The sequence below is a fragment of the Anser anser genome (genome assembly GCF_964211835.1).
Source record: "Anser anser genome assembly, chromosome: 2".
NCBI lineage: Eukaryota > Metazoa > Chordata > Aves > Anseriformes > Anatidae > Anser > Anser anser.
The window spans coordinates 131,874,700-131,946,788 of NC_139721.1; the positions used below are offsets into that span (position 1 = coordinate 131,874,700).

The following is a 72,089-nucleotide window of genomic DNA, read 5'->3' on the forward strand; positions in this document are numbered from 1 at the left end:
ATTGCCCTTTTCTCTTTCTCTTTAAATGCCATGTGCCCAATGCTGTGCCCCTCCCAGGTGGGCATGGAGGGCCATGGAGGAAGAAGCATTGTACTGTGCTGTGCAATGTGGCCTCACTTGCAGGGACATGCAGAGGAGGAACCAATGCCCAAGTCCCACTGACTGCTCAGACTTGACAGACCTATCTGTTTTTAGGTAGCCTTGGAAACATCTTTGACCTGTGTGGCCAGGAGCAATAAAGCTGGCTACACTGGCTAAACCTTTTCTTCATGAAAAGGTGACCTCCCACCAGATGCCCTCATCTGGACAGGATAAGGGTCAGGATCAGGCTATGCATTGCTCTGCCTGCACTCCCAGGTACTAACTGTAAATCCCTCCATGGTTAATTCATCACAATCATCTCTTTTCCAACTGCTGTAAGGCAGCAGCTCTTTCCCTCATATTTGGATATTTGGATGTGCTCACTAGTGAGTTTCATTTCAATTTAGTGACATTTTTAAAGATTATATGCCAGGTTCCCCGAATAGTTCTAGGGAGAATAATTTTTCTTATCTTAATCATGTTGGGCAATAACCCTACTCTAGAAAGATATGAGAAAAATCTCCTCCTTACTTACAAAAACTAGTGCTCAGAATTAGCACAAATAAGAATTCCTAAAAAGTCAAATTTAGGAAAGTTTCTCTGAAAATTTTCAGTATAGTGTAAAAATCTTTTGTATGATTCCAACTAACTTTTATTGTAGTTTTCTTATTAGATAGAAGGAAATTCCATTGTCCTACAGTTCCCAATCTTGCTGCCCATCTTGGGAAGTTTTAAATTCGATAGGATAAATGTATGTTTCCTCTCTGTATATCACCAAATAAAGAAAGAATTTGCTGCCTCATCTGTATTTCTGTACATTTTTTCCCAATATACTCAATTTGGCATTTGATTTTTCTGTCTGTCATTCTGTAGTGTGCCACATGGTACTGATTCACTTTTTCCATGTGAGGAATAATCTTAGTAGACAACAATTATTGGTGTGAATGGCAACAAAGTGAAAATGTGAACCATTTAACTGCATCCAACCTTTGTGTACCTACAGGAACATATGGGTCTTTGTCCCAAGAACACCTTCAAGTCTCTCATTTTAAAAGTATTAATAACATTTTTGGAATAATTTTCATGGAATTAGTATTGTTGTGTTTTGAAGTTAAATCAGAATTTAGCACAATCTCTGAAGAGCCTTGATTCTTTTACACACAATTTTGTACCATGGAAAACAGATTCCATTTAACGAAAACCTACCATTGACATTGAAATGCCCCACTGATATTTAAAGAAATTACTTCAGTAAGGAGAAGGGAAAAATGATTCTGGTTATATTTATATTCTCTACTTTTTAATGACAGCTTCTAATACTGTTCCCATGCTTAAATAACAAAGCAAACTTAAACTTTAATTTTCATCACAATATTTTATTCACAGATTTTTTTTACCCATTTTAGGAAGATAATAATACACATACACAGACTTATTTCAAGTCAGCAGTAGGGTTTACACAATCAAAAGTTCTGGTGAGTCTTGACAAATTAAGCTAGATACTGTGCAAGTTTCCTGAGCAGGATGTAAGGAATAATTCAAAGAGTGCTCTATTCAGATCTACTATTTTTGCAGTCAAACTTTACAATTATTATGTAGCAAGTTATTTTTTAAAATTATATGGAAATAGCTTTTATTCATGCTCTTATGCATAAATACTGAAGCTCCTGGTTATTTTTTCCTTGTCAAGTTGAGCTCCCAATAATGTGAATGGAAGTTCAGCTTTAGTAACGATAGAGTAATAAAAACTGGATCCGGATCTCAAGATTTGGCACATGGACACTAGATCTATTAAGTCATCTTGTCCATACTCCTGCCAATGCAGAATTGTTCCCTTCAGCATAATCTCCAGTGCCTTATTCAGTCCAATTTTAAATGACTTGGGTGAAGCGGTTTCCATTACTTCATTTGGTTGAAGTATTACTTATTCCACAGACTAATATAATGCTTTTCAAGCTGCTTCATTCTCATGGATCACTTCCCAATCCCAACATTTCCCCCAGACATACGAGTATGAGTAAGGGTAAGGAAAATGTGTGTAGAGTATAAAGGCCAAAAGGAAAAAGTGGCACAAAGTCCTTCCCCTCACTCCATTTTTTTATAATGTCTTTCTCCTTGCTTCATATTTCTAATGTCTGCCTCTTCACTCTTGCCAGTGAGACTTGGACCAAACATCCTGAGAAACTGATCCACTGTGAATTTTTCCCCATTTTTCTGTATGTGAATCATTCCAAAACAGTCTGTGAGGTTCCACACCCCTCCCCCCCCGCCTTACTCCCTCTATTCTCTATTATATCTTATGTTTATTTTCCTCTGTATTTTATTTATTTTTAGTAAGCCACTGATTTTGCAACTTAATGCTGACTCTTTATTACTCATCGCATGCCACTTACCACTAAAGAAATTATTCTGATTAGAAGGAAATTTTTATAGAGGCTCCAAGGAGTGTATTTTTTGCAGGTGAATGTGTGTTTAATAAAAATGACATTTTACAAATTATCAGGTATTTAAAAAACAAAAACAATTGGAATAGTAGACAAGATTGATGCAAAAATCACTGAGAAAGTGAGCAAGTTTTTGTGGGTCCTGTTTTCTAGTGTATTGCATGTACACAGATAGCCAAGGTTTTAAATCATTTTGCGTGCAAAACAAGGTTGAAATATTTGGTGTTGTAACTGAAATTCCATGCTAAGATCTTTGTTTCACTTTTCAGCTATACACAGTAGATGTTGCAAGAACAAAGTCTGAATTTGGCTCTTATTGAGATGTAGAAATTCAACAGCAGGAAATAATCTTCCTTGAAAGAAACCCCTATTTCCGTCCTCTTTTTTTTTTTTTTATTTTTTATATATCCTTTAGTAGCTGATCACTTAAAACAGGTGCTGTAATTCATGATTGGACATTAAACATTTACGATGGATGGTGTCTGTGTTTAGAGACAACTTTATGTACCAGTGCTTGTAAGACACTTCCTCTCAGGAATCAAATGGAAATAAAATCATATAACACTCTGGCAGATTATAGATTCAAATATTACAGCTGCTTGAATTATTCATTGGAATTCAATTAGTTAATTTTCATATATGTAATTATTCAGAAATGAAACTTGATCCCTATGAAAATGTTCTTTATACAGAAATGGTCAATAAAAGCAGTCAAAAAAGGATGCCACATGGGCACAAACATGCCTGAGTCTCATATGCTACTCATACTGCCCAGCTTTCTCAGCTGTGACACCTAGAATGGAAACATCTAGAAGAAGATGCAATTTGTTTAAGAGGTGGAGCATGCCAAGGCAAGGCTGGCCAAGCTGGGAAGAAAGTGAGGGTAGGGTGCTGAGGCAATGGTGAGAAGTGGTGCTTGCACACCAAAAAGCCTTACTGCCTGCTGCCTTGTATGACTAATTCAGGTTCTCAGACAGAAATCAGTGCTATGAACTACTAACAGTTACCATCCCCGTGAGTCTGCTCCAAGCAGAACAACTAGTGTCACAGGGATGTATTCACTTTTACTGGTTTACAAGTAATTTTCTTTACTGAGATGTCCATATTTGCCTCCAGAAAAGATAGCATCTGTGACTTCAGCTATGTAGATGAGTGTCCCCATTCAGTCCAGACCACACTGTAATAACTGCAATCAGACACTATTTTAATGACATGGTGACCTTTTAGAGAAATCCATCTATAAGCAGTGATTGGATGTCCTACATAACTGACCCATGGCGTGGTTGCATCCACATGGCTGTGCAGCCCTTTTCCCTGCTCATATGCATCTGCACATATTTCTGTGTTTTGATGATTGCACACTGGTAAAAAGCTACCTGTTTTGAGGAGCTTGTAATGCAGAGAAAAATCAAACATTTCCAAGGTAAAGACACACATGAATTTTGAAAGGCTTCCTGCACCATATAGACTTTCTTTCACTGCTGCAAAGTGTCTGTGGAAGAAGGCAAGCCATTTACGCTGCGTTTACTGCACTCCCACGCTCCTGTGCAAATAGAAGAGTTTGCCTTTCCCCTTTCAGCTGTGGTCAGCTATGCTCTGTTGCAGGAATTCTTAAGATCAATAGTGTGGACTCCAAAAGGAGTCAGTCAGTTCCCTCCAAAAGTCACCTTTCTGTGTGTTGAGCCTGTACTAATGTACGTATTTCTCTGCAGGGCTTTTGGCTTACTTCAGTGCTGTTTTCATGTGATCTTGCTATCACTTTGGTTTGCTGGCAGAGTGAGCTTGTTTGTACCTGAAGAGTATCTTGCAGAGACAGAACTGTAGTGAAATGCTTTGATAGCTGGACACGTTTTGGCTGCTAGGCCCAGCCTCTGCTGGTTGTCGTAACACTTTGAGTAGCTGAGTCCTTCCAGCTGATAGTGATAGTTTCAGCTGTCACATTAAACCTGCAGTAACTCCTTTGGGTGCAACAGGTGTAGCTTCAACTGCCAGCAGCTGGACATATTTGACTTTCCTCCTCCAGAAGACTGCATAGGTGAGCACCTATCTTTCTTGTCCTTACTCTGGGTAGATAAAGTTTATATGACTATAAAATATCTAGAATGGAGAACAAAAATCAGCTTAGATTCAAATGCTTTGTCTGGAATATAAAAGAACTTTTATAATGAACCATGAAGAGAACTAGATATATTGAGCAAGTTCTCTAGTAGTGAACCTAGTGCCAAATATTTAAAGTTTCTTTAACACATTTTTTTTCTTTTAATTTAAGTTAGATATTTAAGAAGGTCCTTTACATTTTAGTCCCAATACTCATAGGAGACAGACAGAACATCCACAAACCCATTTTTTTTTTCCCCAACACATAATATAAATGATCTGCTATTCTAAGGACAAAAAGCTATGAAACAAAAATGGGATATCACCCAAGAAAAAATTTGAGAAGCAAATAGAACCTGGAAAAGAGAGAACACAGGAAAACAAGACACAATACAGAAGGTATCTCATGTAGGAAACATTACATCCCCCTTCTGAAGACAGATATCGTCAAACCTGCTATTATCAAAACAAAAGCTTCTTTGACCATAATTGGTCATAAAGACATTGGGTCCTTTTCAGGCTAGCCCTGTGTTAAGCTGATGTCTGGGTTATTCTGACTTTTTCATCAAAACAGATCACACCAGTGGGAAGTTTGTTCAAAAAATAAAATCAATTATATACTGTTAGGGCCTCCCAAGATCCCACTCCCTGGGAGAGTAAGCATATGGGAGGAAGGGTGGGGGGCTGGACAACAGCCAGATCTGTCCCCATACTGGTGTACTACCATCAGAATATGGATTTGGTTAAACATGCTTTCGGAGCAAAACTCACATAGAGGGCTTTTTAAAGTCCCAAGTCATTTAAAGGTCCAGAAGACAAACCCTTAGCTGTAAAGCACATTCCTATCTACTCTGAAATTACTCAGGGTATTGCCATGGCCTGTGTTCATTCTAGACATTAGATATGCACTTACCTGTCCCTGAACCAGGGTGAATAAAGACAAGCTTTCAAGCATTATTACCTAGGGTGTAATTAAATGCTATCCTCAGCTGAAGGAACACAATACATTCACAGGACATTCACTTCCCATGGTCTAGCTTGCTAACAACTGTTGACTGATATCTAGTAGCACAGGCAGAGAGGCTGGCAGGTTTTCACAGATAACTAAAAGAAATATGGTATGGTATACAGTATGGTTTTCATCTGATTAGATACAGAGTAGTTACTGCTTTATTTTTCTAATTTTTTTTCTATATAATTTGTGTAAGTATAGAAAACATAAGCCAGGCCAACTTACAAGAATATTTTTAGAGGCCTTTAAGAAATAACCCAAAACAACCCAAACCAAACCAAAACTAACAACAACCTCCTGAGTGTATTCATACTGAGATCTGGAATGCTGTAAAATCACTATGCAGAGCTCTGGCAGGAAGCCCACTGCTGAGCAATGTACTGCAAAGGAGCTGAATATGTTGCTTTGTGTTTGCTTCACGAAGTTCTAGAGTACTTTGCAACATTCTTTGTCATGATGCACAAACTGAAGACCCAAAATATACAAAGGAGGGTAGAAAACTGCAGCAGACAAAAAAAAAAAAAGGCATTTATGAACTCTGTGGAAGTCTCCTTGGAGCTCAAGAGTCTTAGAATTCTCCTTTTCACTAAAGGAAAATTAGACTTCTTTGGACCAAAAATATGGAAGTCATCCTTACCTCATTGTGTTCTCTAGAATATGCAGACCTGAACTTCAGGAAAGTTTTTTAAACATCCTGCTCCAGATGACAGCGAATCTGAGTGACTCTTAAAAGCTATGGAGGTTATACAATGCATTTATTTGCCTTACTACCCTGAAAGAAGCAATGTACTTCAGTGAAGCATTTGCTTTCACCTAAGTCCAGCTATGTCATTTATGGCCACTGTGCTTTTGGCTTGCTATTGAGGTTGCTGCGCTATGGGCAGGAGGTTTAGAGAACAAACAGGAACCTTTGTTTCCCTTCATTTATGGAAAAGAAAACAAGGCAGAAGGAGGAATGCTGAGCAGCTGCCTGAAAGCTGCTTTGTTTCAGCTTCATTGCTACATGATGCCTGAATTATTTTTTGATAAAGTATTTTGTATATTGGAAGAAAGCATAGAACTACAGTAATAAGCATTTCTATTTAGAATTTATGCTGTCTATTGACTAGAGACAATAAGGCAAATTCTAGTAAGCAGATGCTGTGCTCTTTGAAAAAGGGCACTGAAATCTGATACAGTACCTAATAGTGGAATTAACAGCAAATATGATAAGGCAAATGCACTGTTGTCAAACTCTGCTTAACAGCTATTTCATCATGCAGAGAGCAAAGAAATCATGACAGTACAACACAGTGGCAGCATGAGTATCTGTCTCATTTAACGTCATGCTATTGTTGTCAGTTGGGAGAGCAGTTACTCAGTTTGGTGCTCTCCACTGAATATCCAGGATCATTTGAAGTCGGTGGAAATGTGAGTGCTTGTAGTGTCTGTTTTTTACATTGTAGTGTTCTGCAACCTTAAAAACAGATGTCTGAAATAGTTTATTGTGCTTTTCCTCAAATATTATACAGCACCGGTATGTGCAGAGCACAAAGGATTACCTCAGCAGCATTGTGTAAGTCTTTGTCTGTAGTTTATAGTCTCTGTGATGTATTGTACGTAAATCTTTTTATGGGACTGGGAAGGGATGGTAGCCTAAGTAAAATTAAACACTGTACTATGCAAAAGTTTTAGAGTTCTCCTGCTCTGTAAATGGACACACTGAAGACACAAAAATAGAAAGACTTTGGAAATAGTTTTCATCAAATAATTTTGACCCATGGAAGCATTTTACACTAGACCACATAAGAAGATGTTGGTTTTGGTGCTGGCAATAAAAGGACTAATTTTCCCAAGGGATAGAATAAACATTCTCTCCATTATCTCACATTTTGAAATTTAAATGGGGAAAGCTTAGATACTTTTATCTTCTTTTCTCATAGTTCCTACATCACTTTCTTCCGTGAAAGACAGTGAAAGTTAGAGTACCAAGGTGGCTACAGTTCAAAAAGCACTAGATGTTTCCAAGAGAAATCAGTGACCTATTATAATGTTTTGTTCAGGCATCTGTACCATCGTTCAGTATGATACATACTTGTCTTCATGCCTGAAGAATTGTGCCAACAGTAAGCCCTTATAGTGGATAAGGAAGCATGCTATTTCTCTATAGAAAAATGCTGATCCAATCTGTCTAATTTACAGCTTGATTTAATGGTCAGATCCCTGGTGGAGATTATCAAAGTATTGTAATAACATGGAACCAATCATTATATAAACCAGGCTGTGGCTGCTTACATTTAAAACCACTGAACACCAGGACATGATGGAAATCGGGTGCTAAGGACAAGATTTGCAATGATGTAGACAGCACATCTGAAAATCACAGCAAAGGAGCTACACAAGGGTTATTTGAAAGACATTGGAGATCATGAAGCAGAAATCCATGGACTCATTCCCTTGGTTTCTTTTTTTCCTAGAAGAATACCTTTACTGGTAGCTGGGGAGTCATACAGCTGTTTGGTCTCCTGCTGTCATCTGATGAATCTCATGCTGATACATCTTTAAATGAAGAGATAGAAATACACAGAGTTTCTTTAGCTGGTCCGCTTGCTAAAAGATAGAATACATAATTTGGAGGTATAACAGATTAGGAAAACATTTTTCACGAGGTGTCCTGTGCTTTGGGAACAACATAAACATTGAACTATATACAAAATAATAAATTTTCTTTCCAATAAAGATGGCCTTGGCTCTGTGCCTTGTGAGGAGTTCAGTCTTGTGCCAAATTTATGTATTTTAGAGAGCAATGATAGGCTGAAGTGGCACAGTGAGGTCTAGGTACAAACAGATCTTGTGTGGCTTAGCTCTGTGAAGATGGCAGCATTCTGAGAGAGGCACAGTAACAAAATCAGGAGTGTATAAAACTTTCCTGTTGAAGCTGTAGGTGTCTAAGTTCTTCTTAAATTTATGTAATATATCATAGGCTAAATTCAGTAAAAGATTAGGGGATTTCTTGCATGGAACTGAGCCACATGAATCCTGAAGACTGTCTCTTCCATAGTGACATCTAACCCTAAAACTGCGTAAATTCAAGTGGCCTCTCACTGTAGACTATAAGTTTCCTGTGTGGCTAGAGTTTTGGTTGTCTGTATAGCTATAGATGCCTAACTCTGAGCTGGTAGGTACGCGTCTTCCTCCAAAGCCTGATTAGAAGTATCAAAGAATACATTCCTGTCTTATCTCTTCTGAAAGGCTCAGCATGATACTGCTGAAAGCATGGTACTATAGAAACCTATTGCTTAGATCACTCTCCCACAGGGAAGCACTATACTCAACTCACCTGAAGGGTTTTATTGCTGCTCACCATATTATAGGCTCATCTGTATGGCAGTATTTGCTCTTGTCTTGTCTTTGTCTTATTCTATTCAGTGCAGTGAAAGAAGCTATAAGCATTATTGCCTCACTAGCTAAAGGCTGCCATTTGTCACTCTTTCCCTGAATATATCTAATTTTTCTATCTGAAAACTTTGCCTCAGGCAATCCAGAAATCCTAGACATGCATTTTGTGTGTGTATATCAAATCTACCTCACATGCACAAATCAGCTGTTCAGGGCAAATACAATAAGTTCAAAGCTTCGTGGAGGCATCTGGCCTACTGTGCATGTGGTATACACATTTCCTGCATGGAAAAGGCAAGGCAGCAGACTCTTGTACATGCAATAAATGTATGGGTGCATGCAAATACTTCTGTCTAGGTTAGCAACCCTCTGTTCCAGGCTCATGATCCCACAGGCCCAGAGCTGTCACTCTGTTACCAAAACTCCAGAGAGAGTGAAAATGTTCATGTCAGTGAGTTCCTTCTTGGCCAGGACTGGGTGAGCTCTACACAAACGACGTTTCCTGTACCAATCTAAAGAGCCCAGTGCCTACATGGGATCTGGCCCTAGATGACTACCTGCATTTTCAGACACTTATTTGTAAATATCTCTGAAAAACTAGTCTCAGCTCCTTTACAAGCTATGATGAAATCCCAGACTACGTAAAGTCTTAAGGCAAAGTGGTTTGACTTGCAGTAATACCAGTAATGAGAGATGGAGTCCATTGCATAAAATCACTAGAAGATCATACCAGTGTTATTTAAGTGTTTTAACAGAGAATTAGGTTTCAAATTTCAGACATCAGAAGTTTGATGTTGTGGTCACAGTTTGTATGCGTACTGAAGAACTTGTGGGTAAAACACTGAATAGAAACTCCTTTTTTTTATTATTATTATTTTTTTATTTATCCCTTACCCTGTCTCAGAGTTCGTTTCATTAGAGCAGTGCAAAATGTTCACAATGAAACACCAGACCACACAAAAGTCAGGTGGTGTGGAGTTTTGTTACAAACTAGTAACGCAAACCATATTTATCAAAAGATTTGCTTAGCATTGTGGAACTCCTGAATGACCTGAACTCAATTTTAAGCATATATGGTGTGTGGCTTTGGATAAGAATCATGCAAAATTCATAGCTTTGCAATGTTTTGATGTGAGGTGCGAATAAACACCAGGTGAAGCACAGCAATTTCAATTGAGTTTCAATTTGATCAGGATCTGATCCTCACCCAGTGTTAATCGGTGTAGCTCCATTGAAGTCAATATTTTGCTCAATTGTAGAGCTACACCAATTGACTCTAGCTGAGGAACTGATTGAAATTTTCAGTTTGCTCAAACCTGAAAGTCAAAGACTAACTCACTGGGTGTGAAACTATTTGGATCAAAATGAAAGAAAATGTTTGGACAAATGCTTGTGAAGTAAAAGTAGTTCTATATTTTGCAGCTGTAAGGTCGCAGCCCTGAAATATATATTCCTAATGATATAACCATAAGTTAAATCCATCATTACTTTTTTTTTCTTTTCTTTCTAACCAATAAAATGACTTTTGCTAAATCTACCTTGTGATATAAGTTTAAAAGGAAAAAAGGTATTTCTACTCAAGTCCTATAATAATCCCAAATCAAACAGAAGTTTTAGAGATGGGTAGGAAAACTTATGACCTTGAGTGCAAAGGGATGCCTAAGAAACCTGTATTTTCTTTTTCAGTACTTATATATTTAATATATAACTGAAAAGACAGCAAAAGCAGGCATGCAAGTTCTCCATAGGATTGCAAAGATAATCCTAAAAATAACGCTTTCCAAGGCAGCCCTGCAGAAAATTCAGATGTGATATCTTTAACTCTCATTTTGGTTCTGCTTTCTTTGTTTATTGTTTCCTTTCAAACGATTCCATCTTTCAGAGGATGACTTGCCACTGACTTGCCTTTTTCCTTGAACATATTAAATAAGAGAAAATAGAGGGCTAGTATTGCAACAAGCCATATGTCTGAAACATTGCTGGTGTTTTTCAGAGAAGCAGAAGGGTGACGTTGTGTACCTGTTATTAGTGATCAGTATGGCTTCACTGGCTGCAACCACACTCACAAGTCAAGGCAATGTTCCTGGATGCTGGGGTTTGATCAACTGTACTATGAAATTGCTACATCGACCCCAGCATGGCTTTAATTTGGGCCGCTTAGTAGCACTGGACAGTGGACAGTTTCTGAGTACGGTGCAGGAGTTGGCATGCACCAGTGACCATTTCCAAATGGTACGTTACATGCAGTCTTGTACTTGGAGGGTGAGAGAATTTAATAGTATGGTCTTGGGCCAGGACAAGCCTGTTCACAGCAGCCAGGATTGACATGCCTAATTTACTAGTGTAGGTACACCCATTCTGTCTCATTCTTGGCCTGTCAGCTATCTTACATATTTAATTTTTTCTCTTCTTTTTTGATTCTTATGTTTGGTTTAGACTTATTTTATTTATCTAACAACTTCTGGTCACCACATGGCATAAACAATGTCAGTTCACGTGTGTTCTCTGTGTTCGTTGCACTTGTTAGTAAGACAAATCTTGGAAAAAAAAAAAAAGAAAAAAAAAGAAAATTCTTCTCAGTTTAATAGAAAAGAGACTAGAGTTCCTTGCCTTCATGTGGTCTAATTCATGATAGTAAGTATAGGTGATTTTACAGTGCACTGTAAAAGAAAAAGAAAAATGAAGGTGGATTTCCAGTAAGAAGACAATCTTAAGATAATCTTTTTTTTTTTTTTTTTTTTCTTTTTTCCCTTTGGCAAGTGAGTGAAAATTGAAAGAACAATGAGGAAGTCTACTTGTCTCAGTGGAACAAGTGAAAACTCTGGATTGACACTGGTAAAACACTTTCTCAATTAGATTGCAGGGCATTGTTAATGTTTACATTCCTTTTCCCTTTCTTTAGGTATAAAAGTATTTAAGGTCTTGTATGCTGAATCTCTAACAATTTCTGATGTCATCACTTTTGCTTATTAATGAGAAATAAGAGGGAGCAAGTAGACAAGTATCGAAGATTTAATAGGAACTGTGAAAAAAATACCCAAAACTTCCCACAAATTTTGAAATCTGAACTGTCTTGATTTTATAAATGACTTGCGAAGAACTACTTTTTATTTTCTAAAATAAACAACTTTCAGCATTTACCAAAAATGTTCTGTTTTATGGCAAAAGAATGAGGGGGGGCATTTCACTAGAATGACTTTCCATGAGCATATTACATTTGGTCACTTTTCATTGGAAAAATTATAGTCAACTCTTTCCAAAGACAGCTTTGGTTACAAAATCAGGAAGATCCTGAGATAGATACAGTCTGTGCAGTGAGAAATATTATTTAAACCAAGTGCAAAGAACATATTCAAAGATATGAGCTAGATTTTGGTGTGGGATCATTTTCAGGTGTAGGAGAACGGCTTCTATTTTGCCTCTATCTGAGAAAGCATTAGTAAAAAGTAATGAGCTCCCTTTTCTCCCTGTTTACTAATGCTGTTTTTCTCTGGAGAAACTTATACTACTTGTCATGGTTGTTAAGCCATTGCAGGTTAGATAAACAAGTCTGAATGTTGTAAGTATGAGAAAGAAATCTACTGTGGGAATGGGAAACCTCAAGCTCATCTCTTTTTCCCCAAGTGGGTGAATGATGGAGAGCAGGATCCTGCAGAGAGGACTGGAATTAAAGAGTGAGCTTTAAAGAGTGAGAAGACTGTGGAGAAGAATCCCACAAGACATCCCATTAGAACAGAATCCATTGGAGAGGAGGGATGATCCAGTGGTCGATGAAAGGTCTAGGCTGAGAGCTGGGAGTTCTACAGCAGCCCAAGGTAGTTCTTGAAAGGTTGGATGCTTGCCTGTCTGACTGTTTGGGGTGAGGTTGAAGCCCCAGACCTGCCGAGTTCTGTGTGCAGCTCTGTGCTGTTTTGTGAGTTGGGACTTGGAGTTCTGACTTAATGCCAAGTGCCTGTATGCATTGCACCTACTGAAATATTTGGGGTATTGTCAGGCATTGTAAACTTATTCTTGGGGTGTGATCATGCAGAGCTATTCTTGCTAGCATTCCATACAAAAATATCATTTTAAGAGGTGTTGTGAAAAAGATCACTAGCTGAAAATTTAATTTCCTGCCCAAATGGATGAAGCCTGCAAGGTAAAATAAATGTATTTAAAGAAATCAGCTATCTAAATCAGTCTATTTCAAAAATAGTTTACTGTTGTCAATAAGGCAGAATCTTGTGAATCTACACACTTCATAATTTGCACATAAGGTTGGCAGTTTTTCCCCCACTTTTTGGCAATGATTTAATAGCAGAGAGCTGTAGCAAGGGCTCATATTACTAGGATTATGTTCTATTACACAATATACTGCAGCTTATTTACAGAAGAACCTCATTAATTTGCATTAATATGAACACACCCACTGTAAATTACTGATTATTATTATTGTTATCATTATTATTTAATGCACAGCAAGGATCGCATTTCAAACCAGCACCCTGAACAAGTAGCAATGTGGTATGACACTGAAAGTGGGAAAGGGACCAGATGTAAGAATTCTTCCTTTTAGATCCAGATGAGGACATTTGCTTCCATGCTATTGGATCAGTAGTCAGGAGACCTGTATTCTGCTCCTGAATCAGGAACTGATTTGCTGTGTGACTAAGTAACACTTAATCTTTCTTTTTCAGTTCAGCAACAGTCTGTGAAATGATGATAAGATTTTGATGCCTTTGATATCCTCTGCTTTAAGGTCTTGTGTACAGTTTGTATGAGGTAGCATTATATGCTCATAAACCACTTTGGTTTTAAATCACTGGAAAGTGGAGTGGCTTAAAATGTCTTTGTATGAGACTGAGAATTTGGTCCTTGTATCTGAAAGGCTATCTAGAAGGAATTTGAGACCAGCTCCAAGTTATGTCATATAGAAAGCAGTTGTCTTTGGTTTAAAAAAAAAAAAAGAAAAAAAGAAAAAAAAAGTGGTTCTTGAATGCACAGTCAGTTGGGAAGCATTTTTGTTTATCTGGACAATCATTAAGAATAGGAAAGAACAAAACTTAGCCATATGTTATATTCCCTAATGTTAATGAGGAGATGATATTTACTCCATCTAAAAAGGTGTTGCCGGCTAATTACACAATTAAAATTTTGTCTTGGCATTATTTGAGCTCGTACAGCAAATCTGACCTTGCTTTATATAGGATTTTAAACCGGATTACTATGAAGTAGAGAGAAATTAATTAAAAGATGGCAGGTTTCCAATTTTCAGTTGATGACCTGCTGCTGCTTGTTGCAGTCCCTAGGGTGAGTGGAGCAATCCGATACTCCACTACGGGATGTACAGAATGTTCTGTGGTGTTCAAGTCAGGCGTTCTATGGAAACTTAGCAGGATCCTGCATCCTCATTGCTTTTCATGCACTCTAGCAGGGGAGAGCTGCCAGAAAGCCAAACCAAACATTTTTATGGGTTTCCTCAGGCCTACCTCCACATCTTTTTGAAAAATTAAAGCACACAATCATGGGTGGGTCTGTTGAAGTAAGCAGGCACTATTATTCCAGGTTTTCAAGGTTGTTTTCAGTATGTGGATCTAGTCAATTAAGGAAGAACACGTCTAAACTCTCTTCTGAAATTTCACATGAAAAATCCCAGCCCAGGGAGTGTTTCTAAATGCTGTTCAGCAACTGCAACAAGAAATTAGAAATGCTAGGGATTTTGCTAGAAGCATTAGTATCACAGAAACTTAACAGTTTAGTTTTACTGATGAAACAATTTCATGTGAAAAGGTCCAGTAACAACCTTCTGTTCCCTGTTTCCCTCCCACTGTTTGAATTTATAATATACTTAGAACAATGTCAGATTTTTTTGTACTCATGGTTAGATAAGAGCATAAATCCTATGACTTAAGTGTTGTCTGTGGTAGCTTGGAGTTCAGTGCAGGTTAGCCACCGAAATATTTGCCCAAAGTTTCAGATTAAGTTTTCAGTCCACACTCTGCTCTGCTGTGGCTATATGTTTATCATTCATAGACCAGCTAGCTGCAGCTTGCACACACATCCTCAAACAAGTTTTAAATCATACTTCTTGGCTGCCATGTCTTTAACCCCTGCATAGCAATGCCAAGCAGTAAGCTTCTTCTCTGATGCAATTTTATTGCATTCCTTCTGCATCCTCATCTTTGATCAGGAAAGATCGTACTGGCTGGGTAGGAAGTTAGTCCATGTTGTATATTTAGTTCATGTTATAGAAATTAGACCTCAGTATTTCAAGACCTGTGCATACCTAAGCGCAATTAAAGGGATTTTATTTCTATACCCATTTAAGAGATTAAACAGTAAATGCCAATTGTGCCAAAATGTTTTTCTAGTACAAACTCTGCAGGAGCCAAAAAATACAAGGCATCTTCAGCCAGAGGCATTGCCAAGTGCAAGCATTTAAAATAAAGCTGTAATGTGATTGGGTTGCATGGCACCATTTAATCTGAGGACAAATTTGCAGAATTTCCTGGCTAAAAGCCCTGAGCTACATAGTTCTGCATGACACAAATTTCTGAAATTGATCCATGCTGGGAAATGAAACCCTATTATTTTGGGAGGTGAATGAGTAGGGAAGATTCCTATTGCCTTTGTACCTAAATACATTTTGTACTTAAATTTTACATGGCTCCCCAACATTTTTGATGAAACTTAGCATTTACACACTTACTGTCTCATACTGTGCTTTCCAAATGCTTATCCTCTTTTGATTTTTGAGTTGTGAACGTCCCTAAATGATATGAATCATAACTGCAATTCACTTGCATATATTAGTTCAAGAAGGGTCTCAAGCCTCAGAACTTATACAGTAGACAATCAGAGAGGGGAATAAACTGATTTCTATTTTGTTTCTGCATTGGTAGGAGGGGAGACAGATCAATCTTGTTCTGAAGTCAGGCTCCTTCAAATATGCGTTATACTATGGGCTGAGCTCTGCCCATGTGAATACTTTAGAGCCCTCAGTTCACAACTACCTAGAGGCTCCTGGAACTGTTAAAGTCTCATTTTGTTCCTTCAAAGTGGAAAAAGGAGCCTGGCCCAAATTAAGCTCGGTGTGCTGTTCCCAAAGCATACCAAGCTTTATGGGACTTCAAGCACAGTATTTCAAACTCTTAATTCTGAAGTATAGGGAAAAGCAATCGCCACTATATTATGCCTCTTTTTCTAAACAATCCAGTATGTTTTCTTTTTGTGTAAATGTGATGCAGCTGGTTCTAGTGCCATATTTACAGTAAATATCCTTTTTGGTAAACTAAGGTCTTATTGAGGCAGTGCAATAATAATGTGTTAAAAGATTTAATCTGCTTTTTGAACAGCTACTAAACATGCATTTTTTGAATGAATGAATGATCTGAGCATGTAGAACAAAATCCTAGCAATGCAAAGGATCAGAAATGAGCTGATATTTGTATTTTTAATTCACCATTTATGAAAGAAAGAAAGAATTGTTAGTCTTGAAGGAAATCTGACTTTTCCTGAATTTAGCAAAATAAGGTCTAAGGGCCATTCTCGATGAATTCCTTCAGGGGTTCAAATGAAAATATGGAACTTTAAGTCAGAACCTATCGCTTAAATTTAATGAATTAATTAGACACAGAAAAAATGTTAAGATGGGACAGCCCAAGTATGGAATAAGAATTACTTTATTCCTTTCTTCAACAGTGTTAAGAATTGACTTGTGTTATGTTTTCTAACATTGAAGCAGTCTGTTTTAAACATCGTTTTACTCTGGTTGCTTTGTTCTGCATCTTTTTGGATTAAACAATATTCCTCAGTAAATAGTCTCTTTTCTTCAAAAAGATTTCCTGCATATATCACATCATGCAGGCATGAGTAAACTATTGGAACAAAATGTTTCTTTAGAACTATTCTGTAAGCCTGCTTAACCATAGCTATATTCATTTATACGACATAAATTTACTATAGAATGCTGTTCATCAGAGGACCTTAAGTAGAAAACTAATGTTAGCTTTAAAGGAGCCTTAGAAACCTTTTAAGTATCCCCAAAGTCTATGTATATATAAAAGTTGACCACTTAGTTCAATACTTTTTCAATTGTACCATTATGACTCTTTAATGTTGAATTCACTTTCATTTCAGACTAGTCAAGCGTGATTTTAGACACCCTGAGTTTTGGCCCTCAGATTTGAACACCTGACAAGAATTCATTTTGCCAGGCTGAAATTGCTAACAGGTAATAGACTTTTAGCTGGGTCAGAAGGGGACATGGTATCCTTTGCTGTGAAGGGTTTCATAGTTATCCAATAGGGAATGGTCAACCTGTTCATTCCTCTGCTCCTGTCTCTAATTTGCAGAAAACTTCACTGTCACAGAGAAAAAGTTGCTTTTGTAATATAGTTTGTTTCCTCAGAGAGCTAATGGGCCTCTAGAAACAAAAATTATGTCCAGATGGGCATTTATCCTTCCAAGTGAATTCATCAGACAGAAACATAGGAGTGGAAGTGTACTCCTGAGTTATCTATTCAAATTGTTTGATATAGTTACCATATATTTTCACAGTTGGTTATTATTATTTTTTTTTTTTCTGAAGAGCAGTTATGTTTTTTGTGTCTCAACTCTGAAGAACTTCCATCAGAAGGTTACTGTGCTAATGGCTAGACACTATCTTTCAGTTTCCAGTCTCAAGTAATATATGACCACTGCTTGCTGAATTATTATTTTGCCAGTACTATCTGTTGGCTTATAAATATGTATTCTGCTTTCCTGATGTTTACTTGCCCACCTCAAATTAATTTTATAATTAAATAAATTAATTATAATTGATTACAGTTGATTATAATAATTAATAATGTATTTTAAAATGAATTAAATTAATTATAATTAACAACAGCTGAACTTAGTTTCTTCTCCTATGATAAATTCTTCTGGCTATCCCAGTTTCCATCTCTACACCTTTTCTAGTGCTAAATTCATTTCTCTTGAACACCAGTTGTATACAGTATTGCCAATGAGGTCTGTCAAAGTTACACAGTAAGAATTTACTGCTCATCCTCTACTGTTGCGTTAAAAAAAGCATCACTTTGGTAGCTTGTATTCCTCCTGCAATCATCTGATAGTTCCAGAGCAGACCCTATTGAATCTTTTCAAAATGAGTTCTTAGACTTCAATACAAACTTTGTGATTCTCATCACTGAATGTGATGACATTCAGTGAATCATTTCAGTTCACAAACACCCAGTCCTCTAATGTATGACTCTTATCTTTGTGTTGGCTGCAGATTTTTTCTGCATACTTCTGTGGTCTAGAGCCAGGGCATTAATCAAAAAATTAAACAAAATCAGTTTAAGTAGCAAACCTTGTGAAACTGTTAGTAATCCCACCTTCAACCTGACTTTCTCTCTTTCAATTTTAGACACTACTTTTTCTATTTTTATGTTTTGTGCTTCATGCTAACTTATGCTTTATTTAGAGATGGCACTTTATAACTGGGCCTGAGAAGAGAATCTAGATCTGCATTATTCTCCCTGGCAGGTGTTTAGCCAATAATTGAAAAGTCCATTTAGACTTTTAATTTATTTTCAGTTCAAACAGACTTTGTCTTTTAATTATGCCTTATCTAAGCAGTCTCTTAGTTTTCACATTAGCTGCAGTAGCAGAGTTGAGGGCAGAATTCATGCTTGGCTGGTTTTGGTTTTGGAATGAGGATTTCATTGTTTTGCCCATAAATTATTTGGTTTTTGTATATTCAAAAATACTTGTTTATTTAGCACATCAAAGGAGGAAACATTCAAAACACATCTTCTAATTAAAAATTATGCTGACTCTCAATAATATAGCAATGTTTTACGTTTTGCTTTATATTTGTTTTATATTTTGATGGATAGCATAACACTCAGCTAAACTGCATGACTGAGATTACCTTGTTCTATACTGTCAGATCAGCCAAGCCCAGGATAAATTATGTTTTCTTTATTATGAATGTATTTGTGTGTATGTGTGTCTCATTGTTAAGAATGCGAGGTCACAAGTTGCTATTTCTTTTAAGGCAGAAGTCCATCAAGATCCTCATGAATGGTCATTTAATAGTTCCCCCCCTCTCCCGCACAACTTGGAATATTGGCTCTGTCACACCCATAATAAGTTTATTTTTTAATGGTTGTATGTGCCAGAGTGTACAAATGGCTAGTTGCCTTTAATAGCAGGTCTCTTATCCTGCACCACACTGAGAAAGCATTGAAATGGGGTGCAGGATCTGAATACAAAACATTCTTATTAGATCATTCTTCAGCTCTGGAATCCAGCACAGTGAGTGCTGGATTGCTCTCTTTATTTGTACCTCAGGCAGTTCAGGCTACACAAAAAGCACTGTTCTTGGCCTCATCTAAAAACAGTTATAATGGCAGAGAGAGTTCCACAGTGGAATCCCATCTACAACCAAGTTACACTTCATATGGGTCAATGTTCTCAATCCTTCAATCACATAAACCAGCCAGTGGCTCCTCTCACTGGCACAAATAATATTTCCTACCAGATCAATGAGTCTTTCAGGTTCTGAGTATTTCTGCTCACAGTTCTAAATGCACACTAGCATTTGGATTGAGGCAGCTAGATCTGAGCAGGCTCCAGGGCCCATTAAACTTCATCATCTTGAAATTCACTGGCATCGTTGCTTTAAAAAAAAAAAAAAAAAAAAAAAAAAAACCCACACACTTAAAAAATGAAGCACACATTCCACATGCACTTAGTATAACTTTCATCACTATGAGTATTTCCATATTCCAAAAATGTGAATTTATATTTGATCTGCACTTTATGAAAGAAACTATTATCTAAACTTTCCATTTTGCTTGAGTAAGTACTGTTTAATCTGTAACTTCTCAGAAGATTAATTACAAAAAGAGAAACAATAATGACAAATGGAAGGTTTTGTTTATCTAGATTGATTTAAAAATAAACAAAATTATAAGGGTGGCCAGTTACACATTAGTTTGAACTGGCACCAGAGGACACAAAAATCCCTTTTTCTGGACGGTGTCGATGTGGGTATGGTTAACCTTGGTATACCTAAGAAATTGTAGCTAAGACCAATAGACAAAGCTGAAGAATTAAATAACTGATTCACTTTTTAGAATTTTTTAGATTTTTTTACAGGGTTTGTAGCTCTTCAAAGATATTTTGCCCTTCACACAACTGATTTGGAGTTTTAAAATGAGATTACAACACTTTTCTCTCCAAAAAAGCTGTGTTTTTTATTATAATCAGGTTTAATTTGAACGTTACTGACTGAAACTTAAGAGGAGTTTTTTGGGGGTGTGATTTCCATGGATTTAGTTGCAAAGCACTTAGGTATGACTTATTCATATTATTAGTAATAATTACAATAATATTTTTACTTGCATCTTTATAATCTACACTCACCTAGAAATCTGGGGTCAGTTCTGGTCATTTTGTTAACTTTTTCCCTTGAAAACTGATTCTTAATTCTGACTCTTTGGTTTGGTTTCTTAACCTGTTTCTAATTCATGGCAGTATTTTACATCTCACCTCAAATTAGTTACCATAAGTGTTTTTTTTTTCTTTTTTTCTTTTTTTTTTTTCCTTAGTACTACAAGGCAAATGCCACTTTAGAAGAAAGGAATTGTGAAAGACTCTTAAAGGAACCTTATCAAGAACTTTAATATATATATATTTTAATGCTTTTAAAGGAAAGGAACTAATATAAGAACTTATTTTCAAGATACATTTAGAAAATAATGAAATACTGAAAATATTAATATTGCTCTTCTGTTTTGGAAACATAGCTATAATAGCTCTGAAGTAGCACATGAAAGCCTGAAGGTGAAACAGAAAATGAATCTGACTAACTCTGGGAGCCCAGCCAACCACTGATTGCAAGGAGCTTAGATCTAAAGGGGAGTTAGGTGCTGAGTGGACACACTAAACATACTGATTAGAAAAGGAAAGAATTAATAAATACAGAACATTCATAAAAGGAACCTTCAAGGCAATGGATAGTGAAAAAAGGAAAGTTCTTGGCCCAGCAGAATTCCTGGTCATTTACACATTCCAATCAGTGAAAAGATATCATACAGAAAAAAATAAAATAATAATAATAAAAAGCAACATGACTTCTAAAGCATTCTAGATATTTGCAATGTTCACAATATTCTTATTTATAAATGAGGAGGATGAAAGACATATTAAGTATAGTTTGACATCTGACCAAAGATATATCACTTTTGAATGTCAACTGATATTCTTGGATGCAAAAAAGAAATCTGAATTGGATTTCCTATGGCACAGGAACTTGGAACAACATGAAAGTCAAAGTTTTGGAACAGCAGTCAACCTAGAGATAGAAAGTGACATCAGTCTACATGAAGTGTCATAAAGAAAGCAAAAGGAAAATTAGGAGGGAGCCATTTTACATTCATGCTCCCAACAGGTACAGTTACTTTGACAAGATGAAGGAGAGTGAGACAAAAGAGAGACTAGCTGAAGCCGTCAGCCCATTTATTGACAGTGAGCCAAATCCTGAAGGTGACTCATTATGAAGACGTAAACAATTCTGGTCAGTGACTCAGTGGTGAGGAAGCTTGGCTAAGACATCTGTAGTCCATATAAAGAAAACAGGATGATGAGATTTCTCTGGGGTATGGTAAGATAAACTATGGGACAATAATATTGCACGTGCCTATGATAGTCTGTAGAAAGTTGGGAAATTCTTACCCTTTATAGCTCATGGAGGAATGTACATATCACCAACAAAGGAAGCTTTGATTGGCATTTGCCTGGGAATCTGAGAGGAGAGTTGGAAATGGATATAGTGTGAATCTTCTGAGAGTCTGTGGAGGAAGGAAGAGGGTGGGTGACGGATATCATGATGGGAGTGAATACTGCAATGCAGAGAATATTGCACAGTTAGGCCAGTTAATTTGGTAAGGATTAGAAACTACCATCTGTGTAGAAGGTCCATTTTCCTTCCAATTTAAAAACTGGCAGCACGTGTCCAGGAGGATCTCAGCAAAGCAAGATGTAGAAAGAACACAGATTTTCTAGCAGTTGCGTTTTGTAGGTTAGAATGATTTTAAATAAAAGGTGAAGATTATGCATACATATAATGCTTGTAGAAACATGGTGGACAAGAACACTGTCACTAACAAAAGCTTGGGGTCAAAAATGGAAACTTCATAGAATGATTAGAGTAGCTAGAAAGTGATCATACTGTACATTGTTTCAGTCTCCAACAAAAGAGAAAGCTGTGGGTGAGTATTTTTAGACTGGCTATAACCTTTATGAGATGCATAGAAGTGAATCTCTTCAGTTTATGATGTAGTAATGAAACACTAGGGATCAGCGACAGCAGGTAAAGCTGTCAGTGGATTCTTGTCACTATTTGTGACCCAGGAAACAAGACTCCCTTTTGATAGATGCTATAGAAATATACAACGAATCAAAGATCCTTGAAGCATTCTATAATGCACTGGTGAATACAACTAAGTCAGAGTTTAGCAACTCTGTGAGGACTAACAAATATGTAACATGAAAAATGTTCTGCATTAGAGAGAAGTACTTTGCATTCAGAACTATATATCAGTTTTTGAATAATTTTACTCTCAGGTGCTATTCCTTGGTTCTGTGTGCTTTTATTTTTTTTCTCTCTCTAGCTGTCTCTTTTCTAGGTAAACATTTCTTCACCTTCATCTACTCTCATGTTTTAGAAGGTACCTTGTGCAGTTGTTATTCTACTGTAACTCTATCTGATATTATATTGTAGACATTGCTTCTGCAGGAGTGGGGTTCAGCTGCTGTGGCTACTGTTGAGGGAAATGTGTGCGTGGCTCATTCCCACACCTGTTTCCTCCCTGTGTTTCACTTCCAGGGAGGTTCTCAGGGAGTCTGTGTCATGTAGGAGCCTGGGTCAAATGATTTTTCTGTAAAACACACCTCTTTATCTTCCTTTTTATACACAGAAGAGAAATATAGAGAGAAGATTGTTAGAAAGTCATTACTGGAGTAAAATAGAATTATGAAAGCTATTTCTCTGCTGGGAAGAGAGCTAGTCTTCAGATATCCCCTTGTCATGACCACTTTTTTGTTTGTTTGTTTGTTTGTTGTTTTCATTGAGATTGGAATATTGTACAGTTTCTAGTGTATTGTTAGGTAAAAGTTAAAGCTGCATATGATGCAGAGAATTCCTCTCGAGATCAGGAAATGTTACCTTCTTGGCTACTGCAATGAAACCTGAAACTTTTGTTTTGGAGTTACATTTTGCAGACTCCAATCCTGTTTGATACTTGGAAAATATATCAATTTCTCAACTAAATGCTGGGCTTTTGCAGCATTTTCTCTTAATGGTCTCCTATTAAAACTAATAAGGGGAGAATAAGTTCCTGCTCATCATGAATAAGTGTACCACAGTTTGGTTCTTAATGAACACATAGCTACGCACTTGCAATGCTTCCCAGTTGCTGACAAAGACCTGACTGAGCTGGCTAAGCCAGGCAAAGAAGCAAAGAACTTAAATTCTCAAGAGCCTGAATCATGGAACATAACTTTAAAGGAAAACATTGATTGGGGATTTTGAAGCAGGCAGAGAGGTTTTAACCACTGTTGCTTAAAAAATATGCTGTTGTCTGTTCTCTTTTTGCTCTTATAAAGTTTGACATTCTAAATAAGTTAAAATAAATCCTTAATACAAATCTAGTTTTAGAATTCCCATCAATGCTGCAGAGTAATGATAATATTCAATCTACCTTCACTCAGATTTCGTAACTGTCTTGTTTGTTGTTGTTGGCAGTTAAACATTTGGGACAAAACTAACATGATTAATTAGGTACAGCCTTAAGTTCTCATCCTGAGAACATCTGAAACTGTCTATTCAGTAAAAAGCAGTCTAAAATGGAAGTTGCTCTAAGCTGCACAGAGCAAAGTAGCAAAGCATCTGACAGGGTTGTGACAGCTTCAGAGGGTTTTCTTCTCAAGTTTATCCAGCTGGAAATCTGCATTGTACCTCCTGCAAAACACAACAAAGTAATGAATGCCCCTCACTCCATTTTGCGCCAAATAAGAATCCATCGGTTTGAAGAGGTAATATTCATGTAAAGTGTAAATTTTAGAATTTCAGGTCAAAGAATTTGATAACTGAGGAGAGATCTGTTAAGAGATTCAGGAGTTGTACTAAAGGAGAAAAAGGTGGCTCATTAAAAATGATAAGAAACTGCCTTGATTCTATGAGATATAACCTTGGTGGTTTGAACTGGTTCTAAATGATGTTCCTGTTTTCTTATTTGTGCAAACAGTTATTTATCTGCTGAGCAGGCTCACACTTTTCAGTCTTACAATGAAGAATGGGTATTTTTGAAAATCTAAGGTAAAAGGCTCCAAAGGATCTCAGTGACTTTGCTGGGCCATCAGACAGGCTCCCCAGGTATTTGAGGCATTTTTAAAAAATGAGAATAAATGTCTATGTTACCTAAGCACTCCTGAAAACCTTACATCAAACACACATCTGCCTATCAATAAAGCAAGTGATGTTCTGTTCTCATATACAATAGCATGATGATAAACACACCATATATGGTGCTCATATGAGTTATCAAGACATTTCTTCAGGGGACCCAGACCATGAATATCCTTGAATAAGCAAAATTGGGTAGCAGTGAGGGACGACCCTGCAACCCAGTCTGTTGCTATGTTTCAAACAATCCAGTCTGTTTCTATGCTTCAAGAGCATACTTCTTCTTAACACCCTGGGCCAGCTACATATTTCACAGTTAGCATCACGGAGGAAGTGTGGTTGCTAAGCGGATGTTACTCTCTCTGTCCCTCTTGGGTAGTTAAAAAAGAAAATGAAATTTCATGTTGTTAACCCCCAAATTTTAACGTCTGCCCTTAGCAGAGATTTAGAGACAGTAGACTCAAAAATATGATATCATGAACAGATTATTATTATAAATGAGCCATCCTAGGATTTCAGTTATGATACCTTTATCCACAGCATATTCTAAGGTATCGTCTCCTATGCAAACTGCAGTTAATATGCAACTTGTTTTTAGGACAAAATTGTAATTTCATCAATGCTCTTGTCACTAAGTATGTTCTCTTTTGGACTAACTGGACAGCTCTGCCCAGTTTTCAGAACTGTATCAGAGATTTATCAGTTTAGAGGCTTTGGGATGCTTTAAATCCTTTTTGACAAGGAAACTTAGTTTTCTGAGATCATAGCTCTCCGAGATCATGCAAGCTTTATCTTTTTTTTTCCTTTTCTTTTTTCCTGATGATCCACTTTGTATTGTATTTATCTATCTACACCATTTGCAAGGCCATATTTTAAAGAAGAAAATTAAACAGTAATCTTCACTTTTCTCTTTCCTGGCCCTGAATGCCTGATTTCTCAACCTCAGTTCTGTTCCAATCTATTTTTGAATCTCTTTGCATACTTTGATGATATATTACTTATGAGATAATATGAAAATGGACAGTTTAATCATATCCACTGTTGTGGATCATAGGTGTTTCTCCCTCTCCCTCTCTCTCCCTCTCTCTCTCTCTCTTTCTTTCACTTTTTGAGGGGTTTTGGGTGTGTTTTTGAACAGCAATTACTTGAGTTGCTGTGCTTCTGCCACATATTGGACTTTACATCTCTAGGCAGACACCTGTTATTTTCACAATAGCCACTTTTATGTTCTTTGAAGTTGTGACAGGTGTTGCAATACATAGGGCTTTTTTATATCATGTTGACTTACTTCTTATTAAAGCCAGAAAATAGCTTTTTTCAATTACTTGTTCTGCTTTAAAAGACCTCCTCTTCCCATGGTACAAAGGAAATGGATATTTTTTTCAGGGTTCATATGTTAAAATTAAGGAGAAACCAGGTCTAATACAAACACAGAAGCAATGACCCCTACCTTTCCCGTGGTTTATTTTTTAACTGAGTTGTTATCCCACTGGAACATGAGAAGGGTGTCATTGCCTCTTGGTTGAGAACACTAGTGGGCAACAGCTTTTGGGTTAGTAAATATTTTCAGTTCCTTTTGCACTGTACAGTTCCTTCAAATGTCACAGCTCTTACAAAGTCTCCTTGGTTATTTTGCTGAGCCCAAGAGAAGCTCAGAAAAATTTTGCTGGCTTTTCCCTTAGCTCATTTTACTTTCTTTCAGTGTCAAATTGGAAAGCAAAGGGGGGTTGAAGAGGTTTTGACCCTATTCCTGCCTTCTCCTAATAAAGACAGTTTATTTATTATTATTAATATTAATATTATGACTTTCAATATACAGATTTGACTAGACATAACAGAATATTGGTTAATGAAGAGGAGTGATATCTGTGATGGGGAAGAGAATAAGGAAAAGTTTCTTTCTGACAAATCTGAAGCAAAGGTGATGTGGAGGTTCACCTCCCTGGTTGTAAACTCATAGGCAGATCCTTGGGGACTGAAAGGTATCTGATTTTCTCTTTTTGATTTCCACTGGGTTCTACTCTTAAACTCAGAAGCATGGCCTAATGCTTCCTGGGCATATTGCCTGGTATATTTCTCTTGCTTGTAAGTTTTTGAAAAATCATGCAAGATCATGTTGCTATAACATTTTAAGCCTGCTTCACTTGGGAATCAATATCTTGTTCCAAACACAAGTTGACAGATGTTGGTCTGCCTGTTGACTTTCCAGTGTTATGAATTAATTAGATTTCTGTGATAAGCATTTGGAATAATTTCAGAATAATTTGTAGTGTAATTGCTTGCTTTGCAACTGCAGTTTATGTGGAGTAAAGTTCTAATTTAGCAAAGTAATTCAGCATACGCTTTAATCTAAGCTTTTGCTTTACACACTCAGAAAATGCTTGAAAACATATTTAGGTACTTTACTGAACTGGGGGTCATTGGTCAGTATTTCAGCTGGTGAATTGCTGGTATTAAAAGTAAAAACACAGTGTAGTTTGTTTTGGTACTGCAAAAACTGTCAGTAAAGCTATTAGGTGTTCATTGCTCCATTTACCTCTTCCACTTCATTCTATGGCACATATTATACATGAGGAAGGATATCAGGATTTAAAAGAAAAACTGGCCTCTTGACCTTATTTCTTCTACCATGGAGACTGGATGTGACTGGGTATCTTTAAAAATAAACTCACTGGATTTTTTTTCAAAACTGTAATGTGCTCACTGATACTCAATTTTGAACAATTTTGGTACATTTTTAAGGCTATTTATATTGCTATATATGTTTTCTTTTTTAAATTTGTATGACAAACTTAGAAAGACATCATTACTTTCTGCAATTTGATTTCTAAGCAGCATTCTGCGTACAAAAGACCCATTTCATGAACTAGTTGGTAGATTCTTAGCTAGTATTTTTGAAGTGTGATTGTGCTCAAGCCAATACACCCTACCTCTCATCTAAATGTGTTTGTGTAGCCTCTGCAATGGAGTTGGATTGCAGCAGACTGGGACCAGAGACACAGAGGAACTGAGGGAACTGCCTGCACCTGTCTGCACAGGCATATCTACAGTCTCACTGGATATAACTCACCTCACAGGGTTGGAAAAGAGCCCATGCATTTTTCAAATCCCACTGGAGCCTTACGTTGAGGACTTAGTGATAGAGAGGTCTCTTGATAACTATATATTCAGTGTTGAATTTTACTCATTTTGTGAATGCATATACTGTACCCACACGTTGTTCCGAGGTGCTACTCATAGGTAAACCATTCCTCTGATAGTGAAAGCTACTACAATATTAACCAACTGAAAAAAACTAGATACTATTCAAACAGATGTATCTTTCATCAGTAAGGCCTGCTATGTTTTGATGTATTCAAGCACAAAGTGTTTTCTGTACTAAGTGATACAGAACAATCATAGAAGTTGATATAAACATATATAAAGAAACAATCCACATTGTGTATTAGTCCAATCCACACTGTGGACATTAAATATCTAGAAATTCTGTAAGAGTGTCTGGCGTTTTTCCATAAGGGAAACTTGTCAGAACTAGCATCTCTGTGGAAGCTGCTGCGGGGCTTAGAAGTGGGCACAGCTAGGAAAATCTTATTGCCTTAGAATAATCACTTTGGCTTCCTGAACTTTTAAACTGTAAAGTTATTAAGGCAAAGTTGTAGTTTTCTTTTTTTTTGTTATTATTTTTTTTTTTAATTTTTTTCCTCCATAAAATGGTACAACAGCTATGTTGCTGAAGCACTTTGATTTCGGCATTGCGATTTACAGCCTCATATGATATGAGGAAAACAATATGTTATGATGTAAAGATAGAAAAAGGTTCTCTTATTCTTCTTAACACTCTACAAACATTGTGGTCTCGGTGGTATTTGAGGCAGATTATTTTATTTATTTATTTACTTTAAAATTTGATTTATGTGGTTTTGGGCCCCAAAGTTTCTTTAGAAAAATTAGTATTTTAGGGTCATGAAGGAAATGCTATTTGTAGAGGTAACTTTGAACTTAATCCTGTGAGGTGCTGAGCAATTGTAAAATCTGTTAAAATACTAGGCTGGCATTCATTATGTCAGCTTTCCTGTTGCACTAAGCTTTTAACAGGTATCATTTTTAAATGTAGCTTCTTGTGACTCTCTGAATTTCACCCATGTTGCAACATGTCATTTCATAGCCTGGCCAGGATATTCAGCTTGTAGAGCACATGGAGTTTTTTCACCCATGCCTGGAGTCACTCTTATGTACCTAGGAAGTGAACCTTCTCAGAAAACCCCCCAGGTATACCTTTAGCCTTGTTAGCATGGAATGCCAATCTGTTCAAATGCAGGGGTGTGTTACTGACCTGGAGCACGTATTATTTGTACTGGGAACTGAAAGCACAACTATTTTAGGTGTGTAATGACTCCTGCTTTTGCTGTCATAAGAAATGGTCCTGCCATTAGGACCATCTGTTATTAACTACCATTTATCTACTTCTCATTACTGGCAGGAGAAACAGTTTTACTTACCTGTAGTCTTCATATGAGTAAAACTGCAAAAAACAATCATTTGCAACTGGAAACAGAGTCTTCCTTTTGGAGAGCTGGATAAAAAATAAAAAATCTTCAGCAGTATAATGTACTGTTTTCTTTAAAAGAAAATATTAAATGAAAGCAGAAATCTTGTCCATGCACCAAAAAAGTAGCTAGAATTTATCAGCTGCTGCTATACACATCCTGTAATGTTTGTGAAACAAAGATAGGCCTTCTGGATTACAGAGTATGGTAAGTATAAGTTACCTTTCCATTTAAAAATGTGTTTTTTTCTCTCTCTCTTTAATTGATGCCAAGGTTATGCTTATTAATAGGAGAAAAGGAGAGGGTGTGAAGGAATAGGGAAATATTTTCATACTGTTTTCATTTTCTAATACAATGCCCTTGGAAAAAAAAAGGCAGAGGATGACATCATAAATTTGGAATTCCAAGGTCACAAACAGGAATTCAGACAACAAATGGGAGGGTTTAGGAATGCACATTGTAAAAATAAATCTATCAAATTTAAAAAGAAAAAAACAGTGGTATTGAATTGTGGTATTTCCAAATAGATGTTTGTATAGTAAATACATCCCTTTCCTTAAAATATTTCTTGATAGATTTTCTATTTTGTTATATTCAATCATGTGAATACAAATATTAAGAGGTTTTATATTTGTCACTCTCTCTCCTTTTTTTTTTTTTTTTTCCCCTTAGAAAACTACCGCTGCTGTTTTAATCTTGTTATTTATCACTCCACAGGAATATTTAATTCAGTTTTGAAGTTTCATATGATCCAGTAGAATTTTCTGCATCTCTGTAGGTAGCAGCCAGGGACATATATGTTGCAGTGATAAAACTTAATTGAAAACTACATAACAGGAAGCTTTTGGGGTGGAATTTTGAAACCCTTTTCTGGAAGGGATATTAGTACCTTTATATATTTATGTATTTTTTTTCCCTGTGTACCTGGGGTTTTGGCATTAGGATGACCTAAACAAGAACTGGAACTGCTGCTTCTTTAATGAGATTTTTCAACCTTATTTTTTGTATTAGCTTGCCCAGACTAAAATAATAAAAATCTACTGTACTGTATAAACTATTCCCTGTTGTTAAAAATTGGACTTTTGCTTTGTAGGCTACCGTACCTATTTGTTCCTGTTTCCTTAATATTGTTTTCTCCAGATGTTGGAAGTTAAAACACCCTTGTTATTTTTTCCAGTGTCACTCTTTGTTACTTTCCATAGGCAACGTTCACCAAAGCCAGGCAGTGGAGGAAATAACAGATGTGTTAGCCTCAAATTATGGGCATAAAAATAGCCTTAATAAAATAGGTATTAAGTGACAGCACTTTACAAAAATCCAGGTCTAATTTACTCTAGCCTAGAAAGCAATAAGTTAAGGGGACCTCAGACATGCATCCATGGACTCCAGATAGTTTGCAGCAGAGCGACAGTAGCTTGGATGATGACAATCCCAGCTTGCTGTTGGCGGCGCATTCCAGGAGAGGCTGTCAGGGTGTGTTTGTGCTAGCCACTTTTCTGCCTGCAACGCTATTGTTCACTCATAATTAATATACCATTATAGACCCGCTAATTCTGCCAGAGAAGCCCTCCCTCCTCCTTAATAATAATAGTAATAATAATAATACCACTAATAAAAAAAATCAGCCACATTTTGCCTTTGAATGCAGACAAAATTGTCACCCTGGGTTTACTCTCCTTTTACCAGGCCTTTGGTTCCTGCTGTTCACAGAAAGCTGCAGATGGCTGCCTCAGCAGGAAGCCCTTCCCCCTTCCTTAATGGAACTCGTGGGAATGCGGGGATCCTGGAACTGAAGCCCTCCTTCCCTTCCAAACCTCCTCTCCAAACCCCTACTGAGTAAAAGGAAAAAAATCCCCACATCCCTGGAAACATTTTTGCCAGCCTGTTTTTCAGTAAAAACTTAAATTAACCACTTCACTCCTGATTATAATAAAGATTTGTTATTGAAGCAGCTTCTCTTTAATGTACTGAATCATTTCCACCCGCTTATTGAAGTCGTCCATTTGGGTTGAATTATAGCGTCCCACTTCCATTATGTAATAATTTCAAATAAACGAAAACAGGTTTGAATTCTCCAACAATTAGCAAAGTTTTAGCACGTTCCCCTTCCCCCCATTACTTCCCAGCTCCCCATTACACCCCTCTAAAAAAATGAGGTTAAAAAAAATCAAAACTTTGGCTAGGTCACATCCTTGTCTCTTTTTAAAATTTTTGTCTCTTGTTAAAATCTTCTCCCAGATTTGCTCAAACACATCATATGGGTTAAGTTATGGCTTCCCTTTATATTTATTTTCAAGTGCAAAATAAAAACAGCTTAAGCATTGTGATTTGATATTAGGAATGAAAGAGTTAAATGCCTGAACAAAGCACTCCATTTATAATTTTTGTTAGGAGTTCCACACTGAGCATTAGAGTGAGGTGTGTCTTATAAAGAGGGTGTTTATATTGGATTTGATATAGTTAAGAGATTCAGCTTACATATAATAGTCTCCTCTAAGAAGAAGCATAAAATAGAATGAGTTCAGTGGGATTTGCCTATGTATAAAATATAGTATAAAAATTTAATCTTATAGACTAGTATCAAGCACAGAGGCATTCATCTCTTGCAAAATATCCACTGCATAAAAGGAAAGAAGAAAATTGGGCCAAATGTGTAGCTGTTATTTTCAGCAATAACCCTAAGGCCTCCAGCATGTCCTACATTTGCTATTCTGACTAAAGGTTACTCGTCTGAATCAAGGCAGTGGGATAGAGTCCATAGTTCAAATGAATTGGAATATGTTCCTCATCAGAAAAAAAAATGCCCACTGTATTTGTGGTGCTTTCAGTAATTCAAACAGCATTTGGATCAGGCCTGAAGTAAATTTTGAAATATTACAATACAGAAAGATTAATAATAGAAATTTCAGATACATCCTTCTGCTATACGGAAGGTGGCTAGTGCCTATCACAAAGCCTTAAGTAATAACCTTAGGTTCAGAATTTAGATGTCTTCAGTAACTATGCTGTATAAATAAACAATAGCTGGATTACAAGAAGGATCTTTGGTTTAGGACTGTGAGCAGCCCAATTTAAAAATGTCCAACAAGTCTGTTATTAAAGGAAGGCTGTCCTGGATGGTCAGCTAACTGAGAAAATTCCAGGCAAGTGGGAAAGGGTGGGGAATGAACTTTTCTGTGTCTGATATAGACAGATTTCTCTTCAGTTGCACCTTCAGTGTGGTACTGAGGTTTTAGTTTCCCCGATGCCCATAGAAAAAATAAAGCCCCTTGAACTGGGACTTTATAAATACTGCAGAAATAAGGAAAAAGAAAGCACACTAAAAAGAATTCTTAAGTAGTAAGGACCATATGATGTACCCTGAAGGCCAGTGGGGATTAAAGCAATGGTTTCATTAGCTTTGGAGTAAGAACAGTTCAGGGAGGACTGTAGAGTGGAAAAATAAATATACATCTGCACTTAAACTCTAGTCTAAAAAGAGGAACATATGGTAACCTCTGGGTGCCAGCTTTTCTTAATGAAGGTTGCAAAGCCTGTTACATTTGATATAAAGTCTGAATGAAGACATATAAATATTACACAGCTTCTTAGAACTGATGGTATCACACTCCGGGGTTGTTACTTTGAGTTCATTTGCTGCCAATAGGGCCATGATTCAAAATACCATCAAAGGCTGAAAGTTTCCAAAACTGCATCTGTATATGTAATTGTTAAGGAATCTTTAGAAGTACGTATTAGGAATGAAAGGGCTTAATGGGAGGAATAGGCAACTTTGAAAGCAGTTGACACTGCTTCTGTCAGCTTGAAAAAAAAAGAAATACAGTCCTGCAAAGCAAATGAGTGCTGTTTAGTGGCAGATATGAGGGCATTACTAGTAGGAAAACAGGAATTAATAGAATATCACTAAAAACAGAAGCACTGAAAGGGCAAACAGTAGTATTTTTTTTCCTTTTTTTTTTTTTCCTGAGTATAAAGGCAATAATCTACTTAATAATAAGAAATAAGTGGCAAGTGATGTCGTCATACAGTATTCTTGTCAAATGGTCAGCATTTGGGGTTCGTGGTTTTAGAGACAGATTTATTGCCCAAGATGAGGGGAAAGTTCTACAAAATACAGTCCATAAAAAAATGTTTTTGTGCATGATCTCACTCATTATGACTTTTACTATACAGCAGAATGAGAAGTGATCATATTAGAGATACTTGAAACATGAAATGTGACCAAATGTTGCTTAAATATAATAGATAAAACATGAATTGCATTTCAGGAAAGAAAAGTAGTTACCCTGGAAATACTTTAAATGTTTGCATGTGTAATGGTTCTCCAAGACCCAGCACACTAATGATGGGCCATTGCGCTGAGCTGAAAAGGAAATCCATTCCCATACACTACCCCTATCCAAGTCCATTAAGAAATAATGGTTGTAAGATGAAAGTCTTGTTAGGGTTTCAGTGAAAATGTTTGGCACACCAGGATGAAAAGTCAACAATCTGCTTTTAACGAGAGACACTGGAAAAACTTTGGTTAACATACCACTGAAAATATTAATTCTCCTTAATGGCAGGATGCAACACAGCTTTTTATAGTTTTTGATCCGTGTCATAAATTTGGCCATGACAAAGGGATACTCCAGCTTTAGCTCACTGGCAGGAACATTAGCTGTTTCCCAACACTAAAAGGTTAGTCCCTTGGATTCTCTGTAATGCACCAAAGGGCCAAATTCTTTGCGTGGAAATAAAATGACATAGGCCAAAAAGTGAGAGGAAAAAAGAAGCATAGTCAGTGTGCAAATGTGTAGACAATGTAATTTAACAAATCAATGCAAAAAAAAAAAAATTTTTATCTGTCTCATTGCTATGGGGTCTAAATACAACAGCATCAGAAACATTTATTTTAAGATGAAATGTGGAAATATAATGATGGTATAAATATAGATGTTCCATTTCTATCTCTTTCAGGTGGGAATGTCTAGTTGTGTGTGCTTTTTCTATGTGCAATTGTATATTATCATGTAGTACAGAAGAGAAAGTGATTCTTTTATCAGTTCAGTGCAATGAAATTTAGAATCCCTTCTGAATCAGAATCTCTTCTCTGAAACAATGCTCCATCTGTTCAGTGTATGAACAAAGTTACCTCTTCAGTAAAGCTGATATAAAAACTTGGTAATTTATTACTTCAATAGCAAAGGCACCTACTAGCTAATACCACCTTTGCGCCTGGTACAATACGATCTATTTCCTTTACAATAAATAAAGGTGGACAATAGAAATTACACACCAGAAAAAGAATTCTTGTTCAGGCCAGCTTGCAAATAGAGCCTTGTTCCATATACAGTAAATCTTAAAATCTTACAAGTTTGGCAAACCGTGACTGATTTATGCAGAAAATAAATTTCTCCTCTAATGGCTTTGTCTATAGTAAAAATAACTCACCTTTATGTATAATATTGACTTTGAAATCTCAAAACACTTTATAGAAATATCCTATCCTGAGCCCTATTTTATAGATAAAGAAACGTAGGCAATCTAAGTTATCTAGCAGCTAAGTGGTTAGAATTAAACTGGAGATTCCATGGATCCCTGTACAGTGCTCTAATAACTTCTCCATAGGTTTAAGTGTGAGCTAAAATGTGCTGCTTGATATATTTTTTTTTTTACTCATTTCCATATCCTTCCATATCCTTTTACTCAATTCCATATCCTTCAGTCATTCCTCATCGTCAAACAAAATGATCACCTTCATTGATAAAAGTCTTCAATCTGCTGAAAGGCAACACACATATTTCAGAAACTAAAACTCGACAGAAACTTTTTAGTAGTCAGTAGATTCTGTCCACCACAGGTCTCCAACAGGAACATTATGTAAGATTCAGTGTAGTGAGGCACTGGAACAGGTTGCCAAGAGAAATTGTGGATGCTCCATCCCTGAAGGTGTTCAAGGCCAGGATGGATGGGGCCCTGAGCAACCTGATCTAGTGGGTGGCATCCCTGGCTATGGCAGGGGGGTTGGAATTAGATGATCTTTAAGGTCCCTTCCAAACCGAGCCATTCTATGATTCTATGATTCCCGTAACTGTCAGTGGAAACCATAGGAACAATCCATGGAAAAGATTATACAGTCCTGGTATTTTCAAATCTGTGAGTAACTGCCATGAAACCAAAGGGCATGAATATTAGTGTCATTGATTTACCCATTCTTTCATTTTTTTTTTTTTTCTAATTCTGACCTGGGGCGTGGAGCACCATCTAAGTGAGACATTTGTGAAGAGACTGTCATCTCTATGCATTAAAACTGCAGGGAATAAAACAAGCTATTGTTTTGTACTTGGTCCTGGAGTCTAATCTTTATTCTACCCACTACTTTTTAAAAAAGGCTAATTAATCATACTATGCTGGGAGGCTTCTTTGTGATTCTATCCTTAGGGTCAAAATACTCCCTTAATTCTTAAAGGAGCATTGGCTGTTAAAGAGAAAAACTCTGTAATGTACTTAAGTGAGATTAATTACATCTTAGGTCACAGAACTTGTCTGTCACTGTAGTCTTTCCTCTCCCTATTTGAACTAAGACACAAAATTTTTTGGCATTTTCTGTTCATGTTCATTTTTTCACAATTATTTTACTTACTTTCTTCTCCAGAACTAGTATAATGTTGGAAAGATGAGTGTGGAGAAAAAAAAAATCAAGATTTTTCTATTAAATAAAGGAAAAAAAAGGACTTTGGTACTATTTTAATGACTTGGTTTTATTAGATACTGTATTTTATCTTTTTTTCCTTTCAAATCCTACTTTTTGATTCAAACATGATTTTTTAAAGCAATAAATTTGGTTTGGATGGCATTCTTTAAACTTTTCTCTGTGCTTTTAAAAAAGGGGTATGATTGGGAGAGAAAGGAAGAGGGAGGAAAAATTTGAAAGACCGAGATGGAAGTGGGATCATTAAGCTACTCACTAGCTAAGGCATTTATTCATGAAAATGTTACCCTGTGCTTTGAACAGAGTGGGGAACTTAGACTTGGTAGTCTAGTGGACTCCTTCCTGACTTCCAGTTGATATTTTCTGAGAGGTCTATACTGCTGATACTAATAAGAGGAAGGGAAGTGTTCCAAGGATTGGGAACATCATGCAGTAATTGCTAAAAGAGGTTGAAAAATGAATAGAAACCTAAAGAGATACCTTTTGGCACATGCTGTTATTTATATGCATCTTTCCAGGTATCAGCACTTCCAGTCTTCTGTCTTCCTGTGACTCCCTGTGATTGCTGTCAAAAAGTTATAAATTATGAGTCTCTCTCACACTTAAATTGTGACAATTTTTTTCCTTTGGCTTTTTAAACTGTTAAAGAAACAAAGGAAATTAGATGACAAAAAATGAATTAAAATAACTTCAGTATTTCCACTGTGAAATCTGTCTCTTTTTGCCAAGTAATTCACTTCATTTTGAAGAGTATTTGATTCTGCACAGGGATTACAAACCTGTATGATGCCTAACAGTAGCCTGGAAAAAAAAAAAAAGTTCCAATGGACAGAAAAAGATTTAAAGCTGGTTTATTTTATTAGTTAATCCTTACTTTCTCATAAGTCTCTAGAACAAAGATAGCTAAGGAAGCACAAGTATTTTCAGCACCTGTTTTTGTCTCAGAGTAGTGTCAGGCTCATTGGTCTGTATCCTTGGGATAGAAAGAAAGGGATACAACTGAGATTTCAGGTACTCTTTGAAGAATGAAAGCAGGTCCTGGAAAATTACAGCTGTCTAAAGGGATTTGGAAATTAGCCTCACTGGATGGAGCCTGGATGGAACTTACCTTGGCAGCTTCAGCTCCCCAGGTCTGAAGCTAATGCAGAAGTTTCACAAAGTGGCAGCTTTTTATTTTATTTTTATTTTCTTTTACTTTTAGCTTAAGCAGCTAAATGGTCTCCCACTGGGGACTGAGATCAGCTTGCATACTTTGGACCTGTCTGGGCATTGTAAACAAGGACAGAGTTGGCCGAAGAGCTGGCAGGCCATCACTGGTTTCACAATGAAAGAATTTAGACCCTACTGTTTCAATTTCCTTTCAATAACTGTTGAAATATTGCCTCCTGTTCGTGGACATAGACTAGCTGATTTTGTTAACCTTTGCCATGTCCAGTTTCTCCAGCTGATGAGAAGAAAAATGGGGTCTGCCCCCTGGCTGACTTGAAGCTGGAGATGAGGTTGCACATCAGTGTGGGTTCAGAAGCTTTCTGGTTAATTGTACAGGGACTCTGTCAGAGTGTGTTTTAGAGCAAGGATGTTGTATCACCCATCCAATGGAGGGAAGCAACTTCTTTTCCCAGCCAGAATCTGTTCTTTTGGCTACTACAGAAGGGGTTAGTACTCTGTTTCTTTTCTTGGATCTCCATAAGCATCTGGCAGGGATGCCTACCTTTTCAATCCTTTCACTAAATTTTTTATTTACATAGGGCACCAAGCTGGGTCCACCCACCCACAGGCAGAGGGTCCATCCTGGCCTTGGCTCATCTGTGTCTTCAAGGAGATGTCTGATTCCCAGAGATAGGACTGCCCTGCTCCCCCCAGCCTGATTTCACCCAGCCGTAGTCCTGCCACAAGCCTTCAGGTGTGCTCTGTCTCTGTCCTAACCACCAGCCCCAGCCCTGATCATCCTTGGGGAGCCCCTGTGGGAGCTCCCAGCCTCTAGAACCCACAAGTGTGATCTGAAAGAGGATGTTAATGAGATGAAGTGGCCAGGGTCCAGAAAGATCTTTCTCTTCTGTCATAATAACCCATCCCCTGCTGTGGTCTTTTTCTGATGTGTAAGAGTAAGACGACAAAAAGAAAATGAAAAAAGAAGGAAATTATGCTGTATAAAGCAGAGAAGAAATAATTCTTCCTGATTATTATGTGAGAGACTGAAACCTTGCAGTGTTAAATGTGTAACATAACATGGAGGTGCAATATCTATGGGTGTATCTAAGGTGAGGGGACGTAGGATATATAGATCCACCCGTTCTGACATCTGAAAGAAATGCAGTTCCATTTGGCTCAGCATCCCCTCACTACTCCTTCATCCTTGTTCCAACATATTTATCTGTGGAAGAAGAGGCCAAGAGAAATTTTCTTTAAGGCTCTATGAAAGTGAAATTTTATTACAGAGATTCAGTTTCACCTTAGAAAGTTTATGTCACAGTACCTGGCTTTGCATATGTTTAGTCACTTTCCTTGACAAACATGTTCAGGGATTCAATTTCACTAAATTAGTGTCCAGAAAATATCTTGCAATGTCCTTGTCAACAGGGTTGAAAAGCTTCTTGTTATCAGAATTTCTCTGTGTGTGTGCCTGTAGTTTGTGCTCGAGCTTCTGTCTGCTAAGCTGCTCTCCTAAAGCCCTAATTGAAAAATCTTGTTTTCCAGGCCCCATAACATTTCTGTGACCCTCCTTTGAACTGCAATATTTGATATCCTCCCCAAAGCATAGACACAAGTAAGGTCGAGTACTTGTCTTATGAATACTGTGCATAACAGCAGCTGGAGATAACTTCCTTGTCATTGCTTAATATTCCTAGTTTTACACATCCAAAGAAACTTTTTTTGTTTGTTTGTCATTGTGTTGACATTAATCTCTTCAGAATCATATACCAGAAAATATGTTTTGTGGTAACAAAAATTCCCAACAATATCAATAAAGTACAAACTTCATCCTTAGTATATAAACATCAGGCAAGTCTGCAGTTTTCCAGGTTTATAGTCCCATGTTCCACCTGGGGGATGTTAGAGCTTCTGTTGCTACAGCCGATCTCATTATCTATACTTTGAAATCTATTCAAAATAGATTGAAGTGAGAAGTTCCAGAAAAGCTATTCCAGACCTTCCAAAGGTGCAGTCTGCTCATAGGAGTACATTGTGTTTCAATCACTGCCCCAGGGCTGGGAGGAAAGTGGGTCCTTCACATGCAGGGCTTCAGCAAAATGATAACACATTGGGTGATGTAAACCAGAAAGGTAACTTGATATGTTTAGAGTTTCTTTGACTTTTTTTTTTTATTATTATTATTAATTAGTTGCTTGCTTGCTTTTTTCCCTCTCCAAGGGGAAAGGAGGGATGGAACCCAGTAGATGCAAGAAAAACATAAGACTAAAAGCTAGAAAAATAATCAATATCAAGACCTGATAGTGCAAGTTTGGATGAGATGCCAGGTCAACCACTCTCATGCTTAAGCACAGAGAAAGCAGAAATGGGCATTGATTCCATCTTTGCCAAAAATCTGTTATGAGCCTGAGGAAATAGGCAATATACTCCTTACATCCTCTGTATGTAAAAGGCAGGTGATACATTGTCTGATAAATACCTGGAGAACCACCAATAGGACATTTAAAGGAACCGTTTTACACAATTTGGCTATTATATTCCAAACAGCCAAATTGTAATCCTTTATTTTCAGGACACCTTTCCAATTTATTGCAGAAAAGAATATATTTGTAATCTGGGCCTCAAGCAAGCCTTAAAAGCCCTCCAGCAATTTTATAACCTTTTAGAGCAAGACTCCTTTATGGTATCACAGCACCTATTTTGCCTTTGTTTTGATATATTATGTTTTTTTTTTTTTTTTTTTTATTCTCACCTAATGCATTTGTGAGACTGAAAAGCACATTTTTGAATGGTGTGCTGTAGGACATAGGCGTGGAATTATTCTTCATATTCATGTAGAACTGGGCAGCTCTGCAGCTTCGACTCCAAATGTCCAGGGATGAGTAACAGCTCTTAGGAAAACTGTGCATTCACTACATTGCTTCATGTTCAGTAATAAGATGATGCAAATGTATGTACTGATACATACTGTGCATTTCAAAAAAGTGGTCTGAATCAGTCCTTGCAGTTCTAGAATTTTCTCAAAACTGTTGCATGAATCAGTTCCCTTTACTGAATATCTTGTTACTTTGCAAGACAAACTATGCTGTATAACATACATACATTTTGCACAATTTGCTGAAGTTAGAGTTCCCAGATCTTCCAATATGGGGCAGCAGTTGCCAAATCCTGGCAGAAGAGAGTTACTTATTTCCATCTGTGAAAATATAGTCATCTTTTTCTATGTAGGCAGAGAGAAGTTACTAAAACAAGCCAACAAGCCACTGGGAATGTGGAGGAGATGGACTTTGTTTTATTTTTATTTTTTTTATTTTTAATGTTTAATTTGGTGACAGAGCAGAAGTAATGTGGTCTAGGAATGTTTCCATTTCTTACATTCTTTATTATGATGCAACCTACACGTTGATCTTTCATGTGATGTAGTTTCTGGTCAGAACTGTGATTCGTCCTTTAATTACTGGAGGTGTTTTTAACTCCTATGTGTTTTTTTTTTTTTATCTAATTCAATGTTCAATACCACTTTTGAATTTCTTCCCAATAGAAATTGATGCTTTGCTCACTAGATGCCACTACTATGTTTTAAAAGACTTGTGGAATGTATAATCTTGCTTTACTCACTCATTGTAGAACTATGTTACACCCTTGGATCATATTTTGTCCCACACTTGGAGGTACAACAGATATATGTGAGGCTTCTGTGTCTGAAAATATTTTTATTCTTCAGTATAGAAGTTCAGCAGCATTTGCTCATACTTACTGACAAAGAAAACCTAATAAAATAAACAAAAATGATGATGATTTTGGCTGTTTTTCATGCTTTTGACTAGATTCTCTCACTAAGCAAATAGACTGTTAGCTCCAAATTTCTCCTGCTTCCTCCCATCCTTTGAGAGTTTTTTCACATACGCCCTTGTCTTTTTTGATTTGTTCCTTCTCTGATTTGTTTTCTGTGATCAGTTCTATCCCTCAACACTGAGTTCTACTCTATTCTGAGATACCTTGCCTCCTTTGATTTCAGGAAACGGACTCTCTTATGCTTAATATTCATACATTGTCTATCAGAATAAAACATAAATAACCATAATGATAATGATGACTGAGTATCTGCTTTTGAACAAATCATTTTAAATTTTGTTGTTGTTGTTGTTGTTGCTTTGTTTCATTTTGTTTAAATCTGCAAAACACATTGCCACTTTTTCCACATACTCATCTTCTGCACCTATCAAGCTGCAGCTGTTATGTAATCACTGTCCATTTGGTCAGCCAACAGTAGAAATGTTTTTATTGAGACCTACACTGAACTCAGCATAATAGCAAACAGGTGGTCAAATTAGAAGAAAAACAATTTTTTTTAAAATCATTGAGTGAAACAAAGGCATACATTTTTATAAAGCTAGTCAGGTGCTTAAATGTTGATCGAAGGATGATCAAGAATCAGCTTATATGGGCATGTACTTTAGGAAGAGAACTGTTGAAGTGGTCCAAATCTGGTGGGAAAAGGCTCAGTTGCTGATGAGAGTTGAAGGGAAAACTCAACAGATAATTCAGTAAATATTGTTTGGTCATTTTCTGCTTTCAATATACCAGTGGAAACAATGTGATTTTTTTTTTTTAAATGTATGCAAATGCATTTAGCTGATAAAATAAAATCCAAGCTGTGGTGAGCTGTCTGAATTTGGACACTCATATTGCATAATAATATTGCTTATTGTTGACTGGCAGAATAGCATGGTTTTGCTCCTATCTTCTGACTGGATGAGTGTCATTGCTAAATCAGAATATGAGCATGAATGATCTCACTTTCACTGGAGAATTTTAAAATACCTTTTTCATCTGGTTGAGCAAGTTTTAAACTTTTTTTTCCCTGAGTGTTCAATGTGAATGAAATAATCATTAGAAAAGAAAAGAAATGTGCGAAATAAGCATCATTATCATAAATATTATTTAAATATCACAGATAAGCACATTGAAGAAGCACATTTATGCCCATAGCATATCCAAGATCAAACATTAAGATAAAAAAGCAAAACTGAAAAGAAAATGCCAGCTCACTAATAATTTCTAATGACCATAAATAATCAAAATATATCACTATAAATGTAGAAATAATAATCAGAGATGATCATTTTGGCATACATATAAAATTATTACCACGATGATTTATTTAAATCTACTAAAATGAAAAATACTGCATCATCCTAAGGAGACAAACTGGAAGAACCCACATTTATTTAGGTATGACACAATATAAAGAAGCTGCCATAAAACCAATCCTTCACAAAGTTTCACTGATGTTTGTTTACACAAGAAACATCATGAAAAGTGCTTAAACCCAGTGCCTTGGCTGCAGCAAATGAACCTACCCTATAGTAAGGCTGCAAAATTGAGTTATTACTAACAGTTATAAATACAGTAACTATTCAAATGTTAACATTAAACATGTTTAACAAAGGCAGAGGAACCAGGAAGCTCAGTTAAAGTTGCAGATCTTTTCTGAAATCTCAGCATGGTTCCTTTTATTTTTCTCAACAGCATGGGTTCAGGATGGAGTTGTTAGGCTTACGTTAGAATTTCCTGGCTCTTTTTGGTTTGTGTTAAACCTCAGTATATTTAAACATACTTTCACAAGGAATTCCACTGGTCAATTCTTTTCCCTTTTTCCTATTTCCCCAAGGTTGTTTTATGTATATGCAGTGATTTTGCAGATGACATACAACAATTTGAAACAAACTCTTTCCAAGTTATCAATTGAAAACTGAAATAACCCAGTTTAACTAGCTCTTTTTCTATTGCTGTTCTGTTGCTTAATCCTTAAATCATACCACTTTTTGGGAAAAAAAAATACATATATTTCTTTGTTTATTTGTTTTTTAATGTTCCTAGGGAAATCCAGCTCCAGGCTCACTATTGCAGATAAGAAATGATAGCTGGCTTCCTCTCTTTTTTGCTATCTGCATATTATTGTGCCACAGTATACCTCACCTTCAGCAGCAGCATACAGCTGCTGTTTCTTTTTCCTCTTAGATCCACTATGATGAATTGAGCTAGCTGAAAAAATGTAAACAAACCTTACTATCACAGAAATTGCTTTTTAAAATTCAACTAAAATGTCTTCTTAAATATAAGAGGGTGAATATGAGAAGTCAATAATAAAATGTTAAGGTAGTAATGTTGAACTCAAACCAAAAATTTCACCCTCCTGTTTGCCAGATAAGGCAATATATTTGATTTATTTTTTTTCTTTATTTGATTTGATTCTCTTATTTATTTATTTTTGTTTTCCCCACTCAGCAGGATGAGCTGTAATGATGTTTACTGGAAGCTAGAGTTCCACACTCTCTTTGTGCCAGTCCAGACCATCCTCCCATGATGTGCTAGGGTCTTTGCTTAGGGCTGAGCTGCCTTGGAGAATTCTTGGAGTAGTTTATGAAATGAAATGCCAAAGTACAGGAGGTTGACGCTGAAGTGAGAAGTCTCAAACTTCCTATTTCCTGAATAATGTTTCTGTTTTCATTCTGATTCAGAATTAATGTCAAAATACTAGAATTGAGTTTTCCCACATATTCTCACTGAAATGAGAGTACGCTGTCCTTATATGTGTATGTATTTTCCAGGCCCTACTTTAAATTACATGCATGAAATTCTTTTCATGAAGTAGCCAACAGGTGTTGCTCTCTCCATCCTGGTGAAACACTCCTTAGGACTCCCTGTTGCTGTGAGAATCGTTGCCTTTCAAATATTTTATTTCAGGAGACCATATTTCTCTGTCTTTGCATTCTGGTTCCAGCATTTGTGCAGTTTGTTCCAATGTTTTCAGACATCTCTCCTAACTCTAAGAAAGAAAAACTTACTAAAAGAGAGAAGGCAGCTGTAGCTTTCAGGAAGATGATGACTATTTTTGAGACTACTGATAAAGTTGTAAGATTTTAAAGTGATTCCATTCCAAGGCTCTGGGAAGTCATGTTACATCTTTTACAGTGCATTGTAGACTGGAGAGACAAGAAGACTCACACAGGCAGATGACTTAGAATGTCACATGGAGCTGTATTTTGAATACCTATGGAAACATTCAATGAAAAAACAAACAAACAAACAAAAAAACAGAACAAAACAAAAAAAACTCACAGGACTGCCGAACAGGTATACATTGCCTGAACTTCCTCATCCATGTCAGATTGTCATTTGTGTTCTCTTGATGTTCAGAATTATTGTGGGAAAATGAATTATTTTCAGTGGTGAATTTAGTGACAATCTCTCTGCTTCAGTCAATGGTACAGGCTTGTAGCCACTTCCTATAAGTGGTTTTGAAAAACGTAATCTTAATTTTCTTTTCATAAACAACAGGAAAAATGAAAATTGACCTATATTTAGCTGCTTCTTCACTCTTAGGTTGTTCATTAATCCTATTTTACTGTTATATTAACCATGAAATCTAAATCTATGAATTATTTAATGTGCCAACATTGTTTAACTTGTTCTCAAGAGAAATTTAATAGTATATAATTTTAAAATTAGAAATGAGTTCACTATTTCAAGTTTCAGCACCAATTGCTATTTGAGAAGTGTAATCAAATTTGATGTTTATATTTACTTGATAAAAGATCATATTTAAAAAAACATTCCTTTGTGGAGTTCTGTCTTCTGCCATCTGTCATTCTGGTGAGTGTGTGCAACATGGGGATATGTGCTTTACAAATAGAAATTGCCCATCAGATAGATGGATAAGGTTATGCCCAATTCCTGTTAAAGGGAGCTAAAAATGCAGATCATTTAGATGTTTTCAGATATTTCAGCTGAAGTGGGTATGTGGTCTAACTTTATTGCTGTGGGAAAGCCACAGGCAACATTCTCAGTTGTGTAAACTGATCCAATAACTTCAGCTTTGCTGCTTTATGTTAACTGATGATCTGACCCAATGTTTAAGGGTTATTAAACATATATGACATACAAAAAAAGAAAAAAAGAAAAAAGAAAAAAAAAAAAGAAACGTTGATTGACTGTTTCTTACAAAGCTCTAAGAGAGACAGGGCATTTAAGACTTGTTTACTTATTCAATATTTTAAATGATATTTGAATGCAATAGAGCTACTCTAATCTACAGCAGCAAAACATCTGACAATATCATTCTAAATGCTGTTAAGACCATTTGGCTGCTTCTGTTTGCTATAAGCTATTACAAGAGCAATTGGACAGTTGGAAAATTTAAATGGCAACAAGCTTACTATAGATAAAAATAAATATTTTTCAGGGCACATAATTAACCACTGGGGGCTATCCAGAGATTAGGGTTACAAAATCACTTTGTCCACCCTAAAAATATAAAGCAGTCCTGAATTCTGTTTCATTTCCTGAGCTGACCGCAAGTTGCTGCATGCTAGGTAGATGGTTTCTTTTAGGCATAGTGTTGCTTTGTTTTCATTATGGATGAGCATGAAGGTGGCTGGAGGAAGAAGATTCTGTTTTTCTTTGAAGCATTTGACACTTTTCCCTGTTGGAGGAAATGATCCTGGCTCAAAGGACTCATCAATCTGACCAGAATTAACAATTTCCAAACTATTAAGTCAATGAAGGGATTTGCTAGGTATCAATTCCTCAGCATTTTAGGCAGTTTAAAAAGAACTCTGTTCTGGCTTCTTTCCAAATTTTATATTGTGCCTGGAATTTCAGCCTCCAGCCTTTCACTTCAGTTCACTGGAGTTTACCCAGTGATCATTTGATGTTGATGTTTTGCTTTGACACGGTGCTAACATGATGTGCTGAGGATGGAGAAAATATCAAAGAGCACAAAAAACTCTTTTGCTGTTTAAAAATATTTGAAACCAAATCTAAACTTTGCTGATAGCTGAATCCTTTCTTTTTGTGATTTTTGGATCAGATAGGCTTTTTATCCAAACTATTTATCCTAATCAGCAGTTGGAGGAGAGGAATGTTAAATAAACTATTTTATTCTGATTCTTTCTCTGGATGTTTACCAGGCTGTTGACAAAGGCCAGAGAATGTTTAATGACTTGGTGGGGAGACTTGAAACAGAAGTGGGGATCACACTAGATGCTCCTTATTTGCTTTCTTTCACAGTGCAACAAAAGGGAAATGATGACAGACCACCTCTTGATACCCAGTTTGATTAAGAAAATTTATCATGTTCCTTGTCATGAGTTCAAGTCTCCCACATTGAATAATATAAACATTCTCAAACAAAGCCAGAAATAGGCAGATAAGACTCAGATGTCTCTACCAGAGATTCTTATGCAGTCTAGAAACGTGAACATGACCTCAAAATAACTCTCATGTAGAACTGGAGACGATTTAAAACTACTTGAAATCCTTCTCTCTGTGCCTTCAACTCAGGGCTCCCTCTTTGGTGAAAGGAAAAGTGGTGTCCTCCATTTCTGAACTCTGCACATTCCTTGAGCTGACAGTAATCAGACACATAATCGGGAACTCATTATTTCCTGGAACTTTGAATTTATTTTCATTCTGTCAGTTCTCATATAGAAAATTATCCCCCAAATTAGAACAGCATTCTGGCAGTCACATTAGAGAATATTACAAAGGAGATAAAAGTGGCATACAGCAAAAATATATTTCAAGAGTGTGTCATCAGATTTATCTCACCAAAACAAGAAAATTATTTCTTGTCATACAGAACTACATATAAACAAAAAATGTACATATTTGTTATTTAAAGAATTTGTTCTGTTTGTTGTTTTGCACACTTCTGAACTGTGCTGCAGCATGGCAGAAAAAAACCAACAACATTTCTTTAGAAGCTTACTCCTGGAAATAATGCATTTTAGTAATGTATTCTGAATACGTTATGACGAGCAAGAGAAACCTTTAAGAAACAAAGCTCAGAACTTATACTTTCACACTGAATATTGAATGCCATGTTTGTAAGAATGTTTCAAGGAAGGAAATCTGAGATGATGGATAGTGTTGTTTTTTTGTGCCATCCAAACTTAGATTGCTGTAGGAACACTGTAGAATGAAGGTACTTTCTATCTTAAATAATGGCAATCTCTGCAAGTGTGACACATCCACTAAGTGGAATCCTTCCAGCTGAACCTAAAGCTTTTTAGAACTTCAGTACTACCAAAGTGTTCTTTGAATTTTGGACAACCAGGAAGCAGAGAAAGGATTAAATTCAGTAAACAATGTACTGAGGCAAATAGTTTTCCCAGGCCTAGAATCAGGGCTTAGTGCCCTAGCCCTTCATCTCTGGAGACCTGATTCTCATTCCAGGGTAGGTAATAAATAACATGTTTGTTTGGTCAAGTGGTCATCTTCTGTTTGCCAACTTTTAAGATTCTTATTTTATATTGTAGACTGGCTTTTCACAGGTTGATTATCTTCTGTTTAGAGTAAACTCCCAAGCAGAATTTTCAGCACTCTCTGGTAGCTAAATAGTCTTTATAGGTGGGTGGTAGAAAAATAACCTTTATTTTTATGCAATACATATGGTAGACATGTGGCTGAAAACAGAAAATGACAGGGGATTTAAAACACCATCAGAGAAAATCAAAGGGATAAAATCAAATGAAGCAGATGGGTTTATAATGTTAGTAAGAGTTGATATGAATCTTAAGATAGAAATTATATAAAAACTTTACTTACTAGATCTCTTCTAGTCTAGATGTAGGGTTTTTTTTACAATAAATATCTAGTCCCTGAAAATTCCAGATGCATTGAAAAAATAAAAAAAGAAAGCAATGCTTGTGTGCATAAATAAATTCTGAAGAATGTATCATAGCTTAAATCTAGGTGATATGATTTTCCCAGTAAAATGACTGGGAAAAATGTACCTTCATGCAAAAGTATGTAAGAATATTTGCAAGGGTATTTCCCTAAATAATATTGGATAGCTTTGTTTGGAAACTTAAATCTGTAACTATTCAGAACTTTGACCTAGAGGTGAGAGGTCAAACAATAAATATGGTTAAATGGGGAGTATTTCTGGTCTGTAGATATTTCACCTTGAGATACTCTTCTTGTATGGGTACCTTTGTATGTATATACTTTCAGTCCTAGTTTTTTTATTGCCTTCCTTAATTCAGTATCTGAGCACTCTCAGTAAGATGCTGAGCTATATCATGGAGTATTTGTTTTTCAAATGTTATTCCCATAGGGAAAAGTATGTTCAGATTATTTTAGTAGCACTTTTTCTGACTTGTTATTCTCTTTTGGTACATAAAGTTATACAAGGGCAGCTCAAAGAAGTGTGCTTTGATCTTGGAATAAAAGGTGATGAGATTTCTAAAGCTTGTTACTTGGCAAGTGGATCCATTCCATAGTTTTGAAAGGTCTCTGAGAAAATCTTATTGTTTGCTAAGAAAAACACCTTGTCTTTACTGTAGAGAGATTCACTGTTCCAGAGGAAGGCAGTTATTAAGTATATTCTTCTTCCCAGGCTTGAAGCAGTTTTATAGATGGTCTGAGACAATGGTATTTGAGAAGAGAAGATCTGATATTGCTGCAGTGACCAGTGATCATGAGTTTCATCATGGTGACTTCACTTTCTGTACCTGAAACTTATCATAAGCTGATGCTCCAAACAAGACAGCATTTTCATTGTGCATTTAAATTGAAGACCTATTGGTAAAAGATTGGGATATAATAGGATGTGGGATGGAATTGGACTGGATAAGTGTCATGAAAATACTAGTGAGGACAGCAAAAAGATTACCTACAGCAATTTTCAATTTTAGCCCTCCCATTTTACATTGTAATCTTCCAATATGACCTGGCTGAAGTCACCAATACCTGTACTAGGGAATTTCTTTAGCAATTCTCAGATAATTGTTAAAGGAGTGTAAAATTCAACTCTAAGATTGAACGGTATTCTCTTCTTTGAAGCGTTGTTAGGATGTTTGAAAATGAATGAATTTTTGCCTTTCTTCTGGGCCTGTCTTAGTCATCCATATTCCACTTTTTCAATCTAGGTTATCTGGGCTCTTACCACGTTACCAAGCATCAGTAAATAGACTATATTGGAAAATCTCATTCCTGAAGAAGTAGGTTGTTTTCTGGTAATAGATCTTTCATGAGACAGCAGTGGCTTCAGCTTTCATCTCTTTGCCCTTTGTAGGACAGAATATAAATGTTTGGAGTCTGTTTTCTTATTTCTGTGTTTACATCTGTTGACAGCTCTTTGCAGTTTTAACTATATTATATGGAAGAGAGTACGTTATCATGATGAATTCAGTGGGAAGAGTATCCATCTTGTTTATTCAACATCATTGGAAGTGAAAACCTATTTGGCATTGCAAAAACGGGTCCAAGGAATGAGTTAAGGTGGAATTTGTATTTTTGCAAGAAGCGGAAATATAGTGATACAGCAGAAGTGGAGGTAACTTTATGGTTGTCTCAGCAAATTCTCATCAAATCAAAGATAGATTTGAGGTCCTTATATACTAATACTGTAATGTTAGCTCTTGTTCCAAGAAGAATTTAGGAAGGTTTCCTTTAAATAAATATTACACACAGTTTGGAGAAAAAAACATTGAAAAGTGTTGATCTTATTGCAATATCACAGTAATTAGGCCAGAACCTGTGGAAAATCTGCAGTTATGAAAATAAGCTAGGTCTAAACTGATCAGTATGGTTAGATATAAGACATAGATTTGTATATGTTATATGAAAAATTTGGAAACATGGCAAGTGAATTGGGGGTGTGCATTGGAAATACAATACAAGGGGAACAGAAAACCAGGAAATTACATTGTAGAAGATTTTTCCAATTAAAAAATCATCAGTCCAGTGTACTGTATAGCAGTAAACAAGTATGCAAGATTTTTCACCAGGTAGCAATGCTGAATAAGAGAGAAATTACTTGTGCTGAGAAAAACATTTAAGGTTATTTCATTTAGTTATTCCACTGGAGGTATGAATTTCTGATAGCATTGATAGCATTATGATGACAGTTTGAATAAGTGTATGCTCCCAGATCCTGTTGACATGCACTGTAAAGACATAAGGCAAACATTTAAATCAGAGATGGAAGTTGTATGGGAACAATTTTCAATTGTATGACTCCTTGCAGATTTGATAGTAATGTTGCTTATTTTCCATCTGTGCATACTGCTAGAAGATCTGATACACAACTGTGGCATCAATGTGGCCTGGCACAACCAATTACTTTTGGAACTTAAGAAATGTGTGTTCATGCTGTCATTTTATCTTAATTTTGGGGGATGTATTAATGAATCTAAGAAGCATAAACATGGAGTGAAGCAAAATGGTTTTGATCAGTAACAAAAAGTCTACCTCCATCACTGAAAACGTGTGGTAGCAATCATCAGAAAACTTTGGGAACTGGGAAGCCCACTGTGGTTCTCGGTAATTGTCACACTCCTGCCAAAGTTAACAGGATTTGAATATACTTAACTTTGCACCTTGGAAAGTTTTTTGCACTACTGTCTGCTCATAGGATGCTTTATATATATATTTGTAACTGGGGACATTAGGTTCAAAGGGCATTACAGTGATATTGGCAATCACTATAAATCTCATCAGATGTTCACTGCTTATAAACACAATACACTCTTTCTATCCCTCTCTTTGATCTTATAACTAGCATAAAAAAAAGGGTGGGGGGAGGAAATGACACTTAGAAACTTTTGTTTAAGCCTTTTAATTTAGCTTTTTAATGCCCTCAGATTGCATACTGCTGTATCTATTTAGCAGATCAAGAAATTGTGGGACAGAGAGGTTAAATGACTTATCCAAGTTGCAATAAAGACTCAGTGACAGAACTGGAAATAGAAGCCAAATGTCTTATTTCTCATATCACTGTTCCAAGTCATCAGATTCAAGATTTAAAATTGGACAAAACTCAGGAGGTTGGCTGCTGAGGAAACTGGTAAGTTGAGTTGAGAGATTGTTATGCTTGCAAGTAAATTTGTTTGGAATTCAGGTGCCAAGATAAAAAAATGAGATAAAAATTATAATGCAATTCATACTTTTGCATGATTATTTTCAGTGGAAAGTGCAAAAACCAAATCAAACTTGTCAGGGAAGAATGCAAGTTTCAATGAAATTTTTCTCAGGAGAGGCTTTGCAGGTTAAACATGGAATTTCTAGTAAGAGAAACCTTAGCCAGAGACCCTGGATGTGATGGTGGCCAAATGGCTGGGGTTCTGAGGGTAACCCCAGTGTGGGCAGATGCTCAGGCTGTGATGCGTCAGATTCAGGATGGTGATTTGAGCCTAGTTGCTTTGCATAGTCCTGGGACACTTATTCTGGTGCCACTCTCTTGCTGTTTGCTTGGAAAATTATTTAAAGATTGTCTTTTCATCTGAACAATGCACAGGGAAAAGAATTATTATTATTATTTATTATTATTATTATTTTTTTTTTTCTATGAATGTGTCCTTTCTCACCCAACTTCTAATATAGATCCTGTAACAGTCTGTTAGTAAAATGTTTGAAGTTCAAAGCCAGCCGCGATCAAAATCATCATTATATAGCCTATACAAAATATCTGATCCATCAAGACCAGGTGTTTACAACATAAAAATCATTACAGTAAATACAACATGTTTCTATTAGTTTTTGACAGTTTTTCTAAAGTAGCCAAAGCTTGAATGGACTTTAAGCCTTAATATCCTGCTTGATTGCAGACATTATTTTTTCTGTTGAGGCCAGAAGTACGTTGCAGCAGAAGGCAGGGACTAAGCACAGTTGTGATGTGTAGAGGAGAAAAGGAGTTGAGTTCTGCAAACCATATGACTGTATGTGACCCAGAGTTTGTGGTGTGCTAAATGATGCTAACTGGAGGGGAAAAGGAAAAAGGCACTATAGCCCTCCTGAATTTACACTGCAGTCCACCTCTATGAAGAAGCTTGCTTTGTGAGTTTGACAAGGACTTCTAGCCTTCAATACTCTTTATTATGTTTATTTAAATAAATGAAATTATGAAAAAATGAAATTGATTGGATACTGCGTCCATTAAACCGACTTTGCAGTTAACATATTGGGATGCTTGGACTGGAGCCAACTCTGTATTTTACTTTCTGATTTTTGGAGCATTATGTCATGATGAAACCAGAGAAAGTGTGTAATAGATCCATCCCCCTGTTATCTGTGATCTTACTAGTTCCACAGCTTGCAAATCCTCCAAATTAGGTTCACATATCAGCACTTCAGTGGTCTTCAGCAACGTCAGCTTGACACAACATAACAAGCTTTCTGATACTGAAATGAACAGTTGCCCTCTTAGCAGCAGTGGTATAAACTGCATTTCACTTTCTTTAATGGCTGAGTAACTTTTGTTCAAGTATTATAGGAATTTATTTCAAACCCTCCTCCACTCCTTTTTCCTTCTTGTGTGTGAATTAAAGTTTCTCGGTGAATGGTCTCTTTCTCTGCAGAAAGCTTGAGCCAGATGAAGTCTGATATCAAGTGCAGAAGTCCTACTGATCTGTGTATAAATGAACATTGCAAATTTAGCTCTTCAAAAGTTAGAAAACAATCATTTGTTTTTATAGATAACATCAGCTTGGGCTAGTTGTGCATGAGAACTGCAATTAGTATGTTTAATGTCGTAATTGTAGACACACTTTTAGTAGGCACACTGAGCACAGGATGAACAATCCGCTTCCTGCAGCCCTTTGCCTCATTTACTGGACACCTTCTAAGCTGTGCAGTGAGTGAGGCAAGGGACTGACAGACAATGGGCTCATTCACTGCAGAACACTGATTCATTTCTGCATCACCTTCTCTCCATGCACTGAATGAAACAGGGGGGTCTGTGGAAAAAATACTAAACATTTGTGTAATTAAAGATTGTATCTTAATGTACAAGCATAAGAGAACTGTAATACAATTGAAAAGACATACTTGATTTGCAGATTTAACTGTTGCATACTTGATTTTGAAATTGCCAGCATTAGTTTTTTATTGTATTTTTTTTGATGTTGTTAGATATGTGTACACGTTTTAAAACATCTGTTATTTACATTTATATAGAATTGACGGTAATTTTAACTTGTGAGGTGATTAAATTTGGACAGGATTTTGCACATCAGTAAGTGTGGATTTATCAAAATACAAAATTTTAACAGGAAAGCTTTTTTTTTTTTTTTTTTTTTTGTGTGTGTGAAAATTCCTTAGGAGATGGAAATATTTCAGGTAAATTGGTGTTTAATTTCTGTCTCAGCCTAAGCTTAACAAAGACATATAGAAATTGTTTGGATCTTTCATGCTCTCTTCTTCCCAATAGAAAAGATGCTTTGCATCTGGACTATGTTTTCCATGCAGCCTGGCAGTCAGTCCCTAAGGATCCCTGTTAGCAGAGAGAATAGATCCTTTTATTTCAGTTTGGATTTGACAGATCAGATAAAATACATTGATTCAGGGATATTGAAATAATTCAGCTGAAAAAGATGAAAAAGAATAAAGAGAAATTTTAAACTTCTGCTGCAGTTAATTATAAAAGTAAGTATCAGAATTTCCCCTGGGATGGAAAGTTCATATTTGATCAGCTCTGTCACTTCCAGATTAGGCAAAGCAGATGGTTATATTGCAAATTCTGATTAAGACAAACCATCTTATTTTTATCATTTTCAAAAAAATATTATTATTTATTATTTATATTCTATTTCAGGCTCTGTGTGTGGTCTGGACTGGGCCTCAGTAGAGCAGAGACTTCAAGACTTGTGCCAAGCTGTGCAATGTTATGGTGGTCTGATGATATGAGTTGCTGTTATTTTCTATTTTAATAACAACTGTTCACTTTTAACATTATAAACCTGGCAGTTTTTGGTGTTTTTAATTGAACAACCCATGAAGTGTGAATGATAGGTGGAGCCAGCACAAAGGATGATCCAGAATTAATTACTAATATTAATAATAGGACTGGCATTTATTTTGCCTCCAGAAAATCTCTTCTCTGTGCTAGCCAATAGACTCAGAATTTGCACATGTATGCCTCCATCACCACCACAAGCCTTAATACTTTGTATAGTCTGTTTCCCTTTAAATGCTGCTTCAGGCTTGATTTCACATGTCTTTCCATAGCTCATACTATTTTTGTAGCAGAGCCAACAGCCTGACAGCACTTTTGAAAAAGAATGAATGGGGTTAAAGTACCCAAGTACTGATATGCTGTTTTTATGGTTGTTCCCCATAGTTTTGACTGCTGAGCAGTCAACTATTGGCAATTCATAGAGAACAAATGATTGAAATTTAGATTGTAATTTTCTTGTGAACTGTAACACAATTCTCTTAGTCTAACAGTGAAATGCTTCTTTTAAGAAAGTCCCTCCCTGTAATGGAAGTCCTCTCCATCAGGAAGGTTAGTCCAGTCTTTGCTATAGCATTCATACCTGCCCTTGATGGTGTAATTTACAGAGGTTGCACTTGTTTCAAACATATATATATAGCCCATACTTTTGTGTGCCTACTGGCACAGCAGCTGCAGCTCCCTACGTTAACATGTGTGAGAAGAGACTTGGGAACCTCGGCAAGGACAGGCCAGTAGGCTCTCATTATCCAGCCATCTGGAGCCCAGACCATCGCAGAAATGATATGTGCAGTAAAGACTGCCACACAAATAAGTGTTATGAATTCAGCTCATTTTATTTTGAATTATAGAGCTTTGAGTTCACTCTGTTCCTTCATCTACAGTAAACAAACACATGTGTACGTGTGCACATACATTACTCCCTTTGTATTCTGTACCAACCTGATGACCCACTTGCATCCTGCTGGGCGTCTATGAACTTGCTCCTGTGAATGTCCATCATTCAGCTTCCATGTGCTTCACCTTTGTGAGGTTATTATTTACACTCTAATCTCATACCAGCTCTTCTGTCTCGCTGACTGGCTTCAGTGACATTTACAATGTTCCAGGAAGATGATTTTTCTCTTTATCTCTGTGAAATGAGTGCCATGACTGTGTGTGGGGGAAGAAACCTGCCAGCTCAAGTATGGGAAGTAATTATACATCATACATCCTGTAGCTTTTATATTTATATTTTATATTAACAATTGCTGTGAAATGAGAAGCCAAGCCTTTGAACAAAGAAATAAATAACAAGCTGGGACAAGTATGGCGAGGCAAATGTTCATGTGGAACAAATATTTCTATAAACTGATTCAAGAGCACAGGAGAATTTTTAAGGGACTCATTTGCAGGACATAAATGCTGACCTTATGTAGTCTCTATGTGTAGGAATCTTCCTCATAGTTATAGTATAAAATAAAGACAAAAGTCTGGGAAATAAAGGTATATAGAAAGTTGACTCCTGAAACCTTGTCCTACCTTAGTCTCTGAACCACTAGGATGAGGGATCATCTGGGAATAGTCATGCTGTCTGACAGTGGACACTCAACTGAAGCATCCACCCTGGAAGACCTGCCCTTCCAAACTCCTTATATGTACTCAGTGGAGGATGCAGACTCGTCTAGTGATCACTAGTGATTTGCCTGAGGATTGCCTGCCCTTCTCTACTTAATGTGGAAATATCAGGGAGGAAGACAGGATCCTAAGTCAGTAGGCTAAGGTATGTAGTGTGAAACGCCTGTATGCTCCCACGCTGTCTTCTGTCAGTTCTAATTTTTTCTTTCACAAGTTTAAATTATCTGAGAAAACAAAAAACACAAAAGTGTTTTGTGCGTTATTTTTGTTTGTTTGTTTGTTTTGTTTTCTGTTTGCCTGTGTTTCTTTTTTTCTTATTTCTTTATTTTTTTTTTCAGCTTGGAAAGCACAGGCATATATGCATTGCAAGTATTTTGGATGAGTCCTTCTAGTATAATACCTGTCTGAAATTGAAGGAGTGGATGACATGAACCTATACATTTCTCTGGTCAGAATTTGTTACATGTACTTCTATGTGTCTGGGTCACCATATGAAAGCAATCCATTGCTCCAAGAATGTTGAGTTTATTTAATTATATTAATTATTTACAAGTTCATACATCATGGGACTCTGCATCTTAAAACAGTAACTGGATTTGTTACTGGATTTCTGTGCCCTGGCTTCTTGCTTTTTCTCTAAAATAAACACCTTCTGGCTTCTTGCAACAACATTTTTTTCCTTTTCAGGCTTTTTACTCACTTATAACTCCTGTTCTTTCTTAAACTGGCTCTCATACTTCCTTTTGACTTCAGCATAGTGTTTTCCCAGTTAACCACATTTCCTCAGTAGCTCTTTGGCCCCCTTTTCCAGTTAGGTTGAATATAAATAGGTACAGATTTCCATTCCAATCTTTTCTCTCTACAATCGTTGCTTCTGGTGTCACATTATATTAAGGTCAGATGCTCTTTGAACTGGTATTGTCTCCTCACTTGTTAGGTACCTGGCATGTTTTCTGACGCTAGAAAAATAATAAGGTCAGTTTGCAGAAATTCCTTTCAAACATTACTGGGTATCCTGTCTAGTAGGAGAGTTGAACCTCATTCTCTGTGTTTAGATAGCCATCCAAATCCTTTTCAGCTCGGCCCTCTTGTGCATTGTTCTGGGAATTTTCTTCCTGTGGACAGCTCAGCAGATTCACGTGGACCATCTCCAGGTCAGTCCCTAGGTCTTGCTGCTTTACAGCTCCTAGTTAACAAAGATTATGAAAAAAAGGGTCATTGTTGCCTCTGTTCCCTCTTGCTCAATTTGGAGGATGTTCTGGCAGGCAGAAAGCTTCAGTGAATCCCGGTGATCTGGCACTGGGTCTGGGCTCTGCTTACTTCCTCACTAAGGCTTATAGGCCAGGAAAATGTTGTAATGCAGTTTCTTCTATCCAGTTAGTCCTTGGAGATTCCTCCTCTTCAGATTCAACTGCAGACATTCATATATTATTTTCTCTGCTGTTTTTTAGCTCAGCAGATTTCTTGTAACTTCCTGCCTGACGGGTCCATCTCCTCCTCTTCACTCCTTATATGAGCATGAGGTCATGGTAAGGTTGTTTACTCATAAGTCTGCTTTCAGAAACCCTTGTCCTTTCAACTTGTAACCTTTTAAACCCTTGCAGGACTTTAAACATTTTCAGCTCAGTTGATTCTTTTCTTCTGAGTTTTCAGTTTATGTGATTAATCTTTATTTTTCAATGTGTGTACTTGAGTGCTACAGGATTCTTATGCAAACATGAAAGACAAGAAATAAATATATTGTACAAGAGGCAACTGAATATGAATGGGAAAAGAATAACTTCTGTTTTAGTCTAACAAAGAAAGGAAAGTAAAAAGGAGATGTGGTCAGGACAGGATTGCTTCAAAGAACAGGTATAAACCTGTTCTTCAGGAGTCTAGTTTCACAGCTAGGATTGATCGATATATCCCAAAGGACAGTGTTGTAATGTGTGTAGTGTCACACTAAATTGTGTGACACACTAAACTAATTGTGTGTAGTGTCACACTAAAATTTGACTCTTGATCTCTCTTCTCACATCTGTACATTTGTGGTCACAGTTGACTGTATAAAAAACAAACAAACAAAATAAACCCTCCTATATTCACAAATTAGATCTTGAGCTTAAAAAATTTGTTTCTCTCTCTTCTGTGTTCAAGAAGGTCTGGATTCTTAGTGTGAAATACAAAAAAACCCTGTTTTGTGACAGTAACTTAGAAAATTAATTTTGGGCATTGTTACATCAGTAGGAAAATATTCTTTTATTTTAATTGGAAAATAATATTATCTAAAAGTTTTACCAAAGGCTGAAGAGCAGAAAGATAGTACATGCAGTGGCTGTCAAAATTATGGCTATTTACCTTTGGGTATTTAAGAAGTAAGTGCATGTGGATGGCTGACCCCTTTGGTACCAGGAGAGAGGAACCAGAACACTGCAACCTAGTCTATCAAGTTATGTTCCCAGATCAAAGGTAGCTAACAGCTGCTGGAAGGAAATAGGATAAGGAAAACTGCAGACCTTTGGAGTGATATAAATCAAAGCAATAAAATTAAAAAAAAAAAATCTTGATAGGAATCCTGAAACAGCTGATATTGGAAAACCTGGGAAGTTGTCAGTTTGTGTGAATTTAAAACCTAATTACCCTAGAAGGCAATAAAGATAGGCATATGGGGGCTTGCATTCAGTGTGAAACGTAGGTGTGTTCAAAAAACATTTGAAAGTTAGGAATCAATTAATAAGGCATCCTGTCCAGGATAGAAGAAAGTTGATTTTATTATTCACACAGGAGGCTCACTGAGAGGGAGTTAGAATGATTTAAGTGAGAGATGTATGTTCTTCCTGAAACTGAGACATTATCTGAGAGTCAAGCTAATACAAATGTGTTTAGAAAAGGAAAATTGGAAGGAAATTGGCTTTGCAAAATTATTCTCAGCTACTTGTGCAAAATTAGGTGGAGAAGTTAATTTTGAGCAATAAAAGAGTAACTCACTATCTCCACCCTTTCAGTCTGCTACAGGCTTGGAGAATAGGATGCTAGGCTGATAATTATGTTGTTTTCAAAGCTGAAGTCTGTTTGAATGGAAATATGTATCAAATAGTTTCCTACACACAGAAAATGTCTCTTATTTTTAAAAATATTGAAAATTTTCAGCAAATAGTTTGAGCTTTATAGTTCCACCATCTTACTGACAAACCCATAACTAGAAAAAAAAAAAAAAAAAGTCCCACTAAGCATCAAAAATGCTTAGGCACCATTTCAGTAATATCTTGTTAGCATTGCTATATTCCATAAAGCAGATCCTCACTGGAATTGTTCTTCTTTTCTTTTCAGATATATACTGGAGAGTGATACAGAGAAACCTGTTTTTTTCACCTGCACTCTTTTCATGAACAACATAGTAGGATTCGTGCTGTAACCCTTCCCAGCCAGAAAGTCTACTGTGTAGACTGCTCAGAAATGTAACGGTCTGTTTGGAGTGTGTGTGCATAGTACTCTTCCTTCACTTTACTTGATCTAGTCACACTACTTAATCCCTTTGCACGCTTTGGCTTGTGCAAAACAAAACAAACAAACAAAAAAGCAGAAATTATTTTGTACATTATCAGCACCTGACAGTATAGATAAGACTGAGTTCTGGAAATTTAAGCCAAAACTCCAGTTTATGGCACTGGGGCTCCAAACCATAGCCAGCACTGAACAGCACCCTCCCATCTGGTGCAATGTAAGGAAGAAAAAAGATTTTGAGTGGTAGGGATGATAATTCTTAAGAGATATAATTCTTAAATGATATGGTGTTGCAGGTAAGATTTTAGTAATGAGAGAGTTTTGCCAAGAGGGAGCTCCCTGTTTATCATCTGTTGGAGATGATATCTCACTGTTGGAGATGATAAACTCCCTTCTGAACTTAAAGAGGTAGTGACTAGGGAGAATTTCTCCACCTTTCCTTTGATGATAGTGGTTGGTGAATGTGATTTCTGAAACTTGAGAAGTCTTTTGGGGACTTATGTGGTGGAGAGGAAAAAACGAATGTTTTGTCACTGGAGGACTTTCTAAAGTTCTAGGGCTTGATCTACCTACTAATAAGAAACTAATAAGAACTTTGTATGAATTTAACAGTATTAGTTTTTATTCTCATATATAGTCAGTTAATATGCTTTTTTTTTCTTTCTTTTTATGACTTCATTGGACCACTCTTATTTCTTGTATCCTTTTAGTTTTGAACGTTCTGAATTCTTTTAGTTTTCATCATGTATTGCAAGTATGAAATGAATATCAATTAATTACATTGCACCCACACTCTATGAACTGTCATTTGTTTCTTGAGTTTTCTAAATTATATAGTTTAACACAGAACTACTGTGAAACTGCTTTTCTATTTATAGGTGAAGTTAGCAGAGGCCTGTCTACTATAATCACTGCATTTGCATTTATAGATCATGTAGATGTGAACTAGAAAAATCTACTTTACAACAAAACTGTGGCTATTGGTATAAAAGAGATAACTATATACTGCAAGCATGCTGACCACACACATGATGGTTAAAGCAGAAGAGGTTCATCTCTTCCAGAGCCTTAAACATAACTCTGCGTAGGAATTCTGACGTGACATGAATTGTTTTACTAATTCATAATAAACCTAATGTTTTACTTAACTATTATCAAATTGTGGCCTAGAATAAATGTACAAATTAAAAAATAGGAAAGGACTCTCAATTCCCATGTTTTCAGCTCTTACTTTAATCAACGAGTTTCAGGATATCAGGTCTTTCAGATTTGTTATATGGCATTCATTCTTTCCCACAGGACTCTGAATAAATACTAATTAAAATTAAGCTAAAATGTTCAGCTTTTTAAGTATTTTTTTTTCAAAGATACTTTTCTTCTGGAAAACAAATGTGAATACAGACTTATTTCCTGTCTAACTTACTTTCCCATGCCTGTGTGTTTTCTTCTTTTTTGTCCATTTTTGTATTAAGGAAAGAAATAGTTTTGTAGAAAGCTGAACCCACAAAATCCACTGGGTATTGTTCTATGCTAGAGATTGCTAAGCACAGTATTCTAACAATGGGCCAAATACTATACTAATTTCTCTGGAATAACTTTTGGAATTTGGGAATGGTGCTCATTGAAGGAGGACATCAGAATGCCCAGCATGCTTTCTTGAGCTGATTTGTCTGTCTTGATACACAAGGTTTCTCTATACCACTGGTCTTTCAACAAGCAAGATAACGTGGTAAGATCTGATGTCTTGGCACTACACAAACAAGCTAATTCCTTAGCCCCTTGTGCTAGTAACCAAATAGCTGGCCAAAATACAAAATTGTTATCCTGAAAACAAAAAATGATTTTTTTCTGATTATGCTCTATTTTGGCTCACACTTAAATCTTTAAAATGATTGCTAACATATCTCAAACACACGCTTCAGACTTTCTGCTCCTTATGTGATGTGTATTAACAGGAATTAAAGATTATTTGTAGTGAACCAAGTGCCAGAGAGTCAAAGATGGAAATATAATGGGAGGAGAAAATTTGGGACTAGTATGAGTATTTATATGACAGTAGTGTCTACAGAGCTTGTCAGTTCAGGGACTTCATTAAATGGAAAGAAGACCGAAGGGACTAGTTTCAACTGAATGACAGAGACAAAACAAATGATATGATACCATATTGTACTGTAGGGGGTAGGTCTAATTTTAAGAATGGGCTTAAACTTCTGGCTGACACTGTAACCACACCTTTGTTAAAATATAGATTCTTCTCTGCATGGCTGTGGTCACAGAGAGTAATAGGGACTATGGAAAGCACTTAAGTTTCTCACAGAATACTTTTGTGTATCTCAGCATAACTTTTCCTTGAAGCCCATGCCAGAGTTCTCACTTTGCAATTTCTTGGAAAGTACTACATGGAGTCAGTTAGGGGTTATAGCATTTATAACCCTGAATGTATTTATTAGTAACAATTTCCAGTTGCTGACAAAGGCAAAGCACCACACAGTTGCTCCATAAACAAATATTTATGTATAATACATGGAAAGTGTAAACAGCTTTTACAGTGTTTCTTAAATAATTTCTCAATACGATCAAGAAGTTAACCTACAAGTGTTTCTTCCTGAACAGACTAGTACAATCTGTTGTTATTACCATGCACACTCACAGAATTACTTTTTCTTGTAACATTGACTTATAATGTAAAGAATCAGTATCGCATTTGGATTTCAGTGCTTTAACAAAAGTATATGAGGACATTCTTTCCTGAGTAACCTCCATCTCAGAATGATTTCAGTCTGTGTGGCCTGGAATACAGAGGTGCAACTTGGATTTTTTTAAAGCTGGCAAAGAAATCTGCAGTGCGTCTCAGGTCTTTCCAAAACGCTTCTCTTGTCAGCAAACAAAGGTTTGGCAGACCCTTAGAACAAGATGTATTCAGCCCTTTTTCATGGCTTGGTTGCATCAACTTGTGTGGGGGCAAATTAAAAGTCATGTATTGCCAAACCCGAGCACTCAAAGACTGTGAATTGGGCTCCAGAATTTCGGGGAACTGCCTTAAAATTCAAGAACTTTTAAAAAATATATTGAAGAGAAAAGTATTTTCATGTTCTCTCTGATGGTTGAGCATTTTGAGTCAAAATTTAAAAATTTTCTCTGCAGCCAATGCAAACCTATTTTAAAGAGGAAAGTTGCATTTAAATTCATGTGTCTCTGCAAGATTCCAGAAGCTGGGCTTTTATGAACACCCTCAAATAGCATTGGACTTGCAGTAAAATTATAATAACTGCTGACATCAAAAGTGTACAATCTGCAGCAACAGCGTTACTGATTTTGGGATGAGAGCTGACGGCAGCATCATTCTTTCTCTATCATTCATTTTATCCTCTAGCCAAGACCTCTGAGCTTCCAGTAACACGTGTTTATGACCAAAATTGAGCAGAAAGCAGCAATCCCATTTCACAGAGTATTTTGAGATTTCTGAATTTATTTTTATTCACACAAAACTAAATTTAGACATCCCCTTTGAACTAGATGTGCTGGTCTTCAATTTTACTTGAAGTCTATACTCAGAGGAAGCACTCTGAAAAATGGTGCTGGTATCATGGTGTTATCCAAACACTTACAATAGCTTTGGGCAAAGTAGTCAAAAAAGCTTCACTGCACTCGAGTTTCCAAAAAATGCAGTGTTTTCTCAAAATGGAAGCTTTCAGAGATGAATAAGATTTGCTTGGTTGTCTTTTGGTAGAACAGAAGAGAGAAAAACATTTGTGGTCTGGGTTGGGAAGGAGAGATGGTTCCAACTCAGGTTGGTTTTCTTTATTTGTTTGTTTGTTTGTTTTTCCATATGGAAGAAGAACTATTTATGTCAGAACAAGAATTGGAACCTCTGATGCCCAAGGCTTTGTAACAACCACCAAGCGAGAGACAGTTGGATTCCCCCAGCATAAATCTGCCACACTCACACAATTTTTACAAGTATTGTTTTCATTCCAGTATGGAAAAGGCTTTCATGTTTAATTAAAAATAAAATAAATAAATAAAATAAAATAAAATAAAATAAAATAAAATAAAATGAAGTTGGTCTGAAATCATTAGGAGTCTGGAAGGTCTGGAAGACTTAGGAAGCCCCATCTCCTAGGTAATTCTGACTGCCCTGAACCCTAGGGGAGAGGGAGTGAGGATCTTCCAGCTCTGTTTTTTGGCTCCCTGATTTGGCTGGTGATGCATCTGCTGGGTTGTATGTAAAAACAGTTGAACAGGAGACCAGGGCCTACTCCAGAATCTGCATGGTATCTGGCACGATATTGAGAGATGGAGAATTATAACTACATTGATATAGAGCTCTCTGTCTGTATGCATACATACATACATGTGTGTGTATATATATATATATATATATATAAACTTTAACTGTTCAATTTTGACAAATCCCAACTGAAGAAAAAAAAAATCCTTCTGAAGTTTTCTCACTTTGTGGCCGACCAGTCTTCTGCCTAACTTAGTTTGAATCACAGACTGTAAGAAATGCTAAATAGCCTGCTTGCATTGGTAACTTATTCCAGAAAGACTATAAAATGTGTATGTGTTACTAGTCTACACTCTTCTAGATGAACTATTCACTTCTGCTCTCTGCAAGCATGCAGTCATATGGTTCAAACAAAACAAGTTTTTTCCCTCCTTTTATAGTAATAACAAAATGTTGACATTTGACACATAAGTTGTACTAGTAACAAGGAAGCTGAATGTGTGTGTTTTTGAAAAGCACCAGTTTTGCTTTTCCCTCTCTTTGGGAACCTCCCTGAAAATTTGACTTAGTTCCAATTTCTTCAACAATTGACCAACACATAATTCCCAAATATCCCCTTCTATTTCTCCCCACTGAGCCATATTCTACTCCCCCTGATGTGTCTTCTATCTTTTCTGGGAATCTTTATACAGACCATAATAATCTCAGTATTTTCAAGTTGAAGATCAATAGTAGCCTTTCACCTGCCAGTCTGCGATCCTCAGTTCTTTTTTTCTTTTTTTTTCTTCTTAACACCAATGTTAGTCAACCTTCCTCTTTCTCAGTCTGCAGCTGAGTTTTTATTTACATGCATCCCACACATCCAGATCCCTGTGTATTGTTTCTCTCTGCTCAGTCTTCGGCCTGCATCCCTTTTCCTTCAGGCCTCACTGCCAAGATTTAGGTTCATACTGTGCTTATCTTATATCCTAACTGTTTACCCCTCCACACCATGCCATGAAATCATTACATATAGTCCTGAGAAATCCTTCCTATACTTTTCCTGACCACTCAAGAGGAGCAGAAATCAGTATGAAGATGTGAAATTCAAGCTCTTCTTTTCCATATTCTGCATTTTTCTCATTCAGCTATCTTTCTCTTTACTGTATCCCAAAATCCCTTCTAAGCAATTTTACAGAGGTTGCCCTTTTAGATATTTCATTCACATTTTAAAGTCTTTTCATCACAAAATATCCAATTATACTGCTGTAAAGTATTTAGTGATTTTTCTGCTTATCTTATATCATTGGTCTGTTTAAACAGTGCTGCTAAATTCTTGCAGAGATAAGATTTTTATTATATTTTGGCACAGCCAATAATATGCATAGAGAGCTCTGTTTATATAGAACTCCAGTGTTTAATTCTCAGTTATCAAGCTGCATCCCTCTCTGCATCCAACAGAGACTCTCTGTAGCAAACACTTATACCAATAGCCAAAAGCCTTTCTCCGTTCTTTCTTTTTGAATACCCTGAAAGGAATATGTGAATTAGCTATATCACGCACACTTTTAAAAACTGGAATGACATTGTTCTTTAGCAATTACACTATCCGGTAAAATGACATATGAGACCATGTCATTTCAACTCCCCAAAGCAATAATGGTTTACGCCTGCTCAACTGTTATGCTTCGTGGCCTTAATTCCTAGGCAGAATTTCTGGAATCTGCTTTCTGAGATTAGCAGTGCCCTCTCCCCTGATTTAAAAAAAATAAAATAATAATTGCAAAGGCACATGTACCAGCTTCCAGTTTATAAGAGTTCATTATTTGAAATCCCCTGAGCTCCTCCAATTAGAAAACAACTTTTTGACTTAATATCCTTCAATTGTTAAAAACTTGCGTCACTGAGAGATCACAGTGAAACGTAAAGGTCCCAGCACATTGGCACTTGATTGTGAGGGGATGTGATTGTTCCACATTTAGACTGGAAAGGGTTAGGAACTCCGCTTCCCAATGTGCTTAATGAATGAAAGGAAAATTGGACCCTTGAGCCAGAGGCAATGACCTAACTGAGTGAAAAATGTTTGCAGGTTAACAAGGGCAACTGTTCCTTGCAATAATTCCCACTGGAGGTGAATGACAAAAAAGGCCAATAAACCTCAGAATTTGGATTATTTATTAACCTGTTTTCTTCCTAGAAGAAAAGACCTTACTGTAGATCTTGGGAGACAGAAGTGAAAAAACTGTCCTTTTACCGAGCACAAATTAATGACCAGTGTGCATGTGCACTGCTTAAAAAGACTAAGATGTCCAATATTTTGAATTGTGCTGTCTGTGATCAGCCAGATCTTTAAAAAAGCATCTTCACTGGGACTGAAACAAGTACAGGATAAATAAAATTCTAATTAAATTACTCTAATTTAAGCCATATTAAAACAAAATGTAACTGGAAATGACATATAAGTATTGTTGACACTGAATCAGAGAAACACATTTTATATCTTGTCTTTACAAGTATTGTTGTCTAACATGTTGACACAGTAAATCTATAGCTTTCCTACAAATACGCAGAAAGTAGGTGGGACAGTCAACTGTGCTAGTGCAGACTGTAGTGTTTCTTGTTGGAAGTCACGGAATTCACTTCTCCTCCCAAAGAGCAGACTTGGTTTCCAGTCTAAATCATTTGTCATAAAGTAATGGAAAGAATCCTGTTGTCTTCACTGAGATCAGGTCTGGAGACTAACAAAGAGGCAATGGAAAAAAAAAAAAAAAAAAAGGAGGGTAAACACAGAACAATTCAAGAAAGGCCTTAAGGCTAGCGATGACCAGTAGAGCAGCTGTCAAACTACCTTTACAAAAACTCTAAGTGATTACTTTTCAGGAAACAATGTAGACTAGTCAGGAGAGACTTGAAGGGTATGATCCAAAGTTGAGCTGTTTCACTGGGCTTTGTATTGTATTAGTCCCTAACAGAATATACAAATAACGTATTGCTTCCTGTATTTGAAGTGCCAAAAATGAGACAGTTGCAAGCATTCTGCAAACCATATGTCTGAGTCAGTCTGAGACTCAGCAAAAGGAAGGAATATGCATTTGCATACTCCAACTGTCTCTGCAACTTAGATATAATACGCATAATACACAGATATATTTTCAGTAGTGGGAACAGGGATTTTCATGTTAATGCAACCATGTGTTCTTCAAAATGTTCTTTCCTTACCTGTGTACCTGCAAATGAAAAGGTGAATACTGTATTTATCTCTTGCTTTTCTCTCTGAATAACAGAACATCCTTCCTGTTCAGACCTGTTCCTGAAAATGTATAATTAAATCTGTATGATCTGTATGATTGCAAATCTCATTGACTTCAAATGTCTAGACATTTCATTTTTGATTATTAATTCTTAGCAAAAGAAAGTATTTGAGAGAAGCAGAGCTCTGCTTTCTATCCCAGTGACTTTTAAATAACACAGGTCATGGTACTTTTGTAAGAAGACAGTTGAGTTCTTACCTGCTTTCTTGTATGAATACAGAGAGAAAATATATTTTAAGTATGAATTTTATTTCTATTAAATCCAATTAGTTTAAAATACATTGTGTTCCAGCACTAACAGTGCTTAAATTATTTATTTTACATATTATTTGGCCTACTTCATTATCCTTAACTTGATTTTTAAGTTGAACTTGCCTTTTGTGCAGCAGCTATCAGTGAGGAACTAGTAGTGTGTACACTGACTTTTGCTTGATTGGTATTCTGTATGCACTTTTTTGCCCCCTTAACTAAACCACTAAGCACCTAAATTCTTAATAGACTCTTAAGAATTAAAAAAGGTTGCAGAGTATTTGTTATAGACTGTAGGAGTTAAAAATGCACAATTCAAACTGTTGAAAATGGTTTTGTAAATAACTGAGCATGTAATAGGAGAGGTAAGTATGGTAGTAATAGGGAACAATGGGTGATTTAGACCTGGGCAGAAATTCATGTGTGAAAGCTCAAATTTAAGCATGTCTGTAAGACTAAGCTATAGACACACAGTGCAGTCCCTGCAAAATGTCAGATATGTTGAGTGGGTATCTGTGGCTGAGTTGAACCCACCATGACTGATGAGTCCACGGCTCATGTTGACATCTTCTTGTAGACATCTGTTCTGTTCTGCAGGGTTTCATCTATAGGGAATGAATTGCTTGCAGGAAGGCATCATTAGTTTTGCTGTGTTTTTCTTGTCACAGAGAAGAGAAGGCAACAGTCATCGATAATCTTGGATGGCTATTCCCAAGTACTGTACAAGCATAGTATAGAAATTGTTGTTTATATTTCAGTCATCAGAAATGTCTCTGTATACTTTAGGCAGATAAGACTCGAGCTTTCACTGCTGAGTTCAACACCTGAGCTAAATTGAGAGTCTGTTCAACAGTGTAATAAGATCTGCTGACTTCAGGAGTCAGAGGCCAGCTTGAAATATAAAGAAGACATATTTGAGAGTAGCTACCTAAGAGCACCTGGCAGTGTGGCTCATGGTGATTCATGTTTCTCAGGTCCAGTCTTCACCTTAATCTCTAGCCCTACTGAACTAGTAGGGATTAAACCCTTTTCTCACAGCTTGAGGTCTGGTTCAACTATAGGAAAGTCTTCCCACCATGGAATTGTGGATACTGAATTTCTTCTTTTAAGATCTGTAGAGACATCTTTCTAATTTAGATGGCCTGAATATTGCAGTTGAGGAACCCTTATTCTATCCTCTTTGTGCAGAGCTGGTGCTCCTAAGTTGTGTACCTAAAGCTTTTATCTTGTGTATGTCTGGACAAGCCAGATGCACTTCTAATTGCAAGAGGAAATTAAGTGAAAACTTGTGCATTGTTGCTGAGCATTAGCTGTTTTGGGATAATGCCCTCAATAATGTGCTTTAACTTTTGGCTTTTGTTTGGTCCTGAAGATGTCAGGTGGTTGGGCTAGATGATCTTTGAATGTTTCTTCCAACTGATCTACTCTACTCTACTCTACTCTACTCTACTCTACTCTACTCTACTCTACTCTACTCTATTCTACCCTACTCTACTCTACTCACTCTACTCTACTCTACTCTACTCTACTCTACTCTACTCTACTCTACTCTGTTCTACAGTTCTGTTCTGTTCTGTTCTGTCCTGTTCTAGTTTTCTCTTTTATCTCTTTATTGAATATTATAGGAAACTACCAAAGTCTGCATGCTGAATACATATATATATGTATATATATTTAAAGGAGGGAAAAAACAAAATAATTATGAGAAAATAAAAAATAATAAAAAGAGAGGAGGGAAACTGGTGGGTAATATTTAGATTAATAGAAAAATACTTCTTTGGGAAAGTAACCAAATTACTAACTATAAAAGGGTGGGAAGAAAAACTTTTGGTACCATGAAAAAGTCATGAGTGAGTAGGAGGTCAGAACTACAGTGACTTGTAATTCTGCCCAGTTTGTATTAAACCTAGATATGAACTCTTGAACTTGATTTTCCACTACCTTTCTAGTTTTGGATATTAGTAAGGCAGTATTCGTCATGAAATATCACTTTCCTTCTGAGTTATATGGGATATTGGTGACTCAGCTTTATTGTTCAGAAACTTGAAAAGCTTGCTGTTCTCAGTTATCATTCATAGTTCTTTATACTTATAGACTTCTGTTTGTAATTTAGGTTCCTCTAAGACATACATATATTGTTTTGGGGTTTTAAAAATATAATTTTCTTATTAAAATCCTTTAATAGGATTAGACATTTTTCTCAAATTCTAAACAGGATAAAATTAAGCTGCAGTTAAAAAGTCAAACAATTTAATAAAGATTTTGGACACAAAATATTTGTTTAATTTCAGAGTATAAGCTCTGTTTTAGTCTTTAGCTCAGTTTCTGTAGGTAACTATGCTACTGCTTTTGGATGTTCTGCAGAAGAAAAAAAAATGGGCACATATTGTAGTTTCAAAACATAATCCATGCATAGTAATGTTTTTGTTTTTTTTTCCCAACAAAAAATAAATCTTATTTCTTTATTGGATACTTTTCCTAGGCAAAGAGTTTGTAACCTGAATAGTTCATGAAAGTTCACTAACACAAAATTCCATAAAGGTGTTATAATGTCTTTAAAAGTGTACTTATACACCAGTTATTTCATACAATATTTGTAAACCTAAAAAATGTTACTTTATGTTCTTGCATTCATTTCATCATTGGCTATGATCTTGTCTCATAAATAAGCAAGGTTGGGTCTTGTCAGTTCTTGGATAGGAGGTCTCCAAGGAAAACCCAGATGGTGCAGGCACTGATAATGATTCAGCGGAAAGACGACCACCTACTGTGCTAGTACTCATTTTTCTTTTGGATTGAGAGCATTGTGTTTGGAAGAATGTTGCTGGCTTTTTTTTTTTCTTTTTTTTTCTTTTTTTTTTTTCTGAGGTTAAAAATTAAGAACCTTACCAAGAAAAAGTATTTCAAGTACAATCACACGTTACATAAAAGTACAGAATTGTTTCAAATATTGCCATCTGAAATCAGAAAACTATTGAGTTCACTGAAAATGTATTTTTCCTTTTTTCCTCTTTTTTTTTTCTTCCACTATTTTCTCATTCTGTGCCTAATCATCCCTTGTCCCCATGAACTATTCACTGATGGCTAAAAAAAAAAAAAAAAAAAAGAGATTTTTTATCCGGTATTTTCTCTAAACTTTTGTAAAAAATCTCTACACTAAAAAAGCACATGGTTACAACAGACACTGGGAATTCCCTCAGCTGGGAATTTGTAAATTGGTTCTTATCTAATTATTCCCTTTTACAGCATAGTATGGATAAAATGTTAAAATAAATTCTGTTATGTATTATTTCATTGAAAAATTTCATCATGTCTTCTGTCTCTATTCCTCTCTGTGGGATAGAATACCTGGTTACACATACTTCTTTGGCAGATCACAGATAGGTGCAGTCACCATGCGGTGCTACCTGAAAACCTTGGGCCAGGTGCACTGTGGCAAGTGAAGCATTATTTGCTGTCTGATCTCAGTAGTGTGTATATTCTCTTTACTGCCTCTTGAGGTGGTAAATTACTGTTACAATGAAGCATGGCATTTTTTTTCCCCTTTAAAAATTCTTTGTAAAAACAAAATCATTTGCTGATGGCCTGGTCTCAGCTGGGATAATTTTCTTCACTGTAGCTGATATGGTGACATGTTTAGGATGAAAATAATGTTGATAACACACTGTTTTAGTTTTTACTGAGCAGTGCATGCACTGAGTCAAGGACGTTTCGGCTTCTTATACTGCCCCGCCAGCATGTAGGGTGGGGATGCACAAGAAGCTGGGAGGGGACACAGCCAGGACAACTGACCCAAACTGATTAAAGGGATGTCCATACCATATGGCGTAATGCTGAACAATAAAACCAGGGGTACTTTTCCATGGGGACTACTGTTTCCTGGGGACAGGATGGGCATTGTTTGGCTGGTGGTGAACAATTACAATGTGCATCAGAATGTGTATGCACATTTTTCTTTCTTTCATGCATTCATTCATTCATTCATTTACTTACTTTTCTTTCCTATTAGACCATTCTGATCTCAACCCACTAGTTTTACTTATTTTCCGATTCCCTCCCAATTCCCAGTATCAGTGAATGGCTGTGCGGTGCTTAGCTGCATGCCAGACTAAACCACTAGAACAGAACAAAGACATTTTTCAAAAATCAAGAATTCATGAAAATCAAGAAGAATTTGAGCCCAAAGATCGGATAAAAAGCAGTTAAAGTAAACAGTTAAACAGTTCTGATACTGTTCTGTCCACATGAAACTTCTCATTAGACAAGTTCAGGGCAGCAAATACAGATAATTTTGTACAGCATGTTTGTTGAATGTTGCCTTTCACCCTAGACAGGACTGCAATTTAAGAATGAGCAAAGAGATGTGCATGCAAATAAAAATCTAGACTTCCTCGCAGCTAAATTCTGAATGATATCATTGTGGAGTTTGTATGAAGATTAGAACTACTTTCAATACCTAGAAGCTTTCAGTTTTAGAAACAAATCTCTTTGGCATTAACAACTGACCAATTTACTCATTTTGTGACAGCATGTTCCCCCTTTGGTCTGGCCATTGTCTTGCTCAAATACTGCCTGCTATGCCTTAAGCCTTGCTCCTGAAGATAGAGCCAGTGTCCTGGCTACACTCAAAGCCTTCTTCACACAGATAGTGACCACAGTATCAGCTCAAACTGGATGCTGGAGAAACTGAGACAAACATCTTAGAAGCTGAGGACCAATGAAGCATGCACCCAAAAAAACCAACAGTATGAGTATTAGTCCATCATCTTACCCCATAAACAGTGAGCAGGCCAAGAGCTCTTTCAGCTCCTCTGCATAGCAGTTGGCTGCATGACAGTATATTCCCTTGAGAAGGGATGCCTCTCAAGGTCAAGCCTGCTGCAGAGATCCCTTACTCCTTGTGACAGATTTCTTGCCACAACAGATCTTCACTAAGATCCTCGGCTTGCTAAACTTTGTAAGCTTCACTAAGATTATACATTACATTGATTGTGCACATATGATCCTCAAACCTTTAGACCTAAACCATTGACCAAGTCTGGGACTAGGACTCAGCCATACCTAGTCTTCTTACCTCTTTGGTTCAAGGAGTTTAGAAAGCAAGCGGGTCCACTCCAAACCTCGTGACTCAATGGGAAGGTCTCCCCAACACATCTGACTTACGCTGTCCTCTATGCAGTAAATAATCAAGTGTACCATGCCATCTTGAACCTTGTTAAGTTGTTGTCTTATTTACAAGTAAGCTTTGTTTGATCACTACAGTATATCAATACATATATCGCTCATATGAGTGAATTATATAATTTCACGCATAGCATCTATAAATAAAGTTTTTTGCCTTTTTTTTTTCGTTTTGGTTGGTTGGTTGTTTTTTGTATTTTTTTTCGCTGGGACAGGGTTTGCCTTTTAGTCATGGACACCAGTTGCTGCCAATGTTCTGTGTCAGAGACTGTACGCTGGAGTAAAATCTCACATACTATTTCAAATATACAATCTATAGTGGGTTCATTGAACTTGGTCTTAATTCATAAAATCATAGAATGGTTTAGGTTAGAAGGGACCCTGAAGATTTTCTATGTTCAATCTGCCTGCCATAGGCAGGGACACCTTCCACAAGTCCAGGTTTCCTAA

At 36.5% G+C, this 72,089-nt stretch overlaps 3 long non-coding RNA genes across 10 annotated transcripts in view; 2 read left to right on the forward strand and 1 right to left on the reverse strand.

Annotated features, from left to right (window-relative positions):
- The first annotated feature begins 2,354 nt into the window (after positions 1-2,354).
- Positions 2,355-31,118, forward strand: LOC310894696. Of its 4 annotated transcripts, none has more exons than XR_014580097.1 (5): positions 2,355-4,560; positions 11,773-11,847; positions 12,637-12,827; positions 17,131-17,224; positions 30,685-31,118. It is a non-coding gene; the product is annotated as an uncharacterized lncRNA (long non-coding RNA). The 4 variants fall into 4 exon arrangements; XR_014580098.1 differs by lacking the exon at positions 30,685-31,118 and adding an exon at positions 27,407-29,007; XR_014580099.1 differs by lacking the exon at positions 30,685-31,118 and adding an exon at positions 7,146-7,189 and having other exon boundaries at positions 17,131-17,936.
- A 23,994-nt stretch (positions 31,119-55,112) lies between these two features.
- LOC310894697 lies at positions 55,113-60,111 on the forward strand. Its single transcript, XR_014580101.1, has 3 exons — positions 55,113-55,347; positions 55,541-56,731; positions 58,515-60,111. It is a non-coding gene; the product is annotated as an uncharacterized lncRNA (long non-coding RNA).
- Positions 60,112-60,562: 451 nt separating this feature from the next.
- The window catches only part of LOC310894337, a 50,366-nt gene continuing 38,839 nt past the window's right edge, over positions 60,563-72,089 (reverse strand). For 4 of the 5 annotated variants that reach the window (XR_014579818.1, XR_014579819.1, XR_014579820.1 and 1 more), the window contains one exon: positions 65,661-72,089. This exon is cut by the window's right edge and continues 2,516 nt beyond it. This is a non-coding gene — a long non-coding RNA (uncharacterized lncRNA). Of the gene's footprint in view, positions 65,637-65,660 lie in introns of those variants that run through there. The other variant, XR_014579817.1, reaches the window with a different exon arrangement.